General features: G+C 42.9%; 4 protein-coding genes across 5 annotated transcripts; 1 reads left to right on the forward strand and 3 right to left on the reverse strand.

The window, feature by feature from the left end:
* Nucleotides 1-672: 672 nt before the first annotated feature.
* On the reverse strand, nt 673-9,362 carry ADAP2 (ArfGAP with dual PH domains 2). Its single transcript, XM_042865168.1, has 10 exons — nt 9,276-9,362; nt 8,219-8,349; nt 7,473-7,564; nt 7,253-7,338; nt 6,807-6,916; nt 6,059-6,205; nt 5,294-5,377; nt 3,998-4,060; nt 2,692-2,769; nt 673-2,109 (listed from the first exon to the last, which is right to left on the reverse strand). Exons 1-10 carry the CDS (start codon nt 9,358-9,360, stop codon nt 1,891-1,893), a joined length of 1,095 nt encoding a protein of 364 aa, XP_042721102.1. The 5' UTR covers nt 9,361-9,362; the 3' UTR covers nt 673-1,890.
* Nucleotides 9,363-10,290: 928 nt separating this feature from the next.
* ATAD5 (ATPase family AAA domain containing 5) lies at nt 10,291-26,502 on the reverse strand. The gene is given in 24 exon segments (XM_042865272.1): nt 10,291-11,529; nt 11,714-11,878; nt 12,741-13,573; nt 13,835-14,019; nt 14,675-14,855; nt 15,661-15,725; nt 15,935-16,028; nt 16,889-17,004; nt 17,508-17,678; nt 18,095-18,245; nt 18,353-18,498; nt 18,610-18,692; nt 19,132-19,222; nt 19,369-19,662; nt 19,881-20,034; nt 20,375-20,532; nt 21,321-21,502; nt 21,920-22,004; nt 22,521-22,656; nt 23,153-23,314; nt 23,854-23,941; nt 24,073-24,926; nt 24,928-25,842; nt 26,426-26,502. Coding segments are annotated over 24 exon segments (5,454 nt in total). The 5' UTR covers nt 26,492-26,502; the 3' UTR covers nt 10,291-11,450.
* Nucleotides 26,503-26,998: 496 nt separating this feature from the next.
* Nucleotides 26,999-40,129, forward strand: CRLF3 (cytokine receptor like factor 3). 2 transcript variants are annotated; one of them, XM_042865051.1, is made up of 8 exons: nt 26,999-27,121; nt 28,327-28,534; nt 30,472-30,559; nt 31,011-31,188; nt 32,570-32,792; nt 33,455-33,587; nt 36,838-36,950; nt 37,239-40,129. In XM_042865051.1, exons 1-8 carry the CDS (start codon nt 26,999-27,001, stop codon nt 37,490-37,492), a joined length of 1,320 nt encoding a protein of 439 aa, XP_042720985.1. In that variant the 3' UTR covers nt 37,493-40,129. The 2 variants fall into 2 exon arrangements, with proteins under 2 accessions (XP_042720985.1, XP_042720986.1); XM_042865052.1 differs by lacking the exon at nt 37,239-40,129 and adding an exon at nt 37,107-37,230.
* A 1,653-nt stretch (nt 40,130-41,782) lies between these two features.
* Nucleotides 41,783-60,430, reverse strand: SUZ12 (SUZ12 polycomb repressive complex 2 subunit). Its single transcript, XM_042865050.1, has 16 exons — nt 60,022-60,430; nt 57,364-57,410; nt 57,213-57,277; nt 53,659-53,727; nt 53,004-53,053; nt 51,179-51,264; nt 49,851-50,082; nt 49,144-49,246; nt 48,748-48,853; nt 48,247-48,424; nt 47,080-47,171; nt 46,507-46,650; nt 45,611-45,768; nt 44,982-45,180; nt 44,428-44,507; nt 41,783-44,127 (listed from the first exon to the last, which is right to left on the reverse strand). Exons 1-16 carry the CDS (start codon nt 60,428-60,430, stop codon nt 43,782-43,784), a joined length of 2,364 nt encoding a protein of 787 aa, XP_042720984.1. The 3' UTR covers nt 41,783-43,781.
* Between the last annotated feature and the right edge of the window lie 8,024 nt (nt 60,431-68,454).

Here is a 68,454-nt window from a genome sequence, read left to right on the forward strand (position 1 = left end):
GAGCAAGCACCACCACAGAAGCAGCCCTGTCCATGAAGCTGAGGTTACTGGATGGACTTCACTCTTCTGAGATCATCCTGAATTATTCAGCTCATCTCGAAAGTGCTTTGCTATTGATTTCAGAGGATACAGGCATAGGCTGTTAGATCTGAACCAGCACGTGAGCTGGGAAATTAAGTTAATGGGCATGTATCAGGAAACAAAACTACTGACACAGATTGCTCAAGGTTGGATGATAAGAGACAGGCAGAATGATGATCTAATTCTTTTTTTTTTTTTTTTCTGTGCTGCTGTAGAAAGAGTTAACCTTAGTAATCCATGCACATATTGGTACTTCCTCATTCCTGTAGAAGAGAACTATTTGGGGTAACTCATACTGGCTGGCAAGCGTCAGCAAAAGGTGGAAGCTTGATCAGAAACTTAAGTTTGCAAGACTTCCTCTTGATTTGCCAACTAAGGGAATCTGAAAAAAAGTAATTAAGTACCTGAATAACTGTTCAGTAGAACCAAATCTCAGCCTTGGCTGTGAGGCAAGAAAATACTCAGTGCACTGTATCAACGAATATAAATCCTCACCCACTCCCCCGTTTTTAGAAGCTGACACAGACCAGTGTCTTCATCCTGAACTCATGTCTTGACTGGAGTAGTAGGTGGGGCTGCTTTGGAGGAAAAAAAAAAAAAAAGGAAAAGGTTTCTACATACTGCATTTGCCACTTCCAAAATAATCAAATAGCAGCAACTGTTGAAAGCAAGGATCTAAGGGTATGTCATTAGAATGCTTCCACGACAACATTCTTCACAACTCAAACTTGACTTTTAATTTTGAGGACTTGTTTCTCAGATCCTCAAATAATAAGAGTCTACAGGCCAGTCAGCCTCACCTCCATCCAACTAATTCTGGATGTCATGTCCAAGCCCAAGCAAGTGGAAGAAAGAAAAGAAGGTTATCAGGAGTAGTCAACACGGGCGCAGCAAGGGAAAATCATACTTGACTGATCTGGTAGCCTTCTGTGATGTCATAACTGGTTGGGTAGATGAGGGAAAAGCAGTGAATGCTGCCTGCCTTGACTTCAGCAAGGCTTTTGACACCATACCCCAAGAACATCCTTACAAGATAAGCTTAGGAACTGTGAGATAGATGATACAAACATGCTTTATCAGGGAGCTGGAGCACGTGCTCTCCAGAAGTCCCTTCCTCCCCCTCTGACTTTTGTGATTTTTTTTTTTTTTAATACAGTTTCAGTGATGAAAATACAACACTGCAAATGACATTAAAACCATTACATGGACAACAACCATGTCCTTAACTGGACAGAAGATGCAAGCAGGTAGAATAGTTGCCTGTTCCCCACCCCCGCTCTTCCCCCCGAAGAAAAACATCCAGTCATTCGGCATGTATTTTTATCTTTCATCTATGCAGCAGGACATGCTGCACTGTCCTGGCAGGTGCTGATGTCTTTGTCTCTTGGCCGCTTGTTCTATGCAGCATGTAACAGATGGTCACATTTACTATCAGAATATATGTCATGGCTGCATTGTCAAGTACATTCTTCAGGAATCCTCAAGGAAATCCGTGCCAGTCCTCTGTGGACAAACTTTCTACACTGACTTTATCCCTACATCAGCCTGAGCAGGCCTCATCTGCTCAAAAGCAGAGAATGTAAGGAAGAGCGAATGCACTTCAAAAGAAGGGACAGATAATTTCTGAATATCTGCATTCCCCTCACTCATTTATTTTGCCACCCTTCCTGCGCCTGTAGCTGTTGAAGGAAAAAGCCCTTTGTAGCACAGTCACTGAATGGGCTTGAGCACCATCCCTGCTGACAAAAAGAGGATGCAGACCAGAAACAGAGCCCAAGAAGTGCAGTTCACCGGAACTCAGTGTTAGTCTCAACCAGACAAGGGCTGGGCAATTATTCCATTCAAGGCATCTATCCACTCCCTCTGCTCCCTATCGTTCTCACACAGAAACAAAAACTCTCTCATTGGTGTGACCATGGTGATCCCTGATTTCCTCTTCTTTACAGATATTCCCTGGGGCAAGCCAGCTCGTACTTCATAGCCCTCGACTCTCCTTCCAATAAAAACTTGGCCTTGTGGAAATGCATCCTAGAAGGAAGGAAACAAAAAGACATTCATTAGCCAGTGGACAATTCAGCTCTAGCAGACATTATTCCATCCTTGACGTGGAGCAGGAGGAGATGGAGATGAGTGAAAGGGTCACTGAACTGGTGATAGGCAGAAAACATACTAGAGCTGTTTCACACTCTCGAGCATTCTCAGAAGCAAGAAGAGCCTATAACTGCAGAGCTGGTTGAGTGTTCAGGAGGAGCATAGTAGGATATTTTTGTAAGAGAAATGGTAGGAAACAGGATATTGCCCTCTGGAATATCACACATCTTGCCTGAGGTTCCATGTGTGACTACAACTTGGCTGGGAAAAAAACAGGCTATAAAACTTAACAGCAGTAGCAGCTACTTTTTAAAGATTTAGATCTTCCTTACAGACACTCTGAGGACCAGAGTTCCCAAACAGCTCAGCTTCAAAGATACCTCCGACAAAGGAGATCAGCTCTAGAGATTACCTTGTTTGTATTATGCAGCTACTGGGAGAGCTGGATTATAACAGACCCTTTCTCCCCACCCACCTACAGGAAGGAACTTGTGGAATAGTGAAGAACACTCATTTTACCAGTGGGTTTTTAAAGTACAGCAGGTTCCTCTCTTCAGAGTCTAGGCTGAACCAGCGCATCTTAAAGGTCTCCTTCTGCTGCAAGTAGATGGTAGAAGTTCTTTAAAGACCAAGTCCCAAAGACAATTTTTTCCCAATCAGAGCAGATCCCAAGGTTGCTTAAGTGACTCTGAGCTCGAATTCAGTTTAACCCATCCTCTTAACTGGCAACTAGTGAGTCACTGCTGTATGCAACTGGAGATTTACATTTAGTGGCAATCCTTTGGATAAAGCATGGAAATTCATTTTGCTAACAACCCAATCAGGTTAAAAAAACAACCACAGTGCATGGATTAATCAACATCACTGCAGAAAACAATCCGTGGGCCAGTGGCTATCACAAGGAGAGCGTGCAAACAACTTCAGGATTTGGGTTTGGGATGTTGTCCCTGCCATTGCAGCATGGGCATTTATTTTTCAAAGTGCTAATTCCATCAACTGCACTCATGGAAACATTCCCTGAGATATTCATTGCTCTGTGCTGAAGAGTCCTCTTCCAGGGCTCACTCCAGTTTGAGTTTAGGCCTCAGGAAAAAAAGCAAGCCAAAACATGCTTGAAGCTGTGACTATTCTCTCTACAAGTACCTGCAGGAAGATGTACTGGGAGGCTAGCACAGAGGTAGGCAAAAAAAACCTACCATCAATATTCAGTATTTAATCACTAAATTTTTCAATAGGACTTTGACTTGCAGTTCATCCAGAGGAGCAAGGCAACAAGTAGCAGCATTCAAACAAGATCTCAGGTCTTCCTACGCTCTTTAGTAGAGCCTGAAATCTCTCTCTCAATGTTTCAATAAGTAGTAGCCCAAGTACTTTCCCACAAAAATAAACAACCAACCCAAACCATAGGTTTAACACTGAAGAATTTGCCACAGTAAAGAGATGTGACTTCTGTGCTACTAACTTAGATAAATAGGGAAATAATGGGGCTGGCATGTGATTTTCAGTTCCAGAGGCAGCTGCAGTTCAAGAGCTGTAATTAGTAGGCAACTGATACAGTAATTCATTTAGTGTTGCCTAACAGTACTTTGCATTTCCACTGCCTACTAATCCATCTTGCTAACTCTTCAAGAAGGATTCTCCTTCACAGTTTTCTTCTCCATACAAAGTAAAACATGATCCTAAACAACACAACAGGCTTGAATACAATGTCATTATTGACCCAGCCCCCTTAATAAATCATTTATGAGTAAGCACCATAGAATTATCAAATGATCTCCTGGAGGAATCCTGCTTCTGTACTGTCAAGTAGGTAATCTCAACCTACCTTTGGTCCTGTTTTCTCCATATATCCTTCTTTGATATAGTTTCTTGTGATCCGGGGTATGATCTAGAACACACGCACATAAACATCCGCCATCTCATTCAGGCTCATTTTTCTGTTCTTTTTCTGTCAAAGCAAATCACTGACAATTTTGGCTTTTAGGGCTTGGGGTTTTTTTTTTTCAGCTGCTCAGCAAAGGGAAGTCTGAATTAAGAAGGAACACAGGATTTTTGACAGATTTCAGTATAAAAGGAAACGGAGTCTTTCTGGCCTTAAGCGTTTACTTCCTTTCTGCACGTTAGCCACAGTGTGACCCTTTTTTTCTCTTCATCTTCTGTCCGTCTCAAGGCTTCCTACTAATTTGGCACGCTATAAAGGCTGACTGTTGTCTGGTTGCTTTCAAAGAGATGTTAATTTTACCTATCTATAATAAGAAAAGTGACTGTTTTAAGGAATGTGAAGGAATACAGCAGAAAAAGAAGTAAATTCAGTGATGCTCACTGCAAAGAAAAGAATAAAGTGGGACAGAGCATCTTTGTGTTTACTTGCAAACCTGGTATTCCTGCCCAGCAAGGAGATGATCAACGGGTCAGTGTAAGAGATGGCCAAATGAGTTTTAGTTTGTGTTTGCCATTAAAAGACTTCATTTCCATCTCTAAGACAACTGAATACTAAGGAATATTTGTTGGCACCAACAGAGACAGTGAGTGTGAGTGATTAGAGTGATTACAACACTGAGCATGAATGATTAGAGTGATTACACGCAGTTGGCATAGCTAAACGCAGATATGTTTTGAAGAGCAAACAAAGATTTAGCTTTCATATCTGATGTCAACCAGAAGGAGAAAAAAAGAATGAGGTGTAACTGTCAGCACTAGCTGTGCAGAAACACAAGCTTCAAATATAGCAAATAAGAGGGGAAACAAAAGCACCATCTCCTGCCATATTACATAGGTAAGCGTTATGGTCTCTCAACTAGGGTCTCTATCTGTTTAGTACACAACTGCATCTGCTTTGCAGATTCATTTTTCCCCAGTGCCATCACACAGAGTCTGTCCACAGTTCCACTGACACCTATACCAGCTTTATGTATTTTAAAGCTGCTGCCTCCAAATCACAGTATTAGAAGCAGGCTGAGGCACACTAGGAGCCTGCCTCTTTCTCTAGAGAAAGCACAATGGCAGCTGGCATTTCCAAGCCAGCATGCTGCTGTTTGAGCACCTGGTTCTGGCACAAGTGGGAAAATGCTTTCCCATAATGTGTTTGGACAGACTGCTTCATGCCTTGTTAAGTTCTCACCTCGTGCTCTGAGAGAGCTGGGAAGGTTGTTCTGAGATAATGGTAACGTGCAGCCCGAATGGCATTGAACCAGTCAACAATCTCCTAGGGAAAAGAGCAATACAAACAAAAAGACAAAAATAACACGAAGGGGTAAGAATGATGCCTTTCCAAAAAGGCCTTTCTCCTTCCTTGTAATCTCTTTGCAAATACAGAATTTCTCTCCAATGGCCAGAGAGAGTCAGTGACTTGTCCAAGACACCTGAAAAACACTCAGCTTCCAAAATAAGTTTTAAATGCCTCTCCAAGAAGACTCTGGACAGGCTTTTTCAGTTGCTTCAGTTACGGACTCTTTAGAAACCCTCATACCTGGAAAGACTTCAGAACTATATCAAGGGAAGAAACAGAAATCTAACAAAGCCTGTAGACATGCTTCTTAAAATCACCATTGTTTGTTTGGAAATAATGCAGAACAACTATATTCTTCATGTGCGTCAAGAGGCTTCAAAGAATACAATCACTGAATTATATAAAACCATCAGAAAATTATCTTAGACACTTATGTACGTGCCATAAAGAATCTGTGAGAATATTTAGTGTGTGAAGCTGAATACTCCAACAGAACAGGACCAAGATGTTGCAGTTCCTAGTGTAAAATTCAGCAACATTCTAAATTATACAAGTCATAGTGATTTTGAATCAGACCCTGCAAAAACAAGATAGCTCTTCCAAAATATAGACCCAACATCTGACAGTACTGCTCATTCCAAAATCTCTGACATTCACCTTTCCGCTTTCATGATAGACAAAAAGGTTCCTTGTTTGACCATCTGTCTTGTATGTGATTTGCAGCCCGTGAGCATGATGGATTTTCTCTGCCTGGAACATCACATTCAGTTTCTCAATGCTGATAACGGCTTTTGGACCTTTGGGCTGTGAAAGTGAAAAGCATCACTGTATTAAAATGGTCAAAAGAAAGGCAATAGAGGACAGATTAGCTGAGAACTAAATCCTCACTGATCAGAAAGTGCCTGACAATGTGATATATCCGGAGTATAAAAGCCCAAGTTCTATGTCACATAAAATCACCTACACGACTCCCTTTCCCTGAAAATGTTTGGCTCTGGAGTGATGCATCTGCAACTTCATAGTAGGAAGTCAATTAGCTGCACTCTCCCATGGAAGGGGAACATGTTGAGGATGTTGCTGCAACAGCTGATGAAAGAATATTTTGGTAATGTAAGAGGTAGCAGCTGCTAACAGATCTCCTCTTCACTTTGCTATTCACTGTCCATTTCCTCTGTTCACTAAGGAAAAGGAGGCTGCAGGGAGGAGATGAGGGAGGAGAAGAAGGCTTAATTCCAAAAGAGCATTTGTCTAAGGTACCACAGATGTTAGTGTGGAAACATCTGGGTTGCTCCTAGTACAGGCTGCTAGAGACAAAGCTATTTGAGCTGTTTCCAGCTGATAAGGAGCAGAGCCTGAGGCTGGATGCGGACCAACTACCTGCAATTGACTCTGGCTGGGAACTCACTTCTTTAGTGTAGTACTTCATCACCCCTTCCCTTGCTGACAGGAGAAACCGCCTCTGCTTGAACTGCTTGCTTTCCCGTCCACGCTTCCAGAGGAATCCTTCATGGCTACCTGCGTATTGCGTGGAGACAGGTGTCAGACAAAGGCAGCACAGCAGCAGCACTTTTATCTGATGTGCCACAGAGTTTCAAGTTTCTTTTCCATCTGAGAATTTTCACCTCAAATAGAACAAACCAGTGGAGAACTACAGAACTGTGTGAGCATATATGAGCTAAACATACTCTGCACTTGTTAGGAGCTTCTCCTCAAAGTTACAGACTTGAAGAACTGCATATCCAACATTTCATTCGATGCAAACCATCCCTAAAGGCCTTCAAAGGTGCAGACAAAACACCGCGCTGTTGGTCTTGAAACAAATACCTTTTCTCTGACAATCCTAGCTTTTACCTGCAGAACAAGGATCTTGGCAGACTCGGGTGGCAACAAATTCCTCACGCTCATATTTAGCTCTAATCCATTGTTCTCTTAAAACCCTGAAAGAGGAAAACATGGATAAAGCTGATCTGCCTCTACCTCATTTTCACCGACCACCCCAAAGGACCTGCAGAGGGAAGCAGTAGTTTGATAGCTGTGAAGGTCTGCTGCACTGAACAAACAATCAACTTACAAGCAATCGCAGGACTGGGGGATGTAATAATAGGGAGGGACTTTTGCTTCATATTTTGCTTTGGCACAGAGATTCCCGTGCTTCTTCATAAACTGAAATACAAAAGAAGATCCAGTTAGGTCTGCAAATACAAAACCAATATTACGTAACAAACACAAAACGAAACTTGGATCAAAGGGAACCCTGCACACTTTGCTCAGTCTCACCCCACCTTTCAGCATCTCTGGAGTTTATAGATTTCCTTTAGAACTATAGTTTGCACTTTTTAGATAGCTGGCCCTTTTCAGTACTCTAAGTTCTGAACCAGATGGGAGGGAACACAACGTTGTGGTCGTTAATTAAAATGACAGAAGAGAGTAAGGAAGAAAATATATATTTATGATCTCCCTTTATCTTCACCTATCCCTAGAAATAAGTGATAGCTATGCTATTAACACATTTCCACAGAAAGATGACAGGTTGAAGCAATGTTTAAGGTTATTTTCATTACTAAAGGGAATGTACTATCTGGACATATCAGTGGGATCTAAGCTTTGATACGCAGACCACTGCAGCCTGTTAGAAATACCACCACCCATCAGTGTAATCTGATCGAGTAGGTCATCGAAAATCCCTGAAGGTACCCATGCAGTTAACTTTGCTCTGTGTAGCTTTGCTCCTCTGTCCATGGTGGATGGCACAAATTCTGAGTCACAAGTTATGCTGAAATACGGAGAGTAAGTGAATTATTCCTTTTCCTTCCGTACCTCTATAAGATCGTTCTCCCAGAAGTCAAGCCGAAGGGATTTGACCCTGCTGACTTGAGGAAGATTGCGATGGATTCCGGAGCACATCAAACAAATGAATATTCCAAGTTTGTAAGAAGCCCACTCTGGATCTAGACACAAACAAGAAGAATGTACTTTATAACACTGGTATAACTAACTGGGAAAAGGCACAGCCACCGATGCACAGCCCAGGTTTCACACCTAATACATCAAATCCCACCCCACTGTTTATGGCTGCCATTTGCGCACATTTAGAGGAACAGCACCTGCTTTTCCCATTGAAGAATGCAGCCCTGGAATCTGTGAGCTTTCTCACAGAGCATTTGTTTAAAAATTAACGTGACCGTTCAGGCAGACGAGCAGCGATGTGAAAGCTAAGCTAATTATTAGTTCATCGTAGAAGGTTCTTGTTGCTGAATTTGGAAGGCTATTTCGGACAGCGAGCACAACTAAGATCACACGGAGCGCAGCCGCCCGGGACCGCAAGTGGAAGCTCCCGCCTGCCGCAGCCGCGTCCAGTCGATGCTGAGAGGCGCTGCGAGCGCACCAGCAACTTCATTTCCTCCGGCCGCCTCTCCCTTATCGCTCCGAACAAACGCCGCTTGGCGCTTCTTCGCAGCCGCTGAGGGGTTACCGACCGACTACCGGGTCCCCCGAGCTCCGCAGCCACCCGCCGGCTCGGCTCCTCTCCTGCGGCGCGGCGGCAGCTCCACGCAGCCCCGGAGAAGCGGCCGGAGGCCATTTCCTGCCCCGCCGCCCGCGCGCCCCTCGTCGCTCCCGCAGCCCGGCCGAGCGACCTCCGCCGAGCGACCTGCCGCGGCGCTGCCCTCCTCGGGAAACCGCCCGCTCCGTCCTCCCGCCCCTGGCGTGCGCGAAGCTAAAGGCGATGAAACAGAGGAAAGGACAGGAACAGAGAACGGCCGCGCCTCGCACCCGCGACGGGATGGGCGGGCGCCCGGACGGCGGGCACGGCCCCGCATCACCGTCCGCACCGCGCCGAGGGGCAGCGGCTGCGGGAGGAGCCCCCGGTCCTTACCCGGCTCCCCACAGTCGGCGCAGCGGCCGTTCCCGGTGACCTTCAGCAGCTCCTGCAGCAGCGTCTTGTTGCGGTCGCGGTCCATCACCGCCGCCCGGCGCGGAGCTCTGCGGGTGGAGCCCGGCGGGAGGCTCGGCCCCGGCACGCGAAAGGAGGAACTCCTTGGGGGCCGCCTCGCGCGGAGGAGCCGCCCCAGCACCGCACCGGGAGTCGGTAACCGGCGGACTGCGAGTAGCGGTCGGGAACCGCAGCGAGCTGCGAGCAGCCCTGCTGCAACACTTCTAGCCGCGCTGCTAACAACGCGCTGAAACTGAAGTTTCGATCATCGCACAGCCCCGAACCGAGCGCACAAGCTGCCCACAACCAACTTCCCTCTTTCCGGTCTGAAAAGGTATTGCTAAGGCTCCTGCTTTCAGGGAGCCCATATGGGGCACGGCTCATTTTTCCCTCAGCAGCAGCCCCATCCTTTCTGGACAGCGTTTTTTTTTCTGGCACAGCAGCAGTAGGAGCCCTTGCTTTAGTCTCTGAATTGACACTAGTCCTTGGACCTGAACTGACACTACTTAAGTTCCTGACTACTGTAGTGTAAGAGTTAGTACTTCAAACAAACCATCACCTGTAGAATATCCTTCATTCAAAAGAGCTGCAGCTGTTTGCATGAGGTAATTGCCCACAGGTCACAGATCAGAGGATCAAAGAGTGAAAATACTTGAATTCCACCTTACCTTTTGGACTCAGCACCAGCTTGGAGATTCCTGAACAAAAATTCTTAAGGCAGTTAGTAGAACCAGACAACCAAGTTCAGGAGGAGTTGCCTCTCACTCCTCATTTACCTTTCCCATCTACTTCCTGAAATGAACAATAGTCTATAGAGCCTTTTTCTGATAGACATAGGTCCATACTGTAATTACTCTAGGACTGTGATCCTTCATAGAGAAGTGATCCTTCTTTTCTTTGTAAAAAATAAATACAGAAGTCGCTCCAACCATTGATTCAGCAGCACAAGCCATTAAAATTTTAACAGCCACCACTTTATTTCACTCACTGATAGTTCTCTGCTACTGAAAGAGTAAAGTGTAAAGGTTATCTACAGCACCGTTATTTCAAATAATTTACTGTTTCCATAATTATTTTTCATTCATGAAAAATGATAACAGAAGGTACCAGAAAACGGCCTTGTTACAGAAACAAGGAGGTAAACAGAGCACCACTGTGCTGCAACAATCCCTGTTTGAGAAGAAAAACACAGTTGAAACTGCAATACAAAGTCAGAAAAGAATATGGATGAAGTAGTTCCAGTTAAGAACATCCTCAAATACATTTTCACAGATGGAAAACATTGTTTTAGACTTTGCTACAGTTTTGGATGCTTCTGATATGAACAGTAAGACTTTACCAGATATATTGTTGTATAAAAACATGGTATCACAAACAATGAGGCTGAAGTCATCAAATAGAAAATGAAGTATAAAAATAGAACACAATATACAAAAGTGGAAGCAATTAAATATTACTGAACTTGAAGTAATACTTGAATAATTGTTATTTACAAAATCACACCTAACGTCTGAGTTCATCTTGTACTACAGGATTCATTTCTCTATTCTTTTAAGGAGATTAACACGCAGGTCAGCTGAAAATATGAATGAAGTGAAACCAATGTACACAAATGTATGTACATAGAAGCACAGTGCTCTGTAATGACTTGGTTGGTTATCTGCATGTTACTGAGGAGGGATTTGTTTTTAGCCATTTACATTTCAGAAAAGCATTTGCTTTCTCTCCCTGTTCCCTTCTCACTCTGGGTTATTTAACACATATGCAAATTCCAAATGAATCAGGCCTATTTTAGTCAATCATCTCCTCAAAGAGGAGGAGAAAAAGAAAGCACGCTGTTGAAGCTGAGAGTTCCATGTTTGAAACCAAAGTAGTACCAACTGATCAGTTGGTGCATTTAATATTGTAAACGCACGTACTGACAAGCACCAAACAAACCCACATTTCAGATGTGGAGAGCAATATTATGACAATAGATATTTACAGTATTTTAAATAATTATAGAAATTTAATATACAAATGGCTCTGAATATACAATAAAATAACGTGGTAAAAAAACCCTGCAATTATGGTGAGAATACCACCATTAGGCACAAAGTATTTCTGGTGCTAGTGATTCTAAGGGAAGTCTAGAGACAGACTGCTCATTGCTTGTCTGGGTATTTCAAGATGAATTCCTTCAAGATAATGCAAAAACCTAAAAAGAGAAAAAGGAAGAATGACTACAAGATGACAAAATTACTTCCAAATGGCAGATAAAACATTCAGAAAAGCAACATCTACCCTTTCTGTCTAGAAAGATTTAAGAAAATATTTTACCAAAAGTCTTGAACTACCTTGCATACTGAAGCATAGCAAGATTTAAGAAAAGCAAAGCTTACCTTCTTTTTGTCTTTCCTTGCTCTTTAAGCTTCTCAGACCTACAAATGCTGCGAAGAGTAGGGAGGTACTCAAGTATGCTGGCTTGCTTATTTCCAAGGTTCAAAGGAGCTCTGGAAAATACAGTTCTGATGACTGCCAGCCTCTTCTGTGCTTTTTTGTGGATGCTAAAATAAAGAACGAAGCTTTACAGTTTCTTGTTCAAGAACGTATCTGCAACTTTAAGATCAAATCCACTTGATTAAAACTGCTAAGGAGATACTGGTTTCCAAATCTGCTTTCAGCGGATACCTGCACTAGTTACACAGCATCACACAGATGCCCTTAAAAACATGAGGGGCTGAAGATAGTTTTCCCAGTGTTCTTAGCTCAAATACAGAGTCTAGCCTGGGGAGGTCTTCACAGTCTAGTCAAGAATGTGAGGTTGAGTACATCCATCAGACAGCCAAAGGCATCTGTGGCCTTCAAAAAAATAGAAGAATCAGGTAACTGCCATTCTGGATATACGCTGTGTTGGCCACACATGGTCACAGGTTAGATACATCCATTTTGACACTGCTCTTCTGGGTACTGATTACAGAAAGGCAGTACCTCTGGATTACATTTATCTTCACCAGGTAGCACCTACACACGTAATACAGACTCAATATAACCAGGCACTAGATGAAAAAAAAAATTGCATTTCTGGTACCTTCAGAACCAATTTCAGTCCAACTGACTGGGAAAAGCCTTTAAATTTCTTTAAATTTTTGTTTTTCTTACTGGAGTAACAGTGTGTGAATTGAATTTAAAGTATACAGACCACATTACAGCCACCATTCCTGAACATTATGGTCAGGGTATTCAAATGTTATTTTGGGCAGCAACTGCTTAGCAGTTAATTTGAGCTCATTTAAGCAAAGTTAACAACTTATTCCAGTGTTCTCAGGCCTACTGAAAACATTGATGTTGGCATAGCATCTGAAGCAGTGCTACACTGAGAAATGCTCTTCTGGACAAATAACTCCAGAAATATTAGCAAAGCCTTACCTTAAATCAGCTGACTGATTGAAAGATACAGAATTTCTCGTGTCTGACATATGCAAAGTCAGTCCCTCAAGTTGATCACTTCCAGGCGTATTACTTGTGCTCAAAGAGGCTTCCAAGTTTTGAGAAATACTAACAGAACATTTGTTAAAGCTAAGTGCTTCAATAGCTGCTTTTATTTCACTGCAGCTCTGAGAGCTCCACCAATCAGTATTTTCAATACTGAATTCATCACACAGACCATTTTTGATTTTGCCATTCATCCAGTTGAATCCTTCATCTTTAGAGAACTCTAGTGGCTCCTTTGCAGGACTGTTTATACAGCAGTCCAAAAAAGACATGTCCTCCACAAATTCAGTCAGAGAATTCAGACACTGAACAACAAGAGCACATCTTCTGTCATTTGATGGGGCTCTGCTTTTCATTTCTTTTCCTTTTCTGTTATTCATCAATTTTGATTCCTCTTCATTCACTTTAGCACATGGTGGAGGACTATCTGATGGCAAAGTTAAGAATTCAGCTGAACAGTTCAGTCCAGTATCAAATAAGTCACTATCATCCAATTCTTCAAGCCTTTTCTTGCTCTTTGTCTTTCTAGATTTTTTCCCAGAGTTACTTTTCCCATAACAGTAACTGTTAATGGAACTGTTTTTTGAAGAAGCTACGGCAGTCCTCTCAGGTATAGGGTTAGATGCTTCAGACTGATTTGAAAGGTAATTCACTGGTAAAGGGAGAAGAAATTCAAGATTACTATATATAAAATCCACTTTCTTCAGCTGGAATTCTGTGAGAAGCTGTATCAATTTATCCCAGTTCTCCTTGGTTGTGATCTTCTGCTGTAAAATAATAGTTGTGGAAAAGTATATTAATTTATATATTAAAAATAATGTATTTTAATGCAAAACATATTACAGAAAACCTCATATTCCCAGCTTTAGTTACGAGGCAAAGGACGAGGTTTTCTGCCAACTGCTTCAGTTTGCGTTTTGCTTAATTACTAGAGAATATATTAACTTGGACAACAAACTTCTTCAAAAAGATTTCCTTCCAAGATAATATTCATAGTGACAACTGCACTGAAATATCTAGCAAAATACCTTAAGAAATGTGAACAAATCTTCTGACGGCAACAGGATATTCTTAAGGCCAAGCAATGTCTCCACACAGCCTGTATCACATTTTGGAGATTCCTGAGGTGGGGCATCATGAGAAAAGTCAATCTTGGGACCTGCAGTCTTTTCAGAATTAATTGCTTGATCTGCTGGATTTGTTTCACCTTCTCCTGCACAAAGACAATGGACATCACTTGAAAAAAAGCTACATCATCAACTTACCGGCTTTTCTCCCCCACGTCCCCCCAGTTTGCCTTCATTCCTTTTACGAAGAATGCTGCAGTTCTGAATGCATACAGAAACTGAAATTGCCCCAATCTTGCCCATTTCATTCCCTTAGTTCTCAAACTCTCCCTTTTTGCACGTGGCCATTAGAAATTATTTGTTATATGCATCTGTGTAACATGCTCACACTGAAGATACTCCTCCTGTATCCTTGTATCCTTTGGCTGCTCCCTTGCTAATTATCCAGTTTTTCTCCTTTTTCAGTTCTGTCTTTCAGGTGAGTTGCCTCTAACTCCACTAATGGATAAAGAACTGCAAACTCTGAGCTGAAGGGACACAGCTACTGGCTCTCTGCTCTGTGCAGTTTTGCTATTCCAAAGATAAACGTCCCTTATGCATATATGAATACATGTATTTTTAATATAAGGTTTTGAAGTACAAGAGAACACATTAACAACAATGACAAAAATCCCCCAAACACCCACCAAATCTTTACAGATCTTACAGAAAGTTAGCTTGTGTTTATCCACTGTTACAAACAGTTTCATTTAATCAGTCATCTTAAGATAGGACAATGTTTTTTAATTAAAATCAACCTACCACGAAGCACCAGATGTTTGTCTTTCAAGTATCCACCTCCACTTTTAACCCAGAATTGTAAGTAGAGAACACTTTGCCTGATATCACAGTTATTTGTGGTTAACAAAGCAGCTAAGTCTTTTACATCTGTTCGTAGATTCTCAGCCAAGCACAGCACTTGCAGATAGCTAGCAGCATTTGTCTAAAAGTTAAACAAAAACCACTGAGAACAACTCTGCCACTTAATACTGCAATGTCACACAAAAGCAAAACAACTAGAAATACATTTTTTTCTATGTAATATAAAATAGTTTCATTAAGTTGCATCAAAACCTCAGAGTTCTGTCCCAGACCCAAACAGGCCACACCAGATAATTAAGTCCAGTGTAGAAATTCAACTTGAAGTAAGCACTCACATTCTACCTACATTCCTAAAGCTACGTACACCTCGTTCCTTATTGAAGAGGTCTCAGCTAAAAGCCTTTCTTTCTTTCTAATCTGTATTTTCTGATATCCTAAAGGATTTTCATTTTTGCACTAAGAAAGTCTCCCATCTCAGAAGTTACTTCCCTCTTTTTTTTTTTTTAATCTGATACACAGCTGCAGGAAAAACTATTTGCCATATAGAACACTAAAGATTAATATTAAAGGAATACCCCATACAATTTCTAGAGGAGTTGTTTTATCTTTTATGAACGAACAAATACCAGCACGTTCAGTCTTCAGGTCAAGACTATTAGATGTGTCTCCTACAAAATTATTCACTATGCCTTAAGGACTAAAGTGATCAAAAATACTAAATAGTTATGAAAAAAATTCCTTCAGGCTAATCTTAAGTTCGACATGTAAAGATAAAAACCATCTTACACACTCTTACATAGAGCTAAAATAGGAGTTGTCTGATAATATAGATCCATTCCATCAGACAGTTATAAACTTCAGTAACTTTAAATCAGCTGAAAAAAACTTGCTTAGGACATAATCTGCATTTCCAAGCACAGACTTACCAAGGAAGGAGTTCTGAAGTTGATTTCTTCAAAATAGCCATCAAACATTAAGCTAAACGTTGGATCTATATAAAGAGAGATTGGTGAACTGTAGTGACATTCTGCTCAAAACAGATTGTTTTCTTTACTTAAGCACTCAAAGGCTTCCTTTGTAGTTTCTACACCTTAAGTTTTACAATTATGAGCTGCATTCAACCATTCCCATTTAAATTACTATTATTCAAAGAGGCCTTTCTGTCTGCAAAGTCTGATTACAGGAAAAAGCTCTACTCACCATTGGTAGTAAGAATTACAGGTCTCTTTGCAGTTGCCATGAATGTCTTTATTGCACTTAGAAATCCTGCATCTTCATCAAATATTATATCTACCTATAGAAAACACAAATGAAATACAAAATAACAGCTAGTGCATCTGCAGTCTGTTAACTGCAGAGCAAGACTTCACACTAAAGAGGCACAGGCAGTGACAGTACAAAGCATCAGAAACGACACCTGTCAGCACACAGCACCATGGCATTCTATGCTGTAGCTCACAGGACCACCGAGTGGCTGGTTGAGGTTCCAATGGCCCTTAGCAATCACCACGTCCAACTCCCTGCTTCCCCTCTAACTGCTCACACCACGCAGGTTGCTCAGGACTGTGAAGTTTTTTCCTTGATTTGTTTAAGTAGCATTGCACCAGTGATTTATAGATCAGCCCACAGTTAGAAACACTGCTACACTTCAGTTACTTCCTTGAAATGATATTCGTGGCTGCACCTTTGCATTGGCTGTTGAAGATTCAGCTGTATTTTTAGGTAAAAGCATAGAGAAGAGAATTTAATATGGACTTAAATGTTTTATCGACTGGGCTGTTGATGGTAACTGTTTTAATGTGTCTAGAGCAGACATGTAGAAAACAACTTTAAAATAGCTGACAATCAAACAAACTGCATTAGTGGAATTCTGCAAACTGTTCCAACAGTGAACAACAGTTGACAGACAGCCCGTAGGTAGCTCCATTATCTTCTAAAGTTAGTTTTTGAAGACAAGGGAAACAATTACTTGGGGCTACTTAAAGAAGAGTACTTAGGAGAATGAAACCATTAAATACTGCATTCATTTTTTAAATAACTGATGATCCCTGCCTTTGAATCTACCTCAAAGTCCCATGGAAGAAGGAAGAAAGTTAAGTTCTCTAAGCAGACAGGATGCGTTGCTCACATCAGAATGTTTCACTTGAATTTTACCTCTTCAAAAAGTATGAGAGATGTTGCACTCTTTCTGTTATGTTCTCCATCTTCTACTTCTTTGCTTATTGACTTATTTTGAACATTTCTTTCTTCACACAACTTCTGAGCATTTCCTGCAGATAAGTAAAGAATTGAGCACAGAGAGAGACGGAAACTGCTTAAATACACACTCTAAACTGTACTTTACAAAACACCCTATGCACAACCTGCTTAAAAAAAGTCTACACTGACACAAGTTTATAAGCATGATGCCATTTTTGATATCTCTCATTTAAAGAGAAACAAGAAACTTGCTGGGAATTCAGCAGCAATTGGCGAAGGGCTGACTACTGTAAAATTAACTCTACATCAAATCCAAATCTGCTTGTAGTCTATGATATCTTGGGGGCATGGCACAGATGCTCTGTAAGCCTTTCAAGACAATGCAGCACAGTTGCCTGGAAATTTGTGGACTACGCTGTCGCTCCAAATCCACCCAGCACTTTGTTCATGCATTCCTCCTCACATTACTCTGTATTTTTTTTCAGAGACAAACTATGTCCTGTGTAGCTATACAATAGTACAGTGTAGCTTTTCCATTGCTAAAGATAATGAGCTATTAATTAGTGACACCTACCTTTATTTTTTTCTTGAGCTGTCACTGTTCCATCATTACCTTTACATCTGGAATGCATTTTGAAGTAGTTTGCAAGTGTTTTAGGGGGTAGGTTTCGTTTCAATCCTGCTCCTTTTGGTGACAGTGGAGGTTTTCTTGGTGAGACGATTTTCTTCGGAGAGTACATTTTTTCTGCAAGACATGTTTATATGAAGTTTGAAATGTAATCTCAAGATGGCATTTCTCAAGCAAATGTAGAGCAAAGTCAAATTTTGTTTATAGTACGGGACAGGACAGCTTTACTGTACTGATTTCTGCTTATTTTACTTTTCTTCTGCTCAGGGAATGCTTTGTGTTCAACTCTCTATTCAAAGCACCACAGCACTTGCTCCAACACTACAGAAATAATCAAGGAAGAGAATCAAGAACCAGTCATTTTGATAATTTGATAAAGTCATTATTTAATTTGGTACATAGCTGTGTTAACCTATGGAGCGTTTCTTGTTATTGCAGGGGCAGGACAAACTTTGCTATTTAAACGATTCACGTTGAAAAATGGTTTTGGGAGCTCAGTTCCTAAAGAGTACCAACATAACTGTGAAACTTACTTGGTGACTTTGCACTGCTACAGCTGTTAAAAAAACAAGGCTTATGTGCATTAATGCCTTTTTTGTCCACTTGGTGAGACTGAGTAGCTTCTTTTAGCTGAGACAGTATTTGTCTGCCACTGCGCTGGCACGAGGCGTTGACTTCAAATATCTGCAAGTGTATTTAAGTAATTAATAATAAAGACATCTTGTGTTACAAGTCTCTTCATATCACTACGTACAAATAAGAAAAATAGTACTGACAAAAACTCCACCAACCTTAAAACCAAGCTCTTGAGCACAAGCATATACTGCAGCAGTTTTCCCCACTCCTGGTGGGCCAGTTATCAGAACTGTATTGCAAAGGTTATTCTCTTCCTCAATATCAGATTTATCATCTTTAAAATCAAGGCTATCCAAAGAATCTGTAGAATTATTTAAAAGAGAAAGGACTGTTCAAGTCATTACCAATTCATATTGTTTTAATGTCAGCTTTAAGGGGAAACTACATATGTCATTTTGAACTCTATCAGCACCTTCATGCACTTTGTCCTCCTTTTCCCCTTTTTGATTTCGCTTTTCTTCCCAATCAGCTCTTTTTTTCCATTCTTTTAACCAGCTATAAAAGGAACAGAACAATAACAAAAAAAATTACTACTGAAGTAAGTAAATGAAAAGATGGAAGAGAATATACAACTTGAGATCAGCCACTTACTGTCTTTCTTAGAAGCACAATAAGTTTCTTACAATTAAAAAAAGATCTTCAGGTGTGATTATTTTGTGAAGAACAACTCCTTCCTTCCCTATTGTATTAGTTGATTTGTACAAAGTTAGATCACCTTGGGAAATATTTAAATCGTGGAAAACACTTTGCCACGTACAGTGCTGTCTGCAAGATGGATTGCTGTATTACACACCAAGTATTGCTATCCAAGAAGCCATGACTAGAATGCAATTCATATCAACTGCTAATTTGTTTCTGCAACTTTCCAGGAATAATGCAAAGCAAAAGCCAGACACACCCTACCCACAGTGTAAAATAATTAAGCACAACCAACCTATGCAGCCTTTCAATTTCTTTCTTGTTCCCTACAAGTTCACTGGAGTCCTGAGGCTGATACTTTTCTGTCCAAAGCACATCTTCAACACCTACAGAAAAAAAGTCAATTTTCTTTTTAATTGAGCACTGTCCATTACTCATGGCTAACTATTAAGACTTGCACAGGGCTTCTAGTGGGAATCTCAATTTCCTCAATATAAAGACAACTAAAATCAGACAGGAAGTACACATGTACCTGAAAGTGCATTTGTCTCTAATAAGCATTCAGTATCTTCTGTCCTAACATCTGCTTTCTGGTTTTTGTTTCTCTCCAAGTGTGTTGCTTGTTCTGCACCTGCTTGTTTTCCTCCAGGTACAGGAGTGATAACACTCCTGGGAACTCTGGATTCTAATTCAATCTCTCTATTCTCTGTTTGTTTTCTCCTTTTTGATTTTTGGTCTTCTTTTTCTTTCCTTTTCCTCTTGGTTTCCTTCCAGTTGTCAGAAGGTTTTTGATTTACCTCAGAATTTGAAGAGGCATCTCTGCTTCCTATGGAAAAAAAGAACTTTGAAAATGTTAAGAAAAAAAGAATTCAAGCTATGGTATTACAACTGCAGTTCAAACCACATTTGAAGAATTTGGTCAAAATAACATAAAATGCGGGACCAGCTTATTTCCAACAACATTCTTTCACTGAAACATTCCTGAAGTGCCAACTTGCCTCTTACATGGCTTTACATGTTACTTTTCCTATGCAGATTACTAACCTTGCATACTGTTTTCTAAAAGCAACCGCTCTGTTTGTTTTTTCAGAAACTTGTAGAAGTATTTTCTCACAGGAAACTGAGAGTTAGAAGACACAACCTCCTCTAGCAAACCCTTCCTGAACGCCTCAGAGAAAACTGGCCGGTGGCCAGAGAACTGCAATACAAAATAAAAGGTCACTTAACATAAAGAATAACAATTACAATTTTGCATAATTTAAGATAACAAAGGTAGCTGCCCAGTGAAGACCTGAGATTTGTCTATGACAAATCTTCCTGACTCGAGAATTGTCTGGTGTTACACACAGCCACAAAAGAAAATAAGCAAACAAAAAACCTCTTTAACAATGAAGGATTCAAACTACAGGGTTTTTTGGTGTTGCTTGTGTGTTGTCTCCTCCATACCCCCCCAATCAAGTTCACAAAAAAAAAAAAAAAGAAAGAAAAAACACCCAACATTTTTCTTGTAATAAAACCTTCCATTTTGAAGCACTAACCACAGGTGCAGAACGGCTTCCAGTCAGTTCTGACTGCACAGTTGAAAATTCACCAAGTGAGATGGCCATTTTTGTGACATTAGTGACTTCAGTACTCAGTTTCCTTAGCTTAGTTAGTGCAGGACACAATGGTGACTTCAATTTCCACATTGGACAAACTGAAAAAAAAAGAAGAGGAACAAAAACCCCATAAATCTGATAAACAGAGACACAAAACCAGACAAAAACATCCCACAGTAAGAAAGCTGTAGGTGGAAGAGCATTTACATCAAAGTCAAATCTACTCAATTTACACTGCACCGACGTTATCTTCACTAATTCCACTTCCCACAAGCAGAACAAATTGGCACAATTTGGCACACAATGTTTCTGCAGGAAACCAGTCCCAGGTTCTGCTACCTCCAAACAAACACCCACACCTTCACCAGCTCTCAGGAGGACTGATGCACTCCAAAGGATTTTGCTGGTTCATTAGTTGGATTCAAATATAATCTGCTCAGTGTTACTTTGCCTTCTGGTTTTCTGTTGTGCCCTTTCATAAGAACACTGGAGCAGACTCCCTAATTTAGTGGGGAAAGGAAAATAGGAAAGGTCGGTCTTTTCTCTCTTGAGAAGCACTTTGCTTTTGTCAGAAGGAAATGTCTTGTGCCCAATAAAGTCCAACAAGATTAACATTCTCCAAATTAGATCTCAAAAGACTACCTTTTGAATATTCTTTCCCTTCCCACAGTATACATTACTCTTGCACCAATTTAATGTGAGAATTGTGTTTAAAAAGCATCTCCCTGAAAGCTTCTTTTGTTTTCTTATTGTCATACGAAACAAGAACAAACTGTCAGTTATTCCAGTTAATGTGCTGTTTTTCAGCTTCCCTTTTTTCTGAATAGATTGCCTAGAAGTCTACTTCAAATCATACACATTGATAAATAGCAGAACAAAAGCTTACAGTCATCCTTCTGCTGTACATGAACAACAGCCTTGAAATATGAACTGGCTAGAAAGAATGCTTCCATAGCTGCTGCTTTCTTTGCAATCTGTCTTTTCAGTAATTCTGGCAAACCACTCATCAAGAATTCTCGTTTTGCTCTGAACTGATCATCATCTTGAGAATTTTCAGATGCATCTTGGCTTTAACGACAGAAATGGAAGAACATTGTTAATACTACCAGGTATACAAGGCTTGTGACAGAATCTAATCACGTTCTATATATGAATTTATGCAGAAGAACCGTTCAACTTAATTTAAATACAGTAAGCTCATATTTGGTTTAAAGCTTCAAATTTTGTTATTAGAGTCCCATCTCTTGATTTTTTTGTATTTTATATGCTATTTGAGATGTTTTATGGCACTCTAGACTTTCAGCCACCTAAAGTGGCTCAAGAACAGTTTTCAACTCTCACAAAACCCCCCAGATTTTGCAAGCAGATTAACGTATCTGTCAGGATAAGCAGCACAAACATTTACACCACATTTCAGTAAGTATTTTAAGTTTGTCATATGTGTATAATTTTGATTCTTAACCAACTGCAGTTTTGAACACTGACCTGCTATCATCAAAAATCACAACTGGTTCATCTGTAGACTTCGGAGCATTTCTGCCCAGGAGTGGAGGCACATATCCCAGTTTTCCTTCAGAGAAACAGCAATAAAATGGTGATTAGGTCAGCACTGACATGCAAGGGTCTCTCTCTCTCTCTCTCTCTCTCTCTCTCACATCACATGTGCACTGTAACTTTGCTTCCATGCTCACTATCTACACATATCATTTAATAACATAAGGGAAGCTCTATTTCCTAAAGCAAACATATTTTAATAAGATCCACTGCAGTTACATTTCTAGTTATTTCATCAGTACATTGAAAAATCCTTAAAAAAGTACGAGACAACAGAACACAGCATGCATTGGGAGTTATTTAAAAATCTAGTAAGCTGTAAATATAATTTTCCCTGAATGGAGATAGAGAAACAAAGCAGCACCTATATGTAACTTCTTCAGCATTCACTCATTTCATAAAAATTAAAGGTGCACATTGGAATACCAAATAAATCAAAGGAAAAGATAAGTGTTCTACTGCAGAAGTGTTATAAAATAAATTGATCAATAGACTTTATTGTTAAATTACTCTTTTAGTAAAACTCAATTACCTTTTGAGTTCTTAGAAGCCTTCAGATTTTTAGACTTCCCCAAAACATCATTTAAGCTTCGAAGATTCTTTTGCTTCCCGTCCTGCATTGTAGAACTGTCATTACTCTGGCTTGAATGTAAAACTATTACTGACTTCTATAGGAAAAGGAAACAAATTTAGAAAGGAAACAGTTTTTCCTCCTTCATTAGCAATACAAACAGTGACAGGTGCTGAGGGAACTGCTACAGAGCCTAGAAGTTACCAAACATCATTTGGAGATTAATAAAATTACAGAGTAGTGTTACCTACACAGAAGCAATGCACAGAATAAGATAGCCAACGTATAAGCAAAGCCCCAAATTACTCCCCTCTCAATGTAGATGCCTACAGCACACACACCTGGAACAGACACTGTCTATCAGGACAGAGAAACAGCTGCTCCTAAAGCATGACCTCCTGCTGCGTTCCACAGCTCTGCATCACTTGTGCCTTCCAGCCTGGCAGTTACGTAGCTGACATTCACTGTACTATTTTATCTTTATCTACCTTACTTTGTACTTAAAGAAAAAATGCGTCTAAGAAATATTTTTGCTGCTTAACAAAGTCACAAGAACTTGAGAGCGTTTCCCCTTATGAAGTACATAGGCTTACTTCATTTTCTTGCAATGTTTTCCTTTCAGCAAGAGCTTGCTGCCGAGACGAGCGCCTCACAGGAGCTGGTGAGTCCTCCACCTTTGATCTGCTGTGCCTTATAGCTTTTGCTTTTTCCACCAGCTGTTTGGCTTTGGATATGTTTTTAGAAGTAGAGCTTATCTATTGACAAACGAAGTACAAAATAACCAAGATATCCAGCAATTAATAGCAATTCCTCCATCACATTATCTCTAACATACGATTTCTAATCAACTTTTGATTGCATCAGGTAAAAAGTGAAACAGTCAGGAGGAGCAAACTAAGGGGGAATGGGAGCACCCACAGGGGATTCTCCTGGTCATCCACAGGACAATCTGGGAGGACTCCACAGAAGATCTGGGCAATGATGTTCTTAAGCATAAGCTGTTCTGCCCAAACACTACGTCCCACCTTGAGAACATGCCAAAGATGAGCATGCCATCCTATCAGAGTTGTTATTTATATTCGTAAAAGCTGCTTTTCATAACATTTTAAAGTCAAAGGTGCAGTAACTGTACAAGAAGCTACCTCAAATCCTATAGCAAATTCCAGTAATGCTCTCCTTCAATTGGACATCTGTGTACTACCATGCTTTATTATACTAGACAATTTCAATGTTAACAATTATATGCATATAGTAAATGACAACATACTGAAACACAAGCTGTTACATGATTTACCTTTAGATTTTTGGAGTTAAGCTCTTCATTATTCATTGCTTCACCTTTATTTGATTTTATAGTTGCATTGATCCGTGTAAACCTCATTCTAATTAGGGAAAAGTGTTATGAAATCATTACTTTTTAATGAAAGGAATTATAACTACAACTTTCTCTTAAGATACTTGCAGGAAAACAAAACAAAGTGCAAAAACCCAGAATCTATTCCAAAACACTTACCTTATTGGGCTGTTCTCATCAGAGGGCACTGTAATCACCTCAGCCTTATACACATTGCTTTTCTTCAAATACTGCCTGCTTGCCTTTGGTGTGGAAGTCTGTAGAGGCCACACACTTCCATTCTCAGAACAGGTACCTCTCATCCTGGTTTTTTTGGGTGTAATAGTTTTGAATGTGTCAGTTTTCTTTTGCCTTAAGCTCCTCCTCAACTCATTCACTTTTGGACTAGATGAAATTCTTACATCTAAGTTACTTTCCTTCATCTGATCATTACCTACTGATTCTTTATCTTCGTTATAATCGCTAGTACTTGAAAGACATTTTTCTTTAGCTCCCAAAGCCTTGTTTCTTTTGCTTCCCTTTCTCTGAAACTTTTCAGGTCTTTTGTTTTTACTTCTGTTGTTTTCAGGACTAGAATGCATGCGTTTGTCCACATCATCTTCTGATAGCCCACCTTCTAATGCCTTATTTAAAACATTGTCACCCTCAGGGCCTTTTCTGTCTTTTGAAGACTTTCCAATTACTTGCTTTGCTTTCCCAGGTGCCTTTTTAACTCCACTTTTTCTTACATCTGATGTTGGTTGCCTAAACGCTTTCATGAACTGATGCCTTTCTTCCAGAGTAGATTTCATCTTCAAAGAATCGGATCCTGCAGTCTCTAGTATAGCTAACTCCAATTCCTCTTCCTCAATGACTACATTAGATTTTCTTTTCTGAGTAACCTGCTCGGTTTGTTCGCTCTCCAGAAGAGGTGGGCTGCTTTCTTCTTCTACATAGACTTTCTGCTTCAAAAAAATGGAAGCTATCTTCTTAGAACCTTTTTGCTCATTACGTAAAGAAGTTGATTTGGGGGGGAATGGAATGAACTTGTGCAAGAACAGTTACTGTTCTCAGTGGTAGCTGCTGAGATCCCTCACACTTCTCAGGGTCACTAGCAGTACCACTTTGGTCCATTTCATTTACTGTAACAGAACTGCCCAGCGTTGGCTTTGTGCCTTCTTCAACATCCTCTACATAGTTTTCTCCTTGGCTTTTCAAGAAGTCCTCAAACGACACTGTTACTATACTGTCATTTGCCTGAGATGTCTTATCATCTGTATGGACTTCAAAACTTGAGTCACTAATAACAGCAACACATTCTGCCACTTCAGGAGATACCTTCTTTTTCTTATCTTTAGTTTCTTTTCTACACTTTTCATTCAGCTGGTTCTCAAACGAAAAACTTCCAGACAAATCCACATTTACTTTGTTCTTCCTTTTCCTTGTTTTTCTTATCCTATTTTTTGTTGCATCTATTTCAGGACCAACTTTATCACTTTTAACATAGATGCCTGCATCTGAGAAATTCTCACCTTGCTTATTACCTTCAGCTAATTCTCCTCCACCTTTCTGGTCACCTAAAGCACAGGCAGCTATGAAATCATCACTGTCTTCTTTTAGCCTCGTTGCTCCTACGCTGTCATCACAGTTAATTTCTATTACACATTCATTCTCCAATTCTTTCATCTCTCTTCGCTTATTATTTAGATGAGCTCTCTTCCTTTTCCTCTTCAGCTTTGAGGGTGCTATATAACAATCCTGATCATCACTGAACTCCACTGTAATTTCCCCAGCTACTGCTGGAGCTTTCTCAGCTGCAGATGTCTTTTTAAAGTAATCCAATATATTGTTGGCTTTTGGAGGTGACGATGCTTTACCCCCTGCTTTTGCTAATGGTGAGAAATATCTTGTGATTGTTTTCACGTCTTCCTCTCGCCGTTTCTTGCGTGGCTATAAGAAAAAAGCTCCACATTAATCCTGGCTATTAAAACCTCGCAAAGATGTGGTATGGCTAAATCAGACATGGAATCCAAGTTCGTGCAGTGACGCCTGGAAGACACGAACTTATGTGGGTCCCCGCACACACCGCTCGACCCCGTCCTCCCAAACCTCCCCAGCTCGAAGTGACGGAGCTGCTGATTCACAACAGCAGAACGACCCCATTCCGACCCCGGCACCTCCAGCGCATTAGGGGCCGTCAGCGCAGCCCTGCGGCCGGGGCTGGGAGCAGCTCGGCTCCTCCGGCCCCATGGCGGGGCGACACCGGCGCGGAGCTCCTGCCGGGACGGCGAGGGCACACAGAACCACGGGAAGAAAACGGCTCCACCGAGTAGGCCGCGCAGAACGAAGCGCAGCGCACCGCGGCGCACCGCAGCACACAGCCGGAACACCGCCCGTTCCCGAGCAGGCGGCTCAGCTCGCGGACCCGCCGCACTCGGCCACCGCCACCAGGAGCGCTCCCGGCCCCTCGGCGACCTGACCGTCCCGGTGCGGCCCGACCCCAAGCGCGACCGCACTCCTCCCCACCGCACACCTGCACGTCGCCGTCCCTTTCGGGGAGAGAGGCGGCCGCCGCGGCCACGGCCAGCCTGCCCACCATGCCCCGGAGTGCTGCGGGGCGCGGAGCGCTCAGGCGCAGCGGGAGGCGCGCGCTGCTGCCATGGAGCGGCCCCGCCGCGGCCCAATGGCCGCCGCCTGACAGACGCGGGCAGAAAAGCGCGCGCGGGACGGAATTCGGACCTGCGCGCGGAAGGGGGCGGCGCTACGGTGGCCCACGTGATCCACCCGCTCCGCCAATCGCCGTCCGCGTTTTGCTGTCACGTGAGCCCGGCTCGAGGCCGGCCGCTCCGGCCCCACCCTCGCGGCTCCGGTCACGTGCCGGGGGGAGCCGCGCCCGCCACCGCGGTCCGCCGCCGGCGGGCGGGTTTTGGCGCCGCGGCGCGCGGAGCGGCGGCTGCGTGACGTCACGGCACCGACACGCGAGGCGCCGCCCTCTTCCCCCCCACGCCAGACCGCGTCAATGACCGCCGCTCCGCCCCGCCGCGCTTCCCGCCCCGCCCGCGGATGTGGGGCCCTTCCGGGGGCCCGCCCGCCGCCGCGGCTGCCCATGGAGGCCGAGGCCGAGGCGCGGCTCCTGCTGCAGGAGGCTCGGGAGAGCATCGAGGCGGCGCGGAGCTACCGGCGGGAGCTGCAGCAGCGGCTGCGGGGGCTGCACCAGGCGCGGCAACAGGTGGGCGGGCGGCTGGGCTCCTTCCGTCAGGCGGAGCGCAGCGAGGGGCCGTGAGGGGGCGGGGGCGGTGCGTGGCGAGGCGCGGCGGGCCGGGGGGCGGTGGTCGCGGCTGCCGCGTGGGGCGTCCTCGGGGCTGTGGCGCGGCTGGGTGACGTTCCGACACGGGGTCGTGCGCGACGTTCCCAGCCGGGCGCGGTCCGGTGCGCGTGAGATCTGCCTCGGCGCCGTCGGTGCTGTGGAATACCGAAATAAACGGGCTTTATCCCGAACCCCGCCGTGCGGCCGTACCGCTGGGCTGGCTCCGCGCTCTCCCGTGCCGCGCGGGTCCGCCTGCAGGCGGCGCTGTGGGCCGGGCGGCGGCTCTGTGAGTGGGGATCCCTTCGTGCCCCCCCGAGCGCCGCGCTTCCTTTTCTGTGAGACGCCGGCAGAGCCGGGAAGCTGAGCTGTGCGGCGGTTCGGAGAACGACCTGAAGAGGAAATGCGCTTCGCTTAGCCGGAGGGCTTCCTGCGATGGCTGCCGGTAGTTGCGGGGCTGTTAGGCGTAGCGATGTGCACGGCGCAGCGCTTCCGCATCTGCACGGAGTAGAAGCGCCCAGAGGAAAATATTTCTGATTTTGTGCCTTGGTCCGGGGTGCCCAAGTGCGTTTGCTTCCCTAAAAATCAGATCCGGCACGTTTGCCAGCGTCGCGATAAATGCGTGTAGGAGCTTCTGTGCTCTGCCCCTCCCCAATCCCGGCCCGACCTGCTGACCCCGCAGCATCACCGGCAGCAGCAACACGGGTCGGGGGGCTGTTCAAAGTGGTTGAAAAGAGAAGAGCTTCAAAGGGACTTCAGAAATGCAGTGAAGGGATGAGAGTGCGTCAGTGTAGTTCTTTGTGCAGTTACGAGGAGCGACCTTCAGACTTTTCTGACCAGAAGAATTCCTTGGCTGCAGTAGGAATAATCTAATTTGCACGTAGCTCAAGCTTCAGCAGTTAATTTCGATGTGCTCAGCTCCTGTGCCCTTCCTCTTGTCCAGACTCGTTTCCTTGCCTCCTCCCCTCTGTGCCTGCACTGTGCATAACAGCACTCTTTTACTGACTGCTCGTGAGCTTTTTTTTAAAGCTGAATGCAGAAATTTTAATGCACAGATGAAGTGGCTCAGAGAAATACAAGATGTGAATGCTCTGTCTTTGTCCTGAATCCTTCTTTTTACCCGAATTTAGATCAGAGAAAGTGCAACATTGACCAGAGATGTACTTGAACAACATTTTAATGATTTAAAAGGGACCCTAAAGAAGCTGTTGGATGAGCGACTGATGTCACTGCTGCAGGAAGTGGATACTATAGAACAAGACAGCATCAAACCACTGGATGAATGCCAGAAGCTAATAGAGCATGGAGTCAGCACAGCTGATGATCTGCTCCGGGAAGGTAAGGCAGGACCTGTGCTGTGTCTTAGTTCTGCCTTCCAGCGTGTCTTCTCTCAAAGTCAGGAGTGTTCCTGTTAAAATCAGCATATTTAGCTTGTTCTGCATTCCTCTCGAATGAAATGTTAAAAAGAGATTAAACTTGGGTAGGTTCATGAGAAGTTACCTCCTGTTTTAATTTCACTCCGCTCCTGGGCTGTTGCCCTTTCCTAAGGACTGAGAGCATCTGCTTTTGGGCACAGGCCTTGCTTGCAGGAGCATCCTGCAGCCTGCCACTCTAGAATGAACGCATCACACTGCTTTGAAACAAAGTACATCTTGGGTACCAAAATGACAAATTGTTTTTCTGGTCTTATTAAATTAACAACTGACTCCAGTAGAATTTCAGTTGAGAAAAAACGTCAGTCCTGTGTGAGGATAAACTTCATCTGTGGTGGACCAATAGTTCTTACTACAGAATGAAATGGAAATGACTTAATGCTCAGCTGAGTGACTGAATGTCTGTAACTGACAGAGTCACCTGTAGCTTATTGGAACAGCAACTGAAGTAAGGATTGTTTTTTCCCTAATAAATGTGATTATGTTACCAACAGAGTGGAGAATTGTGAGGAGTGGACTGGCCACTATGTGGGAAAGGTTTCTCCAATATTATGACAAAATGAGACACGTGGAATGTCAGTGTAAGGGCCAGTTGGTCTGGATGGTCTTGAAGGTCCTCTCCTGCTGAACTCTTCTGTTCCAAGTTTGTACCATGCTGATGCTGAGCACCTCGCCAGAAAGGAATGCCACTCTTGACCATTCTGCCTGCATTGTAGAACCTAGTGGCAGCATGTCTGAGCCATGGCTGTGTTGGCAGTTTCCTTGCATTGTTCTCATGTCTCAGCTTAAGTTTTCTTTTAGCATGGTCTCGGTTTCATGAACTGACGTGTATCGTGCAGTCTCCCATGGTAGGAAACTTGCACTGAGATGTGAGTTTAGTGCTTAAAAAACATGCTGGTTTGACAGCTCTGTGATCTCTGTTCACAAGAATAGTGACAAACTTTAGGAAGGAATGTATTGGTTTATTTCTGGCACAGCTGGCAATCACCTTGCTTGTGTTCTGCACCTCAGCTTAATGAAGGGTGGTGACAAAGATGGCTGCTTATATCGCTTTGTCAGATCTCACAGGAGCCTGATGAGCTGAGCCTTTCCTTGCTGTGGCTCTGTAACACGGCTAAGGCATGTCATTAAAATGAGCAGAGATTGCCTGTGAGTCAGAAAAGAGTTGAGCTGCACGTTTATTAAATCTCTTGCTGCCAATTATGACATTTGCGTTTTGTTAGAGATTCGCAATGTTTGTAATCCTCCATTTGGAATGTGCAGTGAGCTGCTTGTGTTGTGAATTACCATAAAGTCATCAGGTGGATCATGCATCTCTGCGAGCTGAAGTGTGGGACACTACTTGATATGGAAAGCCCATGGTGAGGTTTCTGTTCATCTGCACACTTCAATCCATGGATTACTTCATTCATTATGACAATACTGACCTTACTTTGTAGCAAAGAGAACAATGGTTGAAATACTTGTTTGCTTTTAAGCTCTTGCTTTATGTCTTCTTTGCTCAGAGAAGGTATTCTGCCTCTTGTTTTAAAGTGGATGGAGAAAAAGATTAAGAATTCTGGTTTCTGGCATCTGACTCCAGTTTTGCTTCTGTCTGAGACCCGAGGCAAATTATTACATGCTACAGATGTGTCTGCAGGAAGCTTGAGAGCTTCAGATGTTGCTACGTAGGCTTTATGATGTTAACTATAATTGTATTTTCTAGCTGAGCGTCTAGCAAAAATGCTGAGAATGCTTCATGTTTAATTGGCTGTTCGTGTCAGAGCTCGTTATTCTTTGAAGCAAAGAATGCCTTTCGTGGACATTTTTCTCATTAGGAATATTTTTACCATTTGATTCCAGGAGAGAGTGCAATCTGTGGAGATGTGGAACAACATAATGAAAAACTTTGCAGCTTTACAAAAAAAGCTTTACATATTCAGCTAGATAGGTAAGATGCTGTCATCCTGAGCTGGTCTGAGGCAGTGGCACGTGTGCTGGTCCTGAGTAGGAGTTCTCTTATCCTTTGAAACCAACCCCCTCCGTTCCCCTGAGAGATTTACCCAAGCTGTTACTGTCCTCCTTACTTCATAGTGTTTCCCTGGGGTTGGCAGTCACCAGATGAAGTAGTTTTCAACCCACGTGTGCTCTGCAGCAACACGGGCTGTTTGTCTGTCAGTGGTGGAACCGCTCCCTGTGGAGCAGCCTGTGTTTCAGTGTTTACTGAGAAACAGACGGTCTGGTTGGGGCTGGGTGATTTCCGAGTCTCTACGTTTGAAATGCAAACGCCAATTCCTGCAGCTGTTCTCTCTTTGCAAAGTCTGCACAGATTAAAGCGTGTGGACAAAACATACATTTGTAGAAGTTGGCTCCTTTCACTACAGCAAACTTTCCTTTCTCAGCTTACCAGAAGTGCCCTCGTTGGTCGATGTGCCCTGTTTGTCTGCCCAGCTGGATGACTGTCTTCTTACTATACTGAGAAATCAGATATTCAGACATGGGACTGTAGCCTCTCGCCCACCTGTACAATTAGAGGAATTTGTTGAGAAGCCTGGAGGCATTTTAGTCCGATGGTGTAAGGTAGGTAAAGAATCCGGGGTGAAAATCATTCAGACTTCAGCTTTCTTGAAAGAAACTTAACAAAGCCACTTTCCTCTGGATTTTCTTGTGCCTTCAAAGGAGTACTGCACTCCAGTGTGTAGTTAGAAACTTTGGAAGAGATTTTTATCCCAATGGCCACATTTAAAAGCAAGGTAGCGTATCGATGTTGTGTTTGGTGCTGAGGTTCATGTCTGCCTGACAGGTCACCTCTGCCAGGTGGTGCACCAATGCTCCTGGGCTGTGTGCTCCCCTTCCCTGTCTATGGAAGAGTCTGGAGGAACAGCTGGAAATGCTGCCTGCCTTTTCTCCCTGTGCTTAAACCAGCACTGGAAGGGCTTCCTTTATGTACTCTTCCCACTAAACAAGCCAATAGTGATGTGTCTGTGATAATGTCAAACAAACAGGACTGAGGAATCATGGTGTGGGTGTTGAAGAGATGTGATTCCCACGGAGACCATTCGTGCTGCAGCACTGTGGTTCTCTTGAAGGGCAGCAAAGCTAAGTGCTGTCATTGAGGCTGGCCTTGGTTGCTGGGTGCTGCTCTCTTTCCCCTTCTGAAGACACTTTAGCAGACCAAGGATTATCATCCACACACCTCACCTAACCTGTTGTTAGGCTTTTATACCTAAACGTGTTGGGGTTCTTAGGGAAAATGAATAGAAAGAGAAAAAAATAATAATATTGGCATTAGCTGCTCAGGTAGCCTCTCTTTGATATACAGAAAGGTTTTTTGTTAAATCATTGCTGTGCTCTGGTGTGGTTCAGTTGTTGCTGTACAGCTCTGTGCTCGTGGCAGCACTGAACATGCTTTGTTCCTGCAGCAGCCAGCTGTCAGGCTGTGCCTTGGCAGGGAGGTGGGTTCTGAGTGTAAAACCATAGGTGCTGCTGTCGCACACAGCTGATCTTTCTGTGCCAAAAGGAGTGCTCTGAATTCGGCCATGTTTCAGTGGTCACGGAGCCTTTGTGAAAAAAGCCTTTTGATTTAGAGATACCAAAGAGTTGGAAGCCATTCCCTGAACTGTCCACAAAGGACAGGTGTGAACTCTCCTCGCTGTTAAAAGCTGTCAATGAATTTCCCATCCAAATTTGTGTTTGGTTTCAGCTTTTGCTCTGCTAGGCTGCAAAGCGTTGTGTTACGTGTTTCTTCTGTAGCTACTTTTAAACTGTGTTCACAGCATTCTTCTTTCTTTCAGTTGGTTTGGACACTGATTTTGTTTTCAATGAGGAATGCTTTCTGCTCTTCATTACCTAGTGACTCTGAACTGCCTTTGCTGACTGCCTGCAGTGCTGTCGCTGTGCTTCAGAGCTGCAAGAAAAACAAGAGCAGCATCTCTTACTAATGTGGGAAATGTTTCTCTAGGTGGATGATGACTTTGTACCACAAGATTACAGGCTGCAATATCGTAAGAGCACTGCCAGTCACTTTGAAGATGTGTATGTCGGCTCAGAGACAGAGTTCATAGTGCTGCACATTGATCCTAACGTTGATTACCAGTTCAGAGTCTGTGCCCGAGGAGATGGACGGCAGGAGTGGAGCCCATGGAGCGTTCCTCAGACCGGCCGCACCTCGCTGGTTCCCCACGGTATTCTTTCACTGCTGCTCATCTGCTGCCTGTGTCATTGGTGCAGCACTCCTGGAGGCCTATGGCTGGTTTATGGGTCTACTTCCTGTACGATTTTGGGGTTTCCTTCCCTATGATTTATGTCTGTAACATGTGGTGAGCTGTCTGTTCTTTCATCCTGGAGGTTATTCTGTAGTTAACTTGGATTTCAGCTCTGTAGTGTGAGTTGGTGAGCGGTTTGAGCTTAGCCTCGGCAAGCAGCAGCCAGCCAGTGCTTGCAGACCAGAAGTGATGGTTTCTTTCCTCATCTCTCATCCCTACCCAACCATTCTGTGATGATCCGCAGTCACATAATGAGTTCTTTTCCTGTCTGGAGAGAAAAGCCCTCAGTTTTCTTTTCATATTCAAATTTCTAAATGCAGTGGTTCATAAAGGTTTACCTACGAGATTGCTGTAAAGAGTGAAGCTCTGCTGAACCCTGTGAGCTGGAGAATATTTTCTGTGATTGTAGGGGATTTCAATAAGAAAATTTTCCATCAGAAGTAGGCAAAACCAGCCTGTGTGCTTTATGTAGCTTAAGCTTCCTAGGAGTGAACTGAGTGGATGTTGTGAGTGTTTTGCACGGGCAGCAACTGGTCTGCTTGAGTTCATGCTTCTGTTTTGTTGTTTTTGTTTCTTTGAAGAATGGACAGCTGGCTTGGAGGGGTACAGCCTGAGCAGCCGGAGAAACATAGCGCTTCGCAATGATTCTCAGTCCTGTGGTGTGCTCTACTCCAAAGCTCCTACTTATTTCTGTGGGCAGACGTTAACGTTCAGGCAAGTACCTTCTGACCAGCTGTTGTTGGGTGCATCCACTGTGTTCCTTCTGTACTCTGTTATATTTGAATTGCATGTAAACCTGAGTCGTGATCCATGTTTGAGTTCTCACATCAGCTCAGCCCTAATGGAAGCGAGGTGTCTGTGTCTGAGCTTCCTTCTTTTCACTTCTACTTCCAGGCCATAAGAAAACACCAAATGTTTTTGTAGGACCTGCACCCACCTGGAGCAGAGGCTGGAGTGAACTCCGAGGGGCAGTAGAACATGGCCTCTGCTGAGCAAACACTGTGGGATGTTGAGCTTTTGTTGTTTTGCAGCACCTATAACTGAGAGGTCAAACACCAGCAGAGACTCACTGAGTCCTTTTAGCTTTGGGCCCAGGGTTCTTTTTTTTGCAGACTGTGTGTTTTGTTGACTTTGGCTGGCAAAATGTTACATGTTTTACCAGGTCAGGTAAGAATTAGAGTTGCACTGATGTCTTTAATCTCTGATATAATGAGTGTTGACCAAATTCTTGTTCACAACTGGCCTGAGGAACTCTTGAATGCAGAGCCTCTTGAGGCTTTGGAGCCTCAAACTTTTCATTTCCTATAGAAAGAAATTAAAATCCCTGGCAGCTCTGTTGCATTGCTGAGATTGTGCCATTTAATGGGGTACCAGGAACTTCCTTTTGGAAATGTTGGTTGTAATTACAGACCTCACAGACTGAAGCTTTATTCCAGCGTTCTCTTGGTTAAATAAAACTACTTGCTGTACAGTAGGCAGCCCCCAGAGGCAATTTAAGTTCATGATATATGGAGCAGTGTTTTGTTTCTCCCTTCCTGATAATGAATTACCTTGAGGTGGTTGGTGGTATGAGGATGTATTCGGTTGCCCTGTCTGAGGTGGGATAAAAAGACCAAAAGCTTTCATTTGAAATCTGTTGCTAGTTTTAACATCTCTTGGCTCAGAAGTGCCCGTGAAATTAAAGGCAGAACGTTGAGGTTTGAGGCCAGTGTCTGGTTCTGTTTCAGACCAATGTCTTTTATCTTCTTTTATTGGTAGCACATGAGCAGTTTTTACTTTGCAGTTTGGCTGTGGACTCCTCTCCAAGACGAGATTGTTTCAGGATGGCAGAGCACTAACAAGCACATGTCCCTGTGTACTGTAATGACACAGATGTTAAGACTGAAGACAACCTCAAAACTCAGTTGTGTTCCTCTTCCAAAGTTCCAGAGCAGCTTCTGGTTTCCAAGTGTGTGAGATTTTGCCAGGCAGTGAAATGCTTGGTGCTTGGCTTCCTCCATCTGCTGAAATGAAATTTATTCACAGGGGGATAGGCAGCTTGCAAACCAAATAAGCAAGGTTCATGTTACAGATGTTTGTGAAGCAGCTTTGTGCATTCAGGACATAGGAATATCGCATCAGTGAAAAGGGAAGCTGTGATAAATGCAGTGATTTTGAAAAGGACGACTGCTTGAGTTTTCCTCTGCGGTGAGGCCTCTGAACAGGCTGGAGGATAACATCACTGCTTTAAGTGAAGACTCATCCTGTCCCTTGGCAGCCTTCAGGAGCTGCCCTGAGGGAAGACAGCATTTCTGCACGGGGCCGGCTCTGCTCTGTCCCTCAGGTTTCTCCTTGCTGCTTTGCGTTAGCTCCGTGAAGTCAGGAGGTGGGCAGTGAGGGCAGCCCTGCTGCAGGGAGGCTGGGTGCGACGCTCAGTGCGGCCGCAGCCTGGATTCAGTGCTGCTCTGCCTCAGAGCAGGCTGCGTCCTGCTGCTCATGTGATGCTTTGTCCTTGCTGCTGCTGATCCCAGTTACTTTTACAGTGCTGTGCAGAAAAGGGTGCATGTAAATGAGGAAGTGAGGTGCAGATTGGTAGGATACAACTCTTACTTCTTAATGGATCTGTATGTATGCTTTTCTGTTTTTTGGGGTCATTCTTGGGTTGGAAATAAATGTGCAGACAGACGACTCAAGAAACTCTTCCTTACCTGGGGATGGAATTAATTAACATCACCTTGTGCACAAAAGCACGCCTTTCTAGTGGCTGTATGTAAAACTTCACTTAGAGCTTGAAATAGAGAATGGGGTACCAAAATGAATTCAGAAGTTTCATTTTAGGAAAACACTGTGGGTCACTTCCATACTGAAAGCTCCCTGGGTAGCTGAACTCGTCTGTTTTGCTTTGCTTTGCAGCACAAGGCTCTTGCTATCAAGTGAGTTCCCAGGGGACTGAATAACCTATGTGTGCAAAAGTAAAGCATGCTTCCAATTTTATCTTCCCTGTTGGTCACGAGTTAACCCATCGTGTGCTGCTCTATGGCCCAGCTTAATTTTCAGTGCTTAAAAGTTTCTGCTTGAGATTTTATATTTTTTGATGACAGCAATCAGGAATCGCTACTGCTTTCTCTTAAACTGTAAAACAAACAAAAAGACAACAGAAAACAAAAACCCCATAGTTTTACTTCCAAGGAAAGACCAGCTGAGTTTCTGAGTTCTCAGAACCTCTTTGGGCTCCCAGAAGTAGATTTAGTACCTCTCAGAAATGGCCGTGCAGAGCAGAGGACCCGGGTAGAGAAGCACTGTTGGGGGCACAGACTGCAGCCTCACTCAGCTGCTGGAGCCCCGGGCAGCTGCAGCCCAGGCCCTTTGCACCACTTGTCTGCTTTTTCTTGGGAGACTTTTCCAGGACCAAAATCCAGCTGAGTAGAAGCCAGATGGTCAGTGCTCTCCCAGGCATTACTCTTGATGTCAATTTGTACCAAGCTGATTTACTTCTTAAACAACAGAAACACCACCAGCAGAACGTCAACCTTCCCCACAACCTATTCAGAACAGGATGTAGCAGAGCTCAACAAAGCTGTTTTAATTAAAGCTCATCAAATACTTGCTGAAATCTCATTTTTCCATAAGATGACATTGACCAGGATGTCAGTGACTGGTTTTGCACTTCCTGTCCAATTCTTAAGACATGTTTCAGACAACTGAAAATCATTTCAAAAGACCCCAAGGTGCGACAGCAGGGAATTTTTTAGAAAACAGCAGTGGAAATTTGTATGGAACAGCAGAGCAGCGCTCAGCAGAGCTGTGGGGAAGGCTGCCAGCACTGCTGGTCACGCTGTGGTGATCTCTCCTGAAGGCTGGATGAACTTGGAGAGAGCCCTGGAGCAAAGGGCAGAGGGCTGACGTGGCAGGGCAGTGCTGTGTGGATTTCATTGTATGTTTTGATGTAAAGCTTTGGGGTCTGACTTGACTTTTTGCCTGCTAGAATTGAAACCGTGGGACAGCCTGACAGACGGGACAGCCTGGGAGTGTGCGTGGAGCAGCAGAACGGCTACGATTCTCTGCAGCGAGATAAAGCTGTGTGCATTAGCACAAATGGTGAGTCTGAGTCACAGGGCTGAAGAACGCGACCCATTTTTCTCCCCCAAAACCTCAGCACCTCGTCCTTCGTGCCCCTGGAGAACACAGGAGCACCTTCACACACATTTCACGTGTCTGTTCTGCTCACAGTTGAAACCCTTTCTGAAATCTCAGGTTATCTTGCGCCTTCTGCACGCAGTTCCTGCAGCGTGTTTGACGTGGCAGAAAGCAACATGGCAGGACGGCCTTTCACTTTCGTTTGCCTGCAAAAATGAGAAATAACGTTTGATCCCTTGATTGTTTCAGGGGCAGTTTTTGTAAATGGAAAAGAGATGACAAACCAACTGCCTGCCGTCACTTCCGGATCGACTGTGACGTTTGACATGGAAGTTGTGCAGCTGGGGCCTCCCAGCACCGAGGGGGGAAGCTTCAAGCTGAGAGTAACCATCAGCTCTAACAACAGGGAAGTGGTCTTTGACTGGGTGCTGGATCAGTGCTGCGTCTCTCTGTACTTTGGATGTTCCTTTTCATACCCAGGCTGGAAAGTGCTGGTGTTTTAACAGCTTGGGAGAGTGAAGATTCTCGCTGTAATGCGTGCTGTCACAACCTGGGCTTCCAGCCGTTTTATATCAATCTTTCTACTACTTGAACTCCACTATATTGTACTCCTGCTGGATTCATTTCAAAAAATAATTGTGAAACAGTGGATTTGTTACTCTGGAAAAGGTCGAACAGGCAGTTACATAGACAATTGAAAGTTTAAAAAGCAAGACTTTTTTTTTTTTTTTCCTCCAGACTTGACTTTTTTTTTTAATCAGTATTTCATTGTACTCTAGGCTCAGGGTACGCTTGTTGTATGAAATTAACTTTGCTTAATGCTGCTGTTCTGTGAAATAAGCCTGTAAACTTTTAGGGAGTCGGAGGTAATGGACCAAAGTTGTATTTATGCCACTCCTGAAAAGAGCAGAGCATTTAGAGCAGCGATGCTCTGCTACGCTTCCTTGTATGCAATGCTGCTGTCATAATAAGGACAGACAGCAGGTCCTGCAGGCCACATAGCAGCTTCTTCTATGCACGGTACTGTTCACTCCTCCAGAACAAGGATGTCTGAGCCATGGTGTTTGTTCAGATATGGAGCTAATCTGTTCAACGTCTCACTCACGTGCCTTATTTCCAGGTATTTCTGCATTGTTTTCTGTACTGTCACTTGGGACGTGGTTTCTAGAGTAGTTCCACAGTGATGCTTACAGCCCCAGCTCAATGCTGACACTTGTCACATGCACCAACACCTACAGGAGGACAGTTACCTTATCTGGTCTGAATGTCTTTCCTGGTTATACTTTGTAGCCTAATCCAAGCAAATCTTGGGGATTTGGTACTTTTGTTTGACAGGTAGATGGAAGGAAGCTGTGATTCTTCACAGAGCCCTGCGCAGTGCAGAGGCCACTTCCTTTATATTGCACTGAGCAGCTGTTCCCACGTGTGGGATTCCCACAAGTGCACAAACTGTGTGCTCAGCTGCTCCAGGCAGGCTGGGGCTGCAGGCAGAGCCCACGGCACAGACTGAACCTGGGGCAGGCAGGGCAGAGCAGATGGCACCAAATCTCTCTGTAGTAGAGATACAGGATTAATTGAAACTGTGCATAAAATTACCAGTATTCCCCAGAAGTATCAAATAAGATTTATAATGATGAGCTTGTCAGACAGGTTATTTGGTCAAAAGATGGAATTGTGATACTGCTGGATTCAAGGAGTATTTTTAAATAATGCTCATCAAGGACCTTAAAGCAGACTTTCTTACCTCAAGTATGTGAGATTAGTAATATATATATATTTAATAACACCTAGACAATCATTCTGCCCTTTTTCTTCAGTTTCAACATGCCATATTACCCCTAATGCTGGCATAAATGGATTGGAATGGCATCCCCCCTATTTGCACCCTCAGTACAAAAAGATTAGCTGTCCTGCCTGTGTTTTTCTGCTAACATCTGTGAAAGGGAACTGCAGAAAAGGAGAATGGTGGCCGGTAATACAGCTTAGAAAAAACCATGGGTTGATTCAGATAGATGGAAAGTAGAAGTGGACTGGATTTTACTATTAAGCATGGAAGAGTGGACACCTGCAGGTAAGACTGATCTGTGCAAGCAAGGAAAAGCCCGCTGTATTGTCCACTTCTCGAGCAAAACTATTTCAGTGTTAGGGAGTAGAAAGATACTTGCATATGCTGTACTTCCAGTATTCCTTTTACCTAGTGTGAAGAATGTTGCTAACAGTGCTGCGTCCCGTCTGCCATCTCAAATATTGTTCTTTTGCTGTAGCCACAAAGGTTGAGCAGAGGTTCCAGGCGAGTCAGTGCTGCTCAGAGGCTGGCAGTGCTGCAGTCGCAGTCAGTTGTGCTCCGGTGGGACGATTCGGTAACTTTACCTGTAAGAGTCCAGGGGTCAGGTACAAATTCCAAGTCAGTACTGTGACTGAAAACTAAAATAGCAGATACCTGCACTTGTGAGGAGCCAGCAGCTCAGGTACCTCCCACCTGCTTTGTGAGGGTCTGGTCAGACTTGATGTTGCTGCTGTTTACCAGCACTGCGGGACATAAAGCTCGAGTTCAGGTACTTCCAGAGATGGAATGCTTTGTTTGTTCAGAGCATAGTTAGCAAGCAGCTGAAGATAACTGTGAAGGGCTGTCCCAGGACGCGCTGCCCCAGGACATCCCTACTGCTCCCCTTGAGCTGAGGATGGGAAGACACAATATTTGTTCTGACCTCAGTTTTTAGCTCCTCGTGACCAGGGCGGCATCCCTGGTGAACTTCTAACTCAGAGGAAGACTGGCTGCCCAATGAGTATTAGGTACTGCTCAGCCGCCTCATAGAAGCTGTACGCTTAAACCTGGGAAGGGTGAAGAATCCCAGGGCAAGAGAGCTGAGTAACTACATAACAAGGTATCCCAAGAGCCAGAAGAGGCTTGGATTAAAAAGGTTGAAATTCCGTTCTTCCTCAGCAGAGTTCAGCTAGATGGAGGACTGGGCCCTTCCTTCACAGCTTTGTCACCTCCAGCTACCGGAGCCTTGCAAGAGAGAGCAAACTGCTTGGGAAGTCCTGGAAGCGTTTTTGAAGCTCGTACGTTCACTTACCTCAACTAAGATGTTTGTGTCGAGTGAAATTTGAATTTTTTTTAAATAAAGTTTTATCCCACAGCCGCGTTTGTAAGTTGTGATTGGGGCATAACTGGGCACGGCTGAGCTCCTCTGATGAGCACAAATGCATTCTGGAGCACTGCAGCTCCCTTGAAGAGCTTCTCCCTTTCTCTCACTTTCATCTTCAGTTCCTCCAAAGTCCCACACAAGTTGTGCAGTTTGTGTACTTGCGTGTAAAACTTACATCTATGGTGATAGCTCTTGCAAACAAAGTTTCTTCCTTATTTTTTTTGCTTACCAAAGCATTTCTGTCACATTCTCAATATTCTGTCACAGCTTATTTGTCTGTTTCACTGTTTGCATCTTTTGTCAGATTCATTAATATAGATTTTGGCTCCTGTTACTAAGCAAGCAGCAGGACATCAAGAGAAGTCCCTGCTGAACAGAGTTCTTATTCCCCTAGTTCTGCTTTACCTGCAGCTTGCTCCATTTCTTTGGCGTCTTTTGAAGGCAACACACCTAGCTCATGAAACCAGTAAATAAGGAAGCTGACAGCAGAGAGCTCCCATAAATACAATATTGGTATGAAGGAACCTACTTGAGGTGCTCTGCCTGAAGAGCACAGCTTCAGACCTTCATCAGCAAACTCAGGACAGCAGATACCACAGCCTTGGAAGGAGAGGCTTCCCTTCACCCAAAGCTCTTCTCATGGCCGTGGAAGCATGGGAGAGCAGATCTACGAGGAGCTGGGCCAGCAGGAAGGCCTTCATTCCAGCACTCAGCGATGGCACCGAACTGCTCTGTGAACACCGAACAAGATCATCAAATTGTCCTCACAGATCAGCTCCCACATTGGCAGAGGTAAGCTGCTCGTTTGCAGCAGGTTACATGTTTAAGTTTTAAGTGACTCCGAGGTTGTAATCAGCACAGTTCAAACTGTGACTGCTTCATCCCAGAAAGCAAATCTCTTCCTCCCATCACAACCCCCTGCTTTTCAAGGGCTGATACGGAAACTATGCTTATGGTGCTCAAGGTTAACAGTATACATTCACCTAATAATTTTGGTGAGAGTATCTAATACACTGAATTCAATATGAAAGTAAAGTGGGTGGTTGCAACTTGGGGTTCAGAGACCAGCTGTGTTAAAATAAGCACCAAAAAACATACCAGAAATCTGCCATCAGCACATGAAGCTCAGTTAGAACAACAGTTCCAGAGGGCCGCACAACCGATAGCGCAGAATCCAGCGGTCACAGCCTGCATCTCAAAATCCCATTCACTTTTAACACAGAAAAAGGGTTTCAGCGTCTGCTCTTCAGCCCCTGCTATTGCAGTGAGCACTGCAACTCACTGCTTAATTCTACAGCACGGAGAGAACAGGGCCTCTGCAATAGGAGATGCACTGTTTGAAACTGCTATTGATTAAATGCAAGTCAAGATCTGCTTGAAACAACTGCTTGCACGTGAAGAAACAAAACCCGACTGCTCTTATTTTCCTAGCAGAAAACCGAGCCATAGCTTCACGCGTGCAATTCAAGTGCTCACAAGAGCTGCAGGGCAGGAACTTGTGGAGGCCCTCGCACACAGCGCAGACAGCAGCCGGCCGAGTTGCAGGTGAGCGCAGAGGCAGCGGAGTCGCAGGGCGCTGCTGGGCCTTTCTGCATGCACACAAAGGAGCAGACAACCAGCGTGGCACGTTTTATATTACTGAACTTTATGTACAAAAGCCGATTTCAAATAAAACATTTAATGTAAAAACAATGGTTCATTTAAACAACTGAACTTGGTTTGTTTTTGCTTTTTTTCTTTCCTTAAACATCTATTGTACCATTCAAATTGTTTAAACCAGCTTACACGGCATCTTCAAAATCTCTCAAAGGTACATATAGAAAAGGCATCTTTATAAATAGAAAACAAAGGGATTTTTTCAGCTTTTATTATAAATTGACATGACATACAAAGTTTACTGGACAGAAGTAATTTCATTACTGTTTTTTGGGGGATCACCAACTTTTTGTGCAAACAATGCTAGCCTTCTTTTAAGCATTAAGAGCATAACTGCTTAAGAAATGACATAAGCAATAATTCTAAACTACATCTCCCCTAAAATAATCTATTCTTTTTTTACATATGTGCACAGCTTTAGCAAATTAAAGCCAGAGAGAAATGCTTGATGTACTTATCCAGAGGCATAATTAGAGCTCGCTAAAACCCAGAGTGCTGGCAAATTCAAGAAGTTTGTAATGAAAGCTGCAGTTTCCCTCTTTCCTATTTTGTACACAAAATCAGTGACTAAGAACTTAATACTGGATGACAAATCACATCCACACCATTAGTTAAATAGTCTCACAGTTAAACACATCTTAAAGGACCATCAAAATCAGTATTTACATTTTATAAATTTCTGAAGACACCATTAGAAAGCTTATATACCCCTTAAACAAATAGGGAACTGCATCTCATGGTGATGGAATGAAATAAAAAATTAAAAATACCTGTATTTACAGCAGCATTGTTCCTTTATAAATAAAGAATATGAAAAATGCAATATTTTAAGGATAATAAAAAATTGAGGTGATGTCACTCAACCACAGTGCTTGCTGGAATAAACCCTTCGGTGCTGATACTGTACCAGTAGTGAAACCACTTTCCATTGGAAAAAATCTGTAAACGTATGCATAAAATGTGTTAACAGCAGTGCAAAACTGCTCAAATATAGTTTAGTCAGCATCTTAGCATCTGTATTGAATACAATACATCACAGAATACTTGCATAAGAAGTGCAACACATTTTCTGGTCCAATTTTACAGTGCATTTTTCCCTCAAGAGTGGCATCTCAAAAGCCAAAGCCAAACCACGGCCCGGCCCCGCAGGCTGCGCTCACACAACAGCAGGCTGAGCTGCAGGCCGGGCAGCAGCGCGGCTCCCTGCGACGGAGCTCCGCGTGCGGTCGTGTAGCTGTGGAAATGCGTACTAAAACTAGAAAGGAGCTAAGGTTCAAGTTTTCAATGGTACACTGTGTGATCAACGCATCAGAATTATCCATAAACCAAACTGCCGGTAACCTCAAAAAGCCAAGGAGGAACTTCACTGTGTCTGCAACGTGAAAAGCCAACATCTTTCCAAACAGGCACACGACAAAGGAAGTGCTAAGGTCGCCAACTTCTACACTGAGTGTAACGTGAGTTTGTCATTACCAGCACTGCATAAATGATTTCAAACGCAAGGATCCAGGTTAAACTTTAAATAGTGAGACCTTATTTTCACCAAAAGCTAACTGGAGAACTTCTAAATAAGAGAAGCAGAAACTGTATCCCAAACCCCTTCACAACTTCATGGTAGGAAAAACAGCCAGATACAGATGCAAAAATCTTAATATAAAAACTGTTTTACATATATTTAAATTATGTAAATTCCATAAAGTTCTTAAGACACTAATTACTAAAATTACAAAAAGATTTTCATATTGCTCTTCATGCTCAAACTCTTAGAATATTGTCATTACATCACCAAAACCGATATACATGTAGTACTTGCATAAGTAACTGAATAGAAACCCTGTTAAAACGAAATCCTTGTTGAAATCATTTATTTCCATCCAGCAGTGCCTGTTTGGAATCTGTATTTTTTTGTGTGTAATTCTTTATAGAGCTCATGCACCCTAGAATGTCACTTCAATGCTGTCCGTTGAATGGAATTTCGCTTCTGACTTCAGAGCTTTTGTTTCTTGCTCTGTTTTGTGACACCTGAGATGCTATCCATTTCTGAAATCCTCTCTCTCATGTTATTTTCACTGTATCCGTTTGCTGTCCCACTCTGCTCCTCAGAAGATTCCTCATCCATTGGGGAGGTCGATTCTCCTTTCTCTAACTTCTGCTGCATCTCTCGGAGCCTGGCAACAGCTTTGTCTATTGACATTATGCTGATGAGGTTAAAGTCATGCATGCTGACCAGGTGTAGCATAAAGTTTCGACACAAGTTCTTCTTAATTATTTTCTGTCCGTAATTTTCAACAAACAGCATACAGGCATGATTCATTTGATTGTCAGCAATAAACCTGCCAAATCAGAAACCAGCCGTTACAGCAGAATATTTTCAAAACCAAGAAGATACACGGACGAACCGAGCTGCAGGACAACTGCTCAGACTTGGACGCAGTAGCATTATTTGCAACTTCCTTGTTTTCAAAGCTGCAGCACTACGAGGCACAAGAAGCTACTTTTAAACTGAACAGGCAGCTTCCCACCAAACTGGCCTTTACCAACCCCTTTCTATGCACAGAATTTATAGTGCTTAGCAAAAGAGTCAACCGAACACGTAACCTTGTTGTATCAAAATTAAGCTTACAGTAACATACCCGTGCTTCATAACATGAAGATTCCATAATTTCATCACTTCTTTCTCTCCTTCATTAACATCAGAGAACTCTTCAATTTGCTGGAAAGATAAAAGAGCGAGAAGAAGGACAGAAGGAAAACGTGAGAACTGCATGTAAGCTACAAGCAGTGCCAGCACGCCTACAATTAACGCGTCACCCACACGTCAGAAGTGACTGAAAACTGGAGCACTGCAGTCAGAAAGGTCAGAACAACGTTGGATCACAGACTGCCATCAATCATTTCCAGATCTTATACACACTGCTGCATTCCAGTGGCAGCACCATCTCTGTGAAGGAACACAGCCACACGCTGCACAAAGCTTGCTAGGACTCACAGGAACTGAGCTAGCACTGCAACCGAAGACAAGAAAATACAGACTTTTTTACCTCACTACTGGCAGAGCAACACAATTTTGTTGACTCCCCAAGTGAACGCATAATTTTCACAACGGATGCCCAATTTGTTCCCTAAAGCAACCGCAGAGCATCACTTAAAAACCACAATCCACCAAAAACAGCTGTGAAATAATTACAGTAATGGTTTTCTCTCGTAGCCATTCAGGGTCCTTTTCATCCTCACTGTCTACTTCCATTTCTTGTGGACGGAGAGGTAAACATGTGTCACTGTGGAAATACAAGCGATTGTGCCCACTGCTGTACGTTCGCTGCTGTTCTACTTCTCCATCTTCAGATTCCAGAAATTCAGACATACTTGCTTTCGTACGCTTTGGCCTGGCAGAATGAGAAACATTCACTGCTTTCAACCATTCAATCAAACATGCAAATACTGTTTATGGCAGTTGATTAATACAAATTCTTCTGAGCTCCAGTCTGCAAAACTAACAGTGTAATATCCCCCTTTAAAAGAAAAAACAAGCCTAGCCATAACCCCTCTCCCCAAAAAACTGCACTAACTTTTGGGGAAGACAAGGACAAGGCTGTTTAAAAAAAAAATAAATTACCTCACGATGACATAAATGCCTCAACAGATGTAAAATCAGAGATAAAGACACCATTCCTCAACAACATTTCATTTAATCAGGAACAGCTGTACTTTAACGCCAGTGAAACGTATCACTGCTCACACACAGCTGGATTTGCAGATCTCAGTCACACGCTGCATTACACGAGTCTGAACAGACATGCTTTCCAATCTCCCTACCTGCATACGAGTATGTGTGTGATAGGAGTTCTTTTGACCGGCCCATTGCGACTGAAGGCAAACCCAGGCTGGCGGTGGATGTCCTGCGGGTTCCCCGCGTACGAGCCGTCGTAGCACTCGTTGATGGACACGTCGATCCGAGCGCCTTTCGGGTGGTACTGAAACAGATCACAGCCCGCTCAGCAGCACGCCACAGCTTTAAACAAGCGACCTTCCCAGTTCCCAGTTCCTTAAACATCCTGTCAGTAAGCTGACGTCGCTCCAGATCCCCTTTACACCACCCAAATTATGTTTAACTTCCAGAAACAAATGACATAAAGCTTCCTTGCTCTACACTGTCTTACTGTTTCACATGAATACACTCAGAATACATCAAAGTACTAAATTAAGGACAACAATGCTACAAGCTTGCTTAACAAGAAACCTAGAAATCAGAACATTCCTAACTAGCTAAGGAGCTAAGATTTGGAATAGTTTTCTGAGCAGGGGAGTGGGCCCATGAACCTACTACATGCATACATAACAAAAGAAAACAGAATTTATCTTCAGGATCACATTGGTAGGATTTCACCAGCATGACTAAATTTAATACTTAAAATGCTTTCTTAAAGCTTCAAGAGACTTCCAACCAAATGCAGAAGTCATTGCTTTTTACAACAGAAAAAGAATATGCTAATGCAGAAGAGGCACCTGCTGTAAGAACACAGCAGGTTTGTTTCTCACGTGAAAGGTCAACATTCACATAATTTCACGTTAAGTAAAGTCAAAGGAAGCTGCAGCAAATCTGTAGGTACAGCCCTCCAACTTAATTGGCTAGCAATGAAGTTACTGCATCATACAATCTGCAACAAACCGTACAGCATTTCATACCATTAAACTACCACAGTGCTACTTACAACATAATTAAAGATAAATCTGCTGTGACAAAGTTTAAGGTGTTTGAGCAAACTGTACAGTTTCCGGCAGTTCAGCGTGCACCACGGGCAATGCAAGTCATCTCGGGCTTCAGTCTGCTGTCTGGTGTTGTTGTTATAAAGGAACTGATGCAAACAAAGAAAAAACAGTGTTAGCATCAAATGAACTTCATTCATCAACCTTCCAACCGGAAAACAAAGCTGGACTTCATTTCAGGAAATCTCTACAGTAAGTTTTTGGGAACACCAGATCAGCTCACTTTACTGAGGATTCCCTTCCTCCATATGGAGACCACCACTCCCTCCCAGATGTCCAATTTGGAACACGTCAGACATGGCCCCAAGAAGACTGATTTTTCTAAAATACTTCCTGAATAGAAACATGTGGACTGGGTCCTCCTGTGTGAACTTGGGACCTCATAGGGCATCCGTTAAGGCAGCAAAAGAGAGTGTTCTACAGCCACAATTGAACCTTTCACCCAACTCAGATGTGAACGTTACAATCCCTCACAGTGTTTACACTCCTCCCCACCACCACCCCTCTTATTTCAATACCTGGTAAAATATTCGCAACTTTTGTCGAGGTTCATTTAAAACATCTCTCTCTTTTCTTGTCTGAAGGTCTGCTGGCAAGGATTCTTTCACAGCTGAAAAAAAAAAACCCCACACGTATAAAAACACATTTCAGTTTAGGGTAAAGAGGAAAAGATGGAAGTCCCATGCAGGGTTCCCTGCTGGGAAGGGATCGAGGCACTCTGAACTTCGATGCAAGTAGCTCACATCAGCAGAAAGCCTTGGTGCTTAGTTTCTTTTACAAATCTACAGGCAAAACCACCACTTCCAAAATTATCTTCAGAGAACTCAAGAACAGCTGGGTAAACACTTTCCTTTCTCCTGTTAGACAGAATTCTTTAGCTGTAGATGCCTTTGATGTCTTTTTTCCATTGGTCTGCCTTGGAAACGCGCTGAAGTATGGTGACAGCACTGGATTCAGACACCCTTGGGAAAGATGCACCAGGATCCTCTCTTCTACTTATCAGAACCTCTGATTGACACGAGTTTCCTACCATTTCCACTCCTTTCTTGGCAGTGACTGAAAGCAGCTCAAGTACCTTCCAATGCTGTGCTTTGCATGGTGCTTTGCAATGCTGTGCTTTTCATACTACTGTATATTCCTACAGTAAGAGTCTGCCGTACTATTTTGGAAGGCAACACTGACTTTACCAACTTACTGGAATACTCAGCTTCTCTGATGCTAAAAATGCAGGTTCTAACAGTACATGAATAATGCAGCCATGCCACATCCCTATTCCTCCTGATTATTACATAGTAAACCAGTACACACCTCCTATTGCTGGTCAGCAGTCACTTCCTTTCACAAGTCTAAGCCACAAACCTGCCTAACAGATCACACAGTAGAAATTCTAAAATACAAGGAAATAGAAAACAGAGCAGAACAACTCCGACAGTGAAAGTTCAAGTACTTTCCTGCTTCTGTTGCCTTTCTCCTATTAGAAATTACTTCACAGTCACATGTTTTAAGTGTCAGCCATTTATCTATAAGGAATTATGAAAAAGTTTAAGTCTCTGCCATCCCTCGCTCAGATAAAATACTCAATTCAAAAGACAGAAATCTGCCTTTAATATTCTTGTACAAAGAAACCTTGAAAAACAGAAGTGCTAAGAGATGATTCTTCAGCACCAGGACTGAAGTTTGCTTACCTATAGTCTGAGTAGGTTTAACAGAATTGGGTTTGTTCTCTTGAGGCAGGCTTTCAGAATTCCGTGTTGCCAGAGGCTTGGCTATAGGAGCTGTAGACTTATCATTTGTGTCTCCTGTCCAACGAAGAGTAAACTGAAGTGTGGGTCCCTGAGAAAATGTTTCAAACGGGGGCAACCTCTGATGGAAAAAAAAAAAAGCAAAGACAAAACTCCCTTAGAATTGGTGTCTCTTAAGGCCAGACAATGTGCGTGTTTTCCTAAGACAAATGTATAAATCATTGAAAAAAATAGTTGCTAACATCTGCTTTTTAATGATCTAGCTTTCCTAAACCAGGAGTTCAATTTGAACTTGTTCCCACACATCCTGAAACAGAGGTACTGTTGCTTGTTCAGCCTATTTCATTTCCAGAGCAACAGCCACTGCACTTTGAATTATTTTTCAGCTTTATGCAGAACATTCAAAGTGAGGACAAGTCTTTCAGCCACTAGAACAACCCATACCTTCCCATCAAGTATTGTTTCCCATGTTGCTCTTTTCTTACTGATGGGACACTCTTCCATTTCCTGCATGGCCACTTCATATTCTCCATCCAGAAGCTGCAGTCGCCTGTCAGTGAGAAGCATGTCTCGTGAGTAATAAAACTAATTTTTAATTGTGTTGTTTGCTTATGAAAATGTAAAATATACATCACAATAACTAATTTTCCATGAAACTAAATGCATTTTTTCAGGCAAATTTAAATGTGTGCTTCAAAATCTACAGATAGCAAGACTAGGATCTGATTGTATCTCCTGCATAGAAACGCAGTAAGAGACAGCCAACGAATTAAAGAACAAGTTTAGTACTAAAGAAATCTCTAATAATTAACAGAAGCAATATTTACTTGGAATTATTACCTGTTTTTATCAAATACAGTCATCTGTGCTACAAATGTCTTTTCTCCATCTTCACGATTCGAAGAATTCCTTTTCCTTCTAGCTGGAAGCTCCTCATTGACATCTGCACACAACAACACGGCACTCAATTATTACCAAGGCACAAACGTGAATAGCAGAACAGCTTCTACACAGTCATACTGGCTGCTGCACACAACAGAATGACACAGTATTTAATGAACAGCTAAATGTCAATGGGAAGAGCACTTAGCAGCACAGCAATCATATTTTAGACACATTTGTGCATATTTACAGCCCCGTCATATTAGTCTGTTAGTATAAAGAAAGTATAAAAAGTAACACATTCTGAGGAAGTATTTGTTGGATAATCATTTCATTCTGATGAGAGCACCCACAGCTGAGTCAGCAGTGACCAGTGTTAATGTAGGCCCAAAGTCAGATCCAGAGACCACATTACATTATTCCCTACCAGCACTGTCTAACAACTTCACCATCACACATCAATACAAACTGCTGCTAAATTTACACACAGTTTCTAGCTAAAAACTACAGTTCAGCCCTATGTGGAAAAGGCTGAAAACAAGTGCAAGTCAGTTCAGTCACTCTTCTATTACTGCCTCCCCCAGGTAGGACCTACATTAACCTACATGTGATCACGACAACTACAAGATAAACCTCATAAATTAATATTTGAAGACTGAATTTACCAATGTTTTCGTTAGTCTCGCCATTAATCAGTCCATTAAAATCTCTTCTTCCTGGGCGAGTTACTCTGAATAACAATGAGTAAGACTTCACCATGTGGCTGTTGCTTGGTTCAAACTCATTGCTGGAAACTGCAAGTGATGGGAAGTTGCCTGGTTTGATTTGACTGAGGTCTGGGTTTAAAGGCACCTGCTTTTTACCTGTAGGAACCTGTCTTATTGGACAACTGACATCCTGTAGGAAAACAAGAAAGCCAAGGTTTAGGTTTTTAGAATACAAAATTAATTGACATTAACTGTTACAAATTATAATTTATGGATTGTGCTGTCATCTTTTTGAAAATAAGCCTTGTAACAGGGGTAAACAAGAACAGAAGGAGAATGCCAGGTTTTAAATGAAAAATACACTTCTAAGTGTGCATAAAATTGGCAACTTTTAGCAACAGCCATCTTTCTCTAAGTGATTAAATTAATGAGACATTCTGAAAAAACTGTAGAACAGTCATTAATGCTAATTTAATTCTGTTTACTTAGAGAAATGAAATGTTTTGGTTATATATACATTCTAAGGGCTTCCTGTCTTCTCCTTCCAATATTACAAAGTGCACTTATGTGCTATCAGGGAGATAAAGGCCCACTTCCCTAGGATTTATTATATTCAGTATCTCTCAGATAGATCATGGAACACTGTGAAATATTGGCAAAACAAGGCAAGATGGTCTAAGCATGAAATCTGCAACAAAACATACTTCAAAATGTTAACTCTTAAAACCACGCCAAAACAGTTCAATATTCTTAGGGAAAATATACAGTTCTCACTCTGACTTTTCCCTTTTGGGTTAAAAATTATGGTGTGCATTACTGAGCCACCCATAGCTGTGAGGGTGATCTGTCAGCTGGTGTGAAACATAGCTAAAGCAGAAAGAGAAGGGATGAAGGGATGAAAACTCTGTATGATTCATAGTAGCTAAAATCTCCAATTACTGAGATGGTCAGTGCATAAACGTGGGTACAGAAAAAGCAGAGAAAGACAAGACTTACTTATGACTTACAATGAGTGAAATTCAACGAAAATAAGGTGGGAGACCTTTGTAAAACTTCCACTTATTTCTCAGTAAACAGAGAAAAAAAAGATTTATGTATTTTCTTCTGAAGAAGCCTCTGTTCAGTCAGCAGAAAACAATTATTGACGAGTAGGTAAACACTAAATCAATCTCAACAGAAACATAATTTCACCATTAGCTTCTTGTATGGCAAAGGTAATGAGACATTCCAGAATCACAACCACGCTTTGCTCTGCTGCACGTTAACAGTTTCCAAGCCACTCCTACCTTTCGTTTCTTGTGGCAGACTTTCACAAGCAGTACTTCCAGGGTTACAGAATTTTGTTCATTCTCTGAGTTTTGTGATGGCTTATCTAAAGAGAAGAAAGTATTTTAAGCTCTGAAAAAGTAAGAGAGCTGTTCAGTGAAGTACATCGATGTACTTTTGAGCCATAGCTACACTCAGGCACAAAGTTGATTCTAAGTGTCAATTCTCCCTATATTCATTCCAAGTTCCCACTTTAGAACATATCCTACCTAACAACTATTTACAGATTAAAAACATCTTTAGCATCTAATGGCACATTTACTCTTGGTTTCCTTTGAAAATAATTCTAACTTTTGTCACAAAAACACAACCAGAAAAAAAAAAAAATACAAGCTTCATTTCTGGAATCAGAGTCATGGAGATGAGTGTGAAGACGACCCCTGAAACAGCAAACTGCATGTGAACAACCAGGTGCTAAGGGGAAAACCTGAACGAGTTTCATGCGCTCCAGGTGAGAATTCTGGTAGCTGATGTGGAGTTGCCAGCAGTTTTATGAAAATATGGATTTTTTTTTCAATTTTAAACACAAGATACATTGGAAAGCTTTTCTTAGAAAACACAAATTCAGAATAAAAAAGCCTCTGTACTCTCTTGAAAGAATTTCCAACATATCTTTCTATCCAGATAAACGAGTGTATCAGTTGTGAGCTTCCTTAATTTACATACTTTCTATATTTCCTATTTGCTGCAGTGCATACTGTGTGTATTAGCAATGGTCAATGGACAAGCACTGGACACGCTCCTGCTACATGCAGTCCTCTCTTGAAATGCAAGTTTGGAATGAAAGTTAACAATACAGAAGCCAACAAATCCAGTAATGTATCAAAATTCTCCTATAGCCTGCATCTCTATAGGGCTATCCAGTATAAGAGCAGTGAGAAAGGCAAGGCCTGTCAGCACTACAGAACAGCTACTGACCCAGAGGCAGTTCCCTGTGTCAGGTTTAATGCCATGGAGTTTCCAAATGTGATCTTTCTGGAATGAAAGACTGGAAGCAGCTTTTACACCCAAGGAGAAATATGCAACTCAGAATATTTACAAATGAAAAAAAACCAACAGAAATACCACTTAATTTTAATGTATAAACAGGTAATATTTTTCAGGGAAGTAAAAAGACAGGGAATTTACCAATGCCTACAGAGCATAAAGCATGCAACTTCTGCTTTCGTTATGGGAACGGAACCCTTCATTCTGGTCAGGGAAGTCCAATATTCTGATTTTGAGAGGTAATGCCTTACGTGCATGAAAGACAATAAAATGATTGTAAGTCACTGGTAAATGATTGCAGTCACTCTCAGTCTCTGACATGACTTTGCCTGACTTCTAGGCTCTACCTGATACGATTTGCTCTCACATTTGTGCCTTGGGGGAAAAAAGGAGAACGACAAAACCAGAGCACTGAATCTGCTGACCAGTTCCAGTTCTGGAGCTTTCTTGGTGGTAGGCTGTGTTTTTTTTTTAACTTCAACAACACAGTTCCATAAAATCATTTTCTTCAGGAACTCTTTCCTCAAGGTCTATTTCAAGGTTGAATGGATGATGGCAAAGTCACTGTTTTGTCTAAAAACCTGGAGGGCTTATCTGCTTAACACTACAGATACACTAAAACATATTCAAAGCTCACACTGAAGTCCTGTAACTAGTGGGACAGATAGAGAATAAATAAGTTAAAATCTGCATCTAAGCAGCAGAGATTGTAACACATCATTTAAATATTCCTCTCAGTGACCTACATGAATTTCAAACTTGTACACGTTAATGGTGCAATGAGTGAAGCAAACATACCATTTTTATGGAAGAAACCAGTAAACGTAAGCTGCAAATGAGCAGACAAGCTAAGAGAAAGAGAAAGGATATGTTAGAACAAGAAGAATTTTTCCACACAGCAGCCCCCACTCACTGTTTCAGCTCTAACCATAATAATGGAGTCCTTTCCTTTAACTGCTTTGAAAAACTGCTTGGAAACAGCACCCATTAAGTTGCAGTGAATGCAAAGCTATAGACCAGTCTTCTCTTTAAAGACTAACTCTATTTTATGACTTGACAGTGAGTAAAACGGAGGAAAGGCAGGGGTTTAAAAGGATGCTGTGTGAAGACATGAGACGCTGCCACCACAGGCACGTGGGTGCTCCCCAGGCATCTGTCAGCACAGGTCAGTTTAATGGAAACTGCCTAGAAACAATTTGGTTTTTTTTCCCCACACAACTACAAACACAGGCTTAAGAAGGGCATGTATACAGTTGTATAAACCCTCAACATTACAACCAGCACACATCACTCAATTCAACATTTTGGAATCTATGTTTCAATAGCAGAGTATCTTTGTTCTACCAACTACTCTATCACCTTAATTTTGTCACCCAAAAAGCCTTTCAACTCAGCATACACACGTGCTCAGCCCCACAAACACAAACATGTATACATATATGCACAACATTACCTGTGAGATTCTTGTTCTCCCTTCATTTTCTCTACTTTTGATAACATATCATCTACTTTGAACGTTTTCCTGTAGAGAAACAGGAAGAGAAGAGTTTGAGCATAGTCACTTTCCCCATAATATTTAACAAGCTGTATTCAGTCTGAACTTTGACTTGATTATTTATCAAGAACTATACATGTAATTTTAGCCTTCCATTTACAAAGAACCCATTTTTGGAAATTTTCAGCTGTACATTATGCACATACATTATAGGAATACCACTATAATACAGCTTTTCAAGCAGTAGAAACATAGCACAAATAATTAAGCAGACCTTTGACAAGTAATATGGCTGCTCATAGGAAGTGCCTTTGAACTGCATATTAAACCTTGCTATGGATGTGTCTAATGGCATCCCAGCTCAGCTCAAACAAATCCTCCTGCTTTAGTGACACTTAACACAATCAGAAGTGTTCAAGTAAACTCTCTCCAGTCACTGCTATTTTCATCTTGACCAAATCATGAAAACCATTTAAAATCCTATCTGAGCAAAATAGAAACCTAATGAGAGAAGACTTTTCCTCCACAAAGTTGCATTAAGTAGACACACACACAAAGCACACTGAATTTTGAACCTACTTATGGAGCTCACTCGCAGGAAATGCAGGCGCAAATCATGACAGAATGTTATAGAGAAGAACCACCTCAAATCATTTCAACATCAGTCTGTCTGTGCTTCTATATTCAGCCTGTTTACTACATATGCACCATTTAATAGCCATAGTTAAATGAAGTTCACACACGAACATCAGTTACTCCATAGTTTCTGGAATAATCTTTCCATTTCTCTTTATGGGAAAACTGATGTGTGGAGCCAAAGGCCAACAGGAAGCACAAAGCCAGTGAGGGCATCCTTCCTTCACATCTTACACCAAGAACTGCTCCAGCCTGCATGTAATACTTGCAAGCACTAAGAATTCAAAAACAAGAATGACGCGTTTCCAAATGTCAAAGTCAAGGTGGGCAAAATAAAAGACATCATAAAATCTTTCAGAAAAAGAGTAAAAATGGCAAAGGAACACAGCAAAACCCATTAAATCAAATTTGCTGCATTCGAAGGTAACTTCTAAGAGCAGAAGGAAGTACAGCATAACTGTTTTCATGCATGAATAAAGAACACAGTCACTTCAGAGACAAAACTGAGCTTAGAGCAGCCCTTAACACCTCGGGTTTGTAAGGCAGCATTTACTTGTGGTAAGAATGTGTTCATTTTACACATTCCTCTCACCACCCACTCTCACTCCTATCCAGAGCAGCAATAATTAACAAAGTATTAGAAGTCGCATCCCAGTAGCATGCCAATAAATAAAAACACTCCATTATCAAAATGCTGTATGGAAAGCATTTGTTCCACCTACATCGTTTGGTAGAATACGAAAGTAACACTGACCCACAGGCCAACAGCCCATTTCAATCTTCCATTAGGCACCACTTTACCAAAGCACACAGCCCAAGCTGTGCTCATTAGCTACTGCCTATTAGCATCTCCTTATACTTGAAGCATCCTGGCTGTTCCAAATACCAGTCTCCATATTAAACATCTACCAACAGCAATAGAAAATTCCTTGGTAAAAATACAGTTGTAGTTCCTTACTTCCCACTGATAAACTTTGGGATTTTTCTCAGATTATTGTAGGGCTGGTTATAAGAGATGTGGAGTGATAATTATCATTGAAATAGTTAATTTGCATCAAGTTTGGTGATAACTTTGTTGTTTTTACATACAACATTGTTGATCAAAATGGCCATCAAAACAACGGCCAGGAATTTAAGAATGGCCAAATTACTGTCTTAGAGGGAAAATAAATAAATAGGCCTGTATTGTAAAGGTTAATGTAAACAGACCAAGAATGATGAGCTCCAGAAGATACTTCTTTGCAACCAGAACTCTCCCAATGTTTTTACCGTACTGAAGCAAGGTAGGTACATAAATCTTTCCAAACAAGCCGCAGTAACATCTTCCACTCTAGTTTGGGTATTTTCCCTCTTCTAAAACCTCTTAATGATTGAAATGGCTGCTAATCTGCCAGTTATGAATCAAAACCCAACCTAAAATCACACTTCAGGAACAGGGTGCCATGGGCACTAAAATAACTCAGTATGTTTCAGAGACAAACTAAGCTGTTGGTGCTGCTGAAATTGAACTGGAATTTGGAGCAGTGGACAACACAACGTACATGCACAGTATCACTTGTTTCCCAGCAACGACAGCAAACACTCACAGAAACAGAGTAAGATTCAGGTAAAAGATCACATGCATTTCAATCAACTATAAATTAAAATAAGTACTAAGCAAGAACAACTTCCTGTTGCACAATTCTAGTTGAAGGAAAAAAAAACAACAGACACAAGAGCCACCTGAACACTTTCTCCTTCCAGTTTGGCTCTGCCCTACTTTAAAAGATGCAAACAATCCACTTTGGTAACTTCTGTAAGAAAAAGCAGCAACTTCAAGAAACAAATCTGATCAAAAGATAAGATGCAAGCAGTGTCAGTCCTGAAGCTGCACATTATTGATGCCATTGTAATAAAACAGTGGGAACATTGAATTAAGCCCAAGTGACCTAAGGATGCTAAGTATAGCCTCTTTAAGTTGATTTAAATGTCACAAATTCTATTGCTCAACGGATCATTCAAAAGTTACCTTGCTTAGACACAAATACAGCATAAAGCAGAACTGTCTGCAAAATCTGATTGCTGCAATTTCTTGTGTTCATTATCAACTACTTCTGTCCCACAGCAACTGGTACACAGTGAGAACTTCCCTATTAAAACACGACCTGTTCAAGCTACAGAAAAAATCCCAAATGTAGCAAAGGAATTTCTGTGAGAGGAAAAAAGTGAAGGGACTTTGCAGTTCTACAAACAACACACACCAACACATGCACTTCTCATGCTGCAGTACTTACATCTTTTAGGCTACTGACATGCAGCTCTAACACTCATAGGACATTAGCAACGATTTGGCAATGCCAAAACCAAAGCCCGATGCTCAGACAGGTGCAGTTCAAAGCAACCTTTTTAAAGTTCTGGGTGGATCTTTTGTGAAATGCTACAAATTAACCTCATTTGTTTTTCACCTGGTTAAAACAGTTACAGGAAAGAGCAGTGGTTTCTTCTAATCCTAAATAACAAAAGGGACATAAGGGGATTTTGCTTTTTTTGTTCTTTCGATTTTATTTTTTATTTTAATTTATTTTCTTTTTTTAAAAAGCTCAGTTTAAATATTCACGATTAAGCATCACTGATTTCTTAAGTCCAGATGCTAAACAGCTTTTAGTTAATTTATTTACTTTTAAGAAATTCAGTCCCAAAACAAAGCAGACATGGATAATTTCGATGAGGATTCTGCAGTCACAACGCAGTCCTCCCTACAGCAGAAATCACAGCTATAAGAATCACACGTGCTTCACAAGGCAGAAAAACTCGTTGGCTTTAGAAATAACTGCAAAGCGATCATCAAATTTTTTGGAGTTAACATTCAGGATTACTTTTCAAAATAGTTGTTTTACCTTTTGATATTTGTTCGGGAGTTTCTGTGGGACATGTAAGTAAGAGTTCTGTGCAAAAATATCGGCTGCGGGAAAAGAAATGAGAAAGGTTAAATGCTTTATTAGCTTGCCACAAGTCCAAAGTAAAAGTGATAAAAACCCGATTACTCACTGCTATGAGATTCCGGGTCCGTAGAAATCTGTATATCTGTGTTGGTTCTGAGAAAAAGAAACAGGTATTATCCACCATGCTTTAAACCTCTACAACAGCCTTTAACGATGCGACAGTATCCCACTTAACACATTATTTGTTCTTAACGATGATCACAGAAGTGGCAGTTTAAGCACTGCATCACCATGTCTAAATAACTCCGAGTAAACAAGTCATTATTCTACCTACTGTAAAACACAAAGTGCCTCCTTGTTTAAGCTACCAGAAACCCTTAGCAACGACTCACGCAACTATGACTGCTCGTTCTCTGCAGAACTCGCTTCTTACAGACTTTACATCATAGGAAGGCAGAAAGAAGGACATAAACATAAAGCAATTTGTTGCTGAAGAGGTAAGTTTTCTTTGCCGAGTTAATGATCATGTCTCATTTTTCATCCTGGCCAATGCACTGAGGTCACTCACACAAGGTACCAAAACAAGAGCAGCGAGTGACCACTGACAGTGATGCATTACAGATCGTTTAAACGAAGAAATTAACTTCAAAAACCTTAAATACGAATTGAGCCAGAAAAATGTTGGTTCTGGTAAAGCAGTTACTGTTCCAGAGTGACTGATGGGTAACAGAGCTGTACTCCACACTGACGTGACAGTGCAGCACCATCTAAAACAGACCTAACAACCGAAGTTCAGAAGAGCAACACTTGCTTACAGAAAAGGAGACCTACGGTTAAGTTTTAACCAATTAAGTTAGATCGGGATGAAAAGGTTTGCATCAGGTTATATCTTAAAAATTTAAACTAAATTGAAAAGTACTCATTTTAGAATGAAATGGAAGTCACCTTCATTAGGTAACGTCAGCAGGAAGCGACTTGTAAAACAAATGGAGAGCAGGAGGCAGAGAGCAGCAAATGCCTGCATGCCTGTGCTAAGGCTGCTAGCACTGCAACTGCTTCCCATGTAACAGAACCAAACAAACATAGATATATATATACAGAAACAGTATTTCACTCTTCAACTACTGCCAAGGTCTTATTTTCAATCGCTGAAAACCTGGTTTTGATTTACAGAATTTTGATATTAGAAGTGAAAAAGGCGAGCATCATGTGGTCCTCATCCATTTTTAGATATGTTTGAGTCTCATTTCTACATACGTGAACATAAGGCCCCAAACAACCAATCATTAGGGAGGTGCATTATTACTGAGAAGGAAATCGTACAACAACCTCAGTATTTTAGAAGTCCAATGAAAACCAGTAGAATTGGATTTAAAGCAAAGTAGAAACTAACATCATCATGACATTTGTATTTTGCAAGATAGTAAAAGAGGACATTAAATGGAAAGAACAGAAAGGAACCATCCACTTCAGCTGAAAGTGAAAACACTGAGCAGCCACGGCTTTGAAAGAAGTACCTTAATTTAGTTCTTAGTCTCCAAAAAAATCGGTGATATCATTTAGAAAGGTACAAAAACATCAAATTGCATTCATGACAATGTATGTAACTTAAAAGACAGCGTATTGCTGCTTCAACTTCAGCCTTCCAACCAGCAAAAGTCCATGCCACGCTTCTCACCCTGCTAGCAGACATGTGTTTCAGAAGTCCATACTTCTCAGCAAAAGCCTAAAATAAATCTTTATCTTTTTCCAGCACGTGACCTCGCAAAGGGACAAAAACACTCAACCCGAATGTGATTCAATGTCACGTCTGTCAGGATTTCTTAACCCACAATTTACTTCCTGCAGGTTCTCCACGACATCCACAGCACAGCATTAACCCACTGCGACACAGCCCGGCCCCACCTGCACCGCTCCTTTCTCTGCTGACAGATGGGGGAGAAAAGTGACATCGTCCCCCAAACCTCTGACACAGCTCACACCTCCTGCCTGCAGCCCGACCTATTTGCAGCACGGCACTCATCGATCATACAGCTCCTTTACTAAGAGTGAGGTTGAAAGGATGCGGCGTGAGGAAGGCTTTGATACAACACCAGAATCTCCAGCGCTTTATCAAACGCTGTCACTGTCTGTAGCAAGCAAGTGCGGGTGGTGACAGCACCGATCCCAGAACCTCATCACGCATTTAGTGGGACACTGAAAACTTCCTTCCGCTCCTGCCCCGGGAATCACGCAGCACACCGCACGCTTATTGCCGCTCTAAGCTTTTCAATCAGATTGCCGTAAATAACTTTCCGGTGCTTCCAAGTGGAATCCTCCTCCTCCTCCTCCTCTCTCCCACCGCTGCCGCAGGGTGATGCCCGGCTCCCGAAGGTCGATTTCTAACACGCGATCCCGATCGGGGGACAGCGGTTACCAGACAAAGAGACGCCCCGTTCAGCGGCACGGCGCACCATTCGTCGCCCCGCGCCCGTTCGGAGGCCCGCGAAGCCCCGGGGGGCGCCGGCCCCGCTCAGCCCCCGCCGCCCCGAGCGGAGGAAGCCCGGCAGCCGCACCGGCCCCAAGTTCCCGGCCCCGTCGCTCGGCTCCCGGCCCCGCGCTTCCGCCCGAGCCCCGCCGGGCCCCCCGCCTCCCCCGGCAGAGCCCCCCTCCCTCCCCCAAGCGTGTTTACCCCCGGAAGCCCCTCAGCCCTCCCCTCCTCCTCCTCCTCCCGCCCTTTCTGCCGCGGCCCCGGCCCCGCTCCCGCCCCCGGCCCGGTGCTCACTCTCGAAGGCCTGAAGAAAGAGCTCGTGGTCGGCCTGGATCTGCTCCATCTTCGGCTTCTTCACGGGGGGCAGCGCGGCCGTCGTCGCCGCCGCCGCCGAGGAGGCCGAGGAACCGCCCGAGTAACCGCTTCCTCCGCCGCTGCCGCCTCCTCCCGCCGCCCCACCGGATTTACCGGCCGGAGCCGCCGCCGCGGCGGAGCCCACGAACCCTCCGCCTCCGCTGCCGCTGCCGCCGCCGCCAGCAGCAGCAGCAGCACCACCACCGCCGCCGCCGCCGCCGCCGCCGCCGCCACCTCCTCCTCCTCCTCCTCCTCCTCCGCCGCCGCCGCCTCCACCTCCTCCTCCGGCCGCGCAGCCGGCAGAGCCCGAGCTGGGCCCCGCGCCTCCACCGTGCTTCTGAGGAGCCATGGGCCCGGCCCCGAGAGCGCCCCGGCGGGACGGAGACCGAGCGGGGAGGGAGGGAGGGGGCGGCCGGGGCGGGTGGGCGAGGAGGGGGGAGGGGAAGCGCCGAGCTCCAACTCCTCTAAGTCTCCTCCGCTCCGCTCTCCTCAGCGCTACGACCAGCCGAACCCGACGACCACGACGCGCCCGCCTCCGCCACTCTCCCATTGGCTCCGAAGATGGCGCCGCAGCGCCCAATTGGCCGGCGCCGGGCCCGCCCCCGCGTGACGCACGGATGGTTCTGGAAGAGTTTGGTTGGTCGGTGCGGCTCGCCGCTTGGCGCTTCTCCCCTCCCCCTCCTTTGAACTGAATTCGCGGGAAAGGGCCGCTCGCCCTCCGGCGCGGGGCACGCTGGGTAAAGCGGGCCGCCTCCGCCTGGCGCCCGCCCCGCCGCCCGGCTCTCAGCGTTGCACCGCGGCTCCGGCGCTCGGCTGGGCGCTCCGTTCTCGCTATGCTTCCGCGGCCGCCCGGGGTGCCACTGCCCCGTTCACATGAGGCGACCCGCCGCAGCCCTGAGGAGCCGGCTCGCTCCGAGCCTCCCGTCTGGTGACAGCCGGCATCGCTTCATGTGGTAAAAGTGGCCGCGCTGCGTCGGAGCGGAGGTGTGGCTGCTGCGGAACCTTCACCCTCAGCCCTGGGGTTCCTTCAGAGGGGAGGAGGCGCGGGGCGAACGAGGCTGAGGCAAAACGTCTGCCTGGCGCCCTCCAAACCGCTCAGCGGCGCGCGGCCAGCAGAGCGGCTGTCCCACGGGCACGGCTGCCCCGTCCCACCGGTCCGGCTGTCCCCACCGCTCCCTTTGCTCTCCACAGAACTTTCCCGCCCACGTGCGAAGCGTGGCGCTCTGAAGCGATGACGGGCGGGAAGCGAAGCTCGGCCGGGGCCGGTGGTGCTGTAACTGCCTCACGTTATCGGCGGGGCTCTCAGCTGACGTTTGTCGCTCGTCTGTGCTTTAATGAAATGTCGGTACGCGTACCTACACACACGTGGGTAACTGTCGTTATTGGCTATTTATGTTCCTTTTGAGCTCTATCTTGCGTAGTTTTGCTTGTTGTACTTGAATATTTATTGTATATGTCTCTAATTACCTCTTGCTTATTTTTTTGTCTGCTACTCAAAATTTACATTTTGAGTTTTATATATACATATATCTGCACTAATTTCTGTGCACTTCTTTAAGTTCATCTTTGCCACCTTTTCACCTACATTCTCCCTTTTTTTGTACCTCCAAAAATGTTATATTTATTAAAGATTACGTTACACACCTTATCCTGTTCATCATCACAGTCTTTGCTTAGTATTGCAGTTTCTTAGTCACACAGTCATTAAGGTTGGAAAAGACCACTAAGATGGTCCATTGCAACCACAGTGTGTTCCCTAAGGTTCCCTGCGCTCCCCAGCCTGTTCATTGCTGCTGCTGAATGTACCCTCAGTCACCTTCTGGCAGCAGTAAGCTCCTCAGAAACGTACATGTAGCTTCTCATAACACCAGGGGACTTCTTGCTAATGCTGGTGTTGCACTGGGTGTCTGTCAGTCTTCTGTCAGCATAAATAGCCACAGAGCATCTCCAGGTGATCAAAGGCTGATCTTGAGGCCAGTGATGCACTGTGCCAGTCAACTTGGTGAGAGAAAGACTCCTGAATCTACAGCTGTTCCTGGAAGTTGTTCACTGCCTGTCATCTATCCCTGTTTCCTGCCTGCTGTTTATGTGCCTCCGCTGCTTCTGGTGGTGCATCCTTCTCAATTTCAGAACCAGGAGGAGGAGCCAGAGGGCAACTTTCCAGACGGGAGTAAGAAAGATAATTAGGTAATTAATCTCTGGTGCAGGACTGAGACCCGCCTGCGAAAAGAGAGACTAAGCATGAGGCATTAGCCTTGGGTGTGGTGGGACAGTGCAACAAAGTTGTGTATGTGTCAGCCCTTTGGAGTCATAGCAGTGATTGCCAAACTGAAAAATTTTAGTCGTTAGAGCTTCTTTTTCTTGGTTTGTAAAATACTCCTTTTCAGAAGGAAAAGGCCGTATTTAGCAAATGACTGCAAAGTCAGCAAAAGCATTTGTTATAAATAAGAAGATATCCTAATATAATGCAAAAGAAAAAAAAGGCCAGTTTCAGAAGGCTAATGTGATAAATTAAAGCAACAGTCATTTGCAAACAAGGTGTGTTCTTGGACTAAATGTCTGGTAGTGAAAGCAGAAATAGTTGGCAGAATGTTTTCATGATATGTCAGAGTTCATGGCTCAGAATGGCCAATCCTGTCATATTTTCCTGTACCAATACTGGGATTTGCATTTTATGTCTGAAAGATCACATTTGTTTTCGGTTGATTGAATGCATATGCTACTTCTAAATCTTTTTCATAAGATTTACTGCCATGTACTTACTCAGCATTCCTGTCATTCCAAAAGGCTGAAGTGCACCAATTTTATACCAATAGAGTACCTCTTCAGATATGTAGGAAAACAACTACACACAGGCTATTTCACTTCAGGATTTTTTTCTTTATTTCATAGTTACATGCTTTTCTTGCTTGTCTGTGATAATTCTACTGTTCTCCCTACATCTTTAAACCTGTCCATCTAGAAATGGGTAGAAATGAACAGATACAATCACACAGGTGGCTGTGAGCCCTGCAGAAGAGCCCTGTCATTAAAGCAAATACACACGGTCAGAGTTACTACTACGTATCTGTTTCTCTTTCCTGATAATTTTACATATAAATTTGGAACAAAAGAATAGTGCTGAATATAAACTTACTGTCAAGCATTAAACATTTGCTTACTGACTCAGGCCATCATGTAAGCCACTGCCAGTATTCATTAGGGAGTGCTACGACGTCTCACTGGTACGGAACTGAAACTTGCCACGCAGGGTGTTGCTGAGAATAACAAATCCAGAGTGAATGTTCTGGGCAGCTGTGTTTCAATCCCATGTAATCGTGATCATGTTGACTGCGATTCAAGGGCATTCGGCTCCTCTTCTGTAGCTGCCTTCTTTATGCTTTCAGGTTCTATTTACTGTCTCTCTGTTCAGCCCACCAAGACCCACCAGAAGTGAGCATCAAAATTAAAACTAGTACATTTGGAAGGTATAGGTCCTGCTGCTGATTTGCTGTGCTCCAAAATACAGATCTGTTTCACTGGCATTTCTTTCTTCCTTTTTCTTTCCCTTAAGCCCCTCAAGTGAGTTTTGCTAGATGCAGAAGTTTCACCTGCAGTAGTTGTTAATTCATTCTTCAGTTCATATTCTTTATCTTCAGTCTGATTCACATTTGATTAGCAATAACAGGGCACAGATATAATTAGATAAACTAATCTTCACTATGTACTTGGAAAGCAGAACTCAACTCCCACACAGTGCTCTCCCTGTCTCTTGTGGACAGTGAAAAGATAGGTGATATTTCAACTAGAGGAAGAGAATTGCTCCAGCCCTCTGGGTAATGGTGTGAGAATGGGTAGGCGGGGTGCGGAGTATATTTAGGATGGCAGGATCATATTGCAGTTGGGGTGGTAGCTGGGAGTTTGCTTTCCTGCATGTTAATGTCTACTGCTGCCCTGTTTTTGTAAGCAGAGAACTAAGAAAAAAGAAAATGAACTTTACTGTAAGGGAAAATCTTTACTGAAGCGTGGCAAAAAGAGGAACTAAGATCTTATGTAGCAATCCCAGTATTCTGATGTATAGCTATGAATGCAGCATGCAGGAAGATTGGCAGAGCAGCCACTTGTGATTCTCATTCACGTGTTTGGCTGAGGACTGCTTTTGTACAGAGCTGTTCAAATGTATTCCAGGAGCACAGTGCTCAGGCAGCTGGGCCCTGGGGGAATCTGAAGGCACCCATAATGCCCAGCTTGCAGTCAGCAGGTTGCTTACTTGTCTCGAGTTATTGAAGAGCATGAGAAGTAAATGCACACCATGTTTCACACACTAGGTCTCTTATCTTCGGAATTCCTACTATGAAAAAGGAGTGATAATTATTGTTCCTTATTGCTAAGTAGCAATGCGTGCTCAGGACTTGTTTCTCAGAGTTTTCTTAGTGATATTTTAATACAGTTTTAATGATTCATCCACCGAGAAATTTATTTCTTGATTCTCAGATAATTATTTGGTTTTGCTTGATGAGTTTTTAACGGTAATATGTTTCTTTAGAGTTTGATACTGGACTATAAAAACTACAAGAATTGTTACAAAAGCATTGCGAAAAGCACAGCTCCGGTTTATTATTTTGGTCTAGAAGGGTAGGAGACCTCTTAGGATAATTTAACTGTAATTATTTAAGTATTTAACTGTAAGCCCACAAATCCAATAACAGCAGAAGCGTTCATTACCAAAAAATTCACAAATGTGAAGCTTAACTAAACTTTTCATGGAAAAGTGAGAGTGTTATCAGAGTTTTTACGTGTAGGGCTTGCTTCAGATGGCATCTGTAAGAATTTACTCTGTTTTTTGAACACTGCTCAAGATTGCTTATACTGTAGTCTATAATGTGAATTAACCATACTTGCAGAAATAGTTTTACTGGCTGTTGCTAGGACTGTGGTGGAAGCAGTTTCACCATGCTAAATAAAGCTCCACATGAGGAGATGAGAAACACAGCAGGAGGCAAATTGTGACCAACAATGATAAACCGCCAATCCTAATCCCACTTCTTGGATGGAGAAACAAATCTTTATCTGGCGTAATTTATGCTCTTTGGTATGTCATCTTCATTGACTCTTAAAATGTAAAAGATCAAGACTTCTCTAAGGAAATTCTGTATTTATTTGCCTTGTCTTTTGTTGTTGTTGTTATTGTTTTTTTCATGTGTCACCCAAAACTATGGCACAATTTTACCTTTTTGAACCTAAACAGACCTGGGAGATGAAGATTAGCAAGACTCCACTCTTTAGAGCTCTTGCAAAACTACTAAATAAAAATGTGTGTGCAAGAAATAATATTAAATGAGAGCTCATTAAGCAATACATGTCACAGTGTTGACAGTTTGGGAGTATGTAGGAGATGATTGATATAGTTTTAAATTGTTAAAATATGACTGGCATTCGGCTTGATTATGAAGTATCAGCCAGAATACCATGGCTGACTCGTTCTAACTGCCCTGCTGCATTTAGACAGACTGTCACCTACTTACTAAGCAGCCAAATGACAACATCAAATTAAAAGGTGGACTTACAGCCACTACTGTACCAAGCCCCTAGAGACTCTGAGTAAACAGATGGATCTTGGATCCAAGTACCAGGTGTGAACTGGCAGGGAAGCAATTCCAGAGGCATAATTCCTCTTCACTGAAAAGTCCCTCTATACAAGTTTGGATATTGGGGTAACTGAGGAGAAACAGGATGCCTGAAAATGAGCAGGGAGAAAATGGACTCATAAAAATTAGCTCACAGCTAATACAGAAAAGAAAGGTTTTGCCTTTTTTTTGAAGAGACTGTATGTAAGAGTAAATTGTCAGATAATAGTTCTGCTTAGACACTGAATGAAAATGTTTATCATTCCTAAAAACAGCTGAAGAGATGAGTGAACAAATTCTAGGAAGCATTCAAATCTAATGCTGCAGGGTAAGAGTCAGTAAGCTGCAAGAATAAAACTGTGCATTGATACAGTTTTTGATTCCAGTTTTGGCAGATGCAAGCCAAACAATCATATAAATTCTTTTAATTACAATACTAGTGAAATTAATGTAGTTCAAAGTTTGTGACAGTCTATTTCTAGAGTGAAATCCATACTGTCTCATTAACAGATGTGTTCAGGATGAACTGCCAACTCAATTGAAATCAATGTAAACTTCCCAGTTACTTTCATGATGTCAGGACATCACTGACAGTGTTTGAAAGTCATCTTCATGTACTATTAATTAACTGTAAAATAGTAAGTATCTTGGTGACATCTTTTAACTGTAATTGTGAGTTAGTGAAACAGCAGAAATAGGTGATATATCTACACCAATGTATCATTTAAATATTTGCCTACTGCACATTAATGATCATGCACTTTACTACAGATAAGCTAAAGCACTTTTTCTGTTGCTAATTCATAATGTATCTGTTTTTGCAGACTGTGATCTATAAATGTTAGGCTGTGACAGCCTGCCAGAACTTCTCTTGCAGCACCTACTGATTGGAGTTTTTGTAAAGAGGCTTCACAAAAGCAGAAGCAGCAGAAGATGGAGTCACCCTACAGGTGCACGCTGCAGCAGTTCTCCCTTCAGTCTTCCCAACAGGATTTGTGAGAGTCTGTACCTCAACATCTTTATTGGTAATGGATCCTTCCCTTAATTTGCTGTGATGCATTTGGAATGTCAGCTTCTAAAACAAGGCACATGGGAGGCATCTAAAGTAGATTTTTTGAAAGGAAAATGAACAAAGAGCATGTCAGGTTCCATTTTGATTTGCATGACAAATCCAGCATGCAGCATTTGGGAGGGCTGGGCTGGGCTTGCCTGCCACTCACTGCATTTGTCACTTTGGTTTGAACACTTTTGACAGTCTGTAATGTTAATTGTTCTAAGGATTGTTTTGCTGGAAGAAGAAAAGGAAAGGATTTTGGTTCTTGTTCTACTTTTTCCATGTACAGGAAAGGAGGGATATCTGAGGAAGCAGAAAATGATGTCAAACCGGGTTTGATCTGTTTGTAAGTAATCCCGTGAGTTCATCAATAAGTTCAGTACTTTAAATGTTATTGTGTACGTGTGTTTTGAGAAATACTAGGCCCCTAAACTAGTAACCTGGGGAGTCTATTGTTTTGTGCACACCATTCTTTCTTCCTTTAAGTCCCACAGAGATGGGTCCTGCAGAGCGGTTTGTACTATGCCTGTGCGCTTCTATCTGATGATATTGTGGTGCTTTGACAAGTGCTAAGAAGGAATTTAATGCCCTAAGAAGCACTGGTGGACACACATTGTTACTGGTGAGTGGATGGCATGTGAATAGCTCCCAAGTATGTCAAAGACCTGTTGGTAGATAAGAGCATGCGACTGAATTTCCAGGAGACAGAATCAGAGGTGGAGGCTGTTGGTATAAAGGTGTAACATCTGTATGAAAACAACTGTGCATTGATCAGTGATGTTTTTTGAATTGCAGAGTTCCTAGCTGTGTTGGCAAAGCAGTGCATGTTGATCACAAAAATGTTTTCAAACTAAGAAACGATCAGCTGTGAAGTTTCAGGAGAAGACCGTGTTGTTTCTGTTTGTGTCTGTTTGCAGATAGTGCTGGTTTTCAGCCAAATGAGAGCCTTAAAGAACGGAGAGAGGAAGACAATGTCCCACAAGTTTCCAGGTAACAACTGACATCTAATTCTAAGATTTGAGGTGCTACACTGCATATGGTGTTCTTATTTATGTGTTGTGAACTAAGTGCACCATCACATTTAAGCTCTAAACACAAAAGGCTTCAGTAAAGTAAAATCATGCAATCACTTGCAGAAATATCAAAATAAATGAAGGTATACAATCAAGCATAGTGATTACAATCATATTCTGGCTGAGTCATTCAGTATGCTAACAGAGCTTCACTCTTCATGCCCAAACTTCCTTAAAGACTATTTTAATAAGTCTGTGGAGTTACATGAGGGTCACTTTGAGCTGATGCATCTCAAAAAAAAAAAAAAAATCAAACCCCAGGTAATTTAGAAGTGTTATTGATGATCATGAATCATATTCTTACAGCACTGCTTTGAGAATGGTTAAACTGTTGTGCTGCTTCAGTGAATGCTGAACTCAGTGGGACTTGCAGGTACTAAATTTAGCTCCAGAGAGCTTGATGGCTTTGCCTTATGAGCCAGGATTGCTCACACAGGACGGCTGTGCCCATCACCCCTCCTGCTGTCCTCACAGTGGGAAGTTCCTCCTCCTACTACAGAGCTGGCAGCTGCTGAATTTTGCAGATACTCTTGTGATTTGAAAATGCAAACTGAGAGTTTTGTAACATACAGAACCATAGCTAGTGACAGCACAGTGTAAGACATGGGGATCTCCAGTGCTGACAGCTTGCATCTGGAAC

The sequence above is a fragment of the Lagopus leucura genome, unplaced genomic scaffold (genome assembly GCF_019238085.1).
Source record: "Lagopus leucura isolate 7727_CA_CO unplaced genomic scaffold, USGS_WTPT01 Super-Scaffold_797, whole genome shotgun sequence".
In the NCBI taxonomy this organism is placed as follows: Eukaryota; Metazoa; Chordata; class Aves; order Galliformes; family Phasianidae; genus Lagopus; species Lagopus leucura.

What these genes read in the sequence shown, in the direction of transcription:
- ADAP2 (XM_042865168.1), bottom strand. Translation starts at nt 9,360, where the DNA reads ATGGACCGCGACCGCAACAAGACGCTGCTGCAGGAGCTGCTGAAGGTC. An exon ending in GGGAGAACGATCTTATAGAG is followed by an intron (nt 7,565 to 8,218) that starts GTACGGAAGGAA and finishes TTTGTATTTCAG; the next exon opens with TTTATGAAGAAGCACGGGAA. An exon ending in CCCCAGTCCTGCGATTGCTT is followed by an intron (nt 7,339 to 7,472) that starts GTAAGTTGATTG and finishes TTCCTCTTTCAG; the next exon opens with GGTTTTAAGAGAACAATGGA.
- CRLF3 (XM_042865051.1), top strand. Translation starts at nt 26,999, where the DNA reads ATGGAGGCCGAGGCCGAGGCGCGGCTCCTGCTGCAGGAGGCTCGGGAG. An exon ending in TGATGATCTGCTCCGGGAAG is followed by an intron (nt 28,535 to 30,471) that starts GTAAGGCAGGAC and finishes ATTTGATTCCAG; the next exon opens with GAGAGAGTGCAATCTGTGGA. An exon ending in TGTGTGCATTAGCACAAATG is followed by an intron (nt 36,951 to 37,238) that starts GTGAGTCTGAGT and finishes TGATTGTTTCAG; the next exon opens with GGGCAGTTTTTGTAAATGGA.
- SUZ12 (XM_042865050.1), bottom strand. Translation starts at nt 60,430, where the DNA reads ATGGCTCCTCAGAAGCACGGTGGAGGCGCGGGGCCCAGCTCGGGCTCT. An exon ending in TCTGCCACAAGAAACGAAAG is followed by an intron (nt 50,083 to 51,178) that starts GTAGGAGTGGCT and finishes GTTTTCCTACAG; the next exon opens with GATGTCAGTTGTCCAATAAG. An exon ending in GATTTATCTTTAATTATGTT is followed by an intron (nt 45,769 to 46,506) that starts GTAAGTAGCACT and finishes GATCTGTTTCAG; the next exon opens with TACCACCCGAAAGGCGCTCG.